Source organism: Peromyscus californicus, unplaced genomic scaffold (genome assembly GCF_007827085.1).
Source record: "Peromyscus californicus insignis strain IS unplaced genomic scaffold, ASM782708v3 Scaffold_8__1_contigs__length_139910024, whole genome shotgun sequence".
NCBI lineage: Eukaryota > Metazoa > Chordata > Mammalia > Rodentia > Cricetidae > Peromyscus > Peromyscus californicus.
In genome coordinates, this window is record NW_026294606.1 from 40,918,035 (window position 1) to 40,988,713 (window position 70,679).

Here is a 70,679-nt window from a genome sequence, read left to right on the forward strand (position 1 = left end):
CACATAATGAGCAGAGTGGAGGGGGAGGCAGGTAAGAACTGCCCAGCATCTATCCAGGGAAATGTTTCTGCATATTGGAATAGCTATTTGAATGATTTAGTAATATATTTTGTGTTGCTATAAAAATATTTGAGATTAAATACTTTATGAAAGGGTCTGCTTGGATTACAAGTCTTATATCTGGAAGGTCCAAACACTATAGCACTATCATTCTGGTGAGGGACTCCTGGATTCTTCACAATGTACTTAAGAAACAGAACAAGAATGACAACATACAGAGAGATCCAAGTGTACAATGTGATCTTGCCATATAACCCACTCCTATAAGAATGACTTAATCCTAGACATCTCCATTATATGCTTATGAAGAGTCACCTGATGAGCTGATTCCATTCCAGTAAGATTCTACCTCCTCAACACTGCCAGATCGGCACCACACTCTAGTCTCTGGACCTCAGAGAGACTCTTAAACCATACTGAAACCACAGAAGTTGCTTAATATGCAAATAAAGTTTAACATAACTGAAACTCTATATATCTTTATCTGAACATGCAATCCATTCCTCTAAGGCATTTCAATCTAATGAATTATCACAGTCACTTACCCAGGATTTCAAGTCAAAGATCTCTCACACTTTACACCCTAGTCTTCAGTAAACATTATTGGTTCTATCTTAAATTATTGAAAATGTAGCTAAATCATACTACCTCTATAACTACTTGCTACCACCCAAATCCAAAGTTTCCACATTTTAATATGCACAGAGATTGCTTAATCACATCCCACATGAAGACAGTGTGCTCTTGAATCATTTTGTTCAAGAGAACCTGCTCTTGCATAAGGATTTTGAGTTTGAACTGGCACATATTTCTGTCTACCAACCACCTTTCCCTGGGCTCATCCCAGGTGACTATGTGTAGGAAGTGCTGAAACAGAATTGCTAGTACCTGATGTAAGGTTGCTCTAAAAAGCACCTTCCACTCAGGGCCTCTTACTGGCCTTGCTAATACCATCTCGGGACTATGTAGTCCTTCTGTTGGCTCTCCTTTCCTGTTATATTTACCACTCTCTGAAGGCTCTCCTGTATCACTCTGTTCATACCCAACCTGGATCTTGCACAGTCAGTCTTATTTAGCATTAGCACATTTCTCTAACACTGTCCTCTAATATACCTTCTCCTACCAATGATGGCCAGCTACAGCTCCAAGAGGTGCCTTTTAGAATGTGGGTAATCTGCCATTCTTTTACTGAAAATTCTCCAGTGGCCTCCTATTATTATTCTCATACCCAAACCTGCACACAGTGTCTATTACTTGAATTTTTGTAGCACAGCCCTGATCCACATCTCATCATCTGCATGTCTTCCTTCTGTCAGAAGTTAAGAGTGTTCTTCCACAGATGTCCACATGCAAGGTACTACACTTCCACTTCGTTTTTGCTTTCCTTAGGGGATAATGTCCTTGATCACAATTCTATATAAAGCAAGAAGTGCTTTCATCGATACCACTTCAAAAGAAATCAAATGTTTTCAGGGTCCAGATTCACAAGGACACTTTCAGTCAAAGAACCCTTGAATATATCCCAAATAAATGACAAGTTGGTGTGCAAAACAAAGCTACATATTTATTCTTATTTTATTGTTAAATTGTTTTTATTTTCAAATTAAAATATGATCCCAAAATCTCCCCCTTCCCTTTCTTTCCTCCAACCCTCCCATGTACCCAGCCCCGTACTCTTTCTCAAATTCATGGCCTCTGGGCCCTTTTTCTTTAATTCTTGCGTGTATGTACATGTGTGAGTATTTATGTGTGTTCCTAATTACATAGATACAAGATGCTCAGATTATGTTATTTGTATGTATATAATTTTCAAGCTGACCACATGGTATTGGAAATATTAAATATTAAGATAACCTGAGAGATATTCTAGGTATACTGTTGTATGCCCTTAATCTCAGAACAGAGGGAAAGGCAGAGGCAGGAAAATGTCTGTGAGTTTGAGTCCAGTCTGGTCTATATAGTGAGTTCCAGGACAGCCAGAGCTATATAGTAAGAACTTATCTTGAAAAAAAAACAAACAAACAGTAAAACAAAATAAAAGTAAGTTAAATTTTCACAATATAAAAATAAAGATGCTCTGAGAAAAAATTCCATGTAGGATTAAAGCTGAGGAGCTTCCTGTTCCTTCAAAACATGACAGGTTAGCTATCCTTTCTTCTAATATGTCTATTTAGTTTTTAGCAAAATAAAATAAACCCACTGCACAAATAGATGTAAAGGAAGGTGGCAAAGGAAAGAATCTGTCCAGCTTTCTCAACTCCTGAGCGGGTCTCAAATTGCCTAGGACAGATTTTATATAAAATAATACAACCTATTTTTAAAAGTAAGAATTAACTTAATGATCTGATATGTGAGTACATCAGGGCACAGCTAAATCACACCAGCATCTGAGAACCCGGGTTCACTAGGTCCCTGAGCCTGTGAGCCTCACCAGTGGAGGAGTCTCAGCACAGCTGTCTCTCACCGGGACTCCCCTCCAGGCACAGGTTTAAGTACACAGAGAGAGTTCAAGCCCACTCCCTGTAAGAACTTTTGGGTCTTTCTATTTATCCTGGGCAGGAACTGCAGTGAGCTGATGGACAGCTTTGGTGAACAGCCCTTCACAGCCCTGGATCCCTTCAGGAGTCACACCCACACAGCCCAGAGGAGACAGGAGCCTCCCTAGGATGACTGCAGTGCAGTCCCTGAGGACTGAGAGGTCTGGATTTCCTGGGCCCGAGGCTGTGCAGTTCTCTAGGCCCCCAGTGTCTTGCCAATTGCCAAGGCTGTGCCAACTGGCTTCCACCAAACAGATCCAAGATCACCACTGCAGTTCCATTGTCTGCAGCTCAACAGAGTGCAGCTTTGCAGCATCAGGAAGATGGAGTCTGGGATTCCAGGGAGGAGAGGAGGGGAGACCTATGAACACTGGGATGTTCAGCACAGGCCGGAGTAAGTGGCTGGAAGTGAAGTGGAAACTCCAGTGTAAACAAGGTCAGCAAAGGATTTACACATCAGTGTGCCAGTCAGGCACTGGCCTTGAGTGTGGTCTCCAGACATGGGATGGCATCATGTGAGAGAGCCTGTCAGCCAGAGACTCTTGTGGTGGTACCTTGAGGTCATCCTGGTTGTAATTGTTCCACAGCATCCACACTAGCTGCTTATATTCAGGAATTTCGCCACATCAAACAACTGTTGATCAGATTTGCTGGGCTGTGGTGACCTGACTTGTCTCATTGTCACTTTCTCTCTGCTCTGCTCACTCACCTCAGAGACGGATGGGTTACCCACCCTGTCTCACTCTCCTGCTCTGGCTTTGGGAAAATTGAAATTCTGATGTCTGAGTGATGCATTGTCTCCAGTATTTTTCCCAGTGCTAATGAGAGGCTCACATGACAGGAATGGGATGATGGGAGGATGGGAAGAATCCACTTTCTGCCTGCCTAGCAACCCTGAAGTAGCCGTAAGATTTGCTAAATGGTTTTATAATAAAAACTCTAGAGCCAGATATTGGGTTAAATGCTGAAAGATCAGAGGAAACAAAAGAACATGCCACTGCCATGTCTTACCTCTAGGACTCCTCAGCCTGAAAAACCTCCAGCCCAAAAGGGCTCTAGTTCCTGTCTCTTCAGCCTCATATACCTTTCTCTGCCCAGTCATATCACTTCCTTATTAGTGTTGGGGTTAAAGGCCTGTGTGCTTCCGAAAGGCATGAGATCTCAAGTGCTGGAATTAAAGACGTGTGATCCCAAAGTACTGAGATTAAAGGTGTGTGCCACCACTGCCTAGCTCTATTTCTCTCCTAGACTGAGTCAATCTCATGTAGTCCAGGATGACTTTGAATTCATAGATCCAGACAGATCTCTGCCTCCAGGTGCTAGGATTAAAGGTGTGTGTCCCCACTGCCTGGTATCTGTTTAATCTAGTAGTGTGTTCTGTTCTTTGATCTTCAGGCAAATTTTATTAGGGTACACAATATATCACCACATTGCACAGTGCTGGACTTCTTAAGAAAAAGAAATCTATTACTACAATATTTAATTTAATGTTGTGATATATTAGAATATTAAGGCAAGTGTAAGTTTGGTAGGCAATAATATAATCCCATCATTTGAGACACTGAGACATTTCAAGATCAGCCTGAGCTATGTACTGACTGCCCGGTCAGCCTGTGCTACACAGCAAACATTATGTCCCCTAGCTCTAAAATTCACCATGGCAAAGCAGCTTACAATGAACATACCTTTGGCTCATAGGAATAGATGTAGAATATAATTTCTACACTTCTCAGTGAGCATGCATGACATTAGGAACACCGATGTTTCTGTTGATCGGAACATAGGGGCTGAAACTAGCATAATCAAGTTCTAAAAATGTTTTACTATTTAGTGAAATGGAATCATGTGTCTCTGTGAAACCTGTGTAGAAGGAGAGAAAGAATGAAACAGAAGAAAAGGAAGCAGTTCTAGAATGAGAACACTCCAGGTAGCTCTGCTTTCTGGAGGGGAATTGTTTTCAAGCCTGGAGCTGTGAAGGTACAGGACTTGCTTGTGATGCTTCTAAGACAGAAAGCCATGGAGCCCCTGCTCCAGCCATCGGCCTCTGAAAGATGACATCACGAAGAGTCATGAGAGAGAGGAATAGCCACTTGATTATATTTCTGGATGGCAGCATATAGCAATGGCCAATGAATGTTCTAGGTATAGACATGTTCAAGCCACCACCTGCTTTGATGTAGCAGAGCAAGTTGGAGCTTATAAGAACATTAACGATCCAAAAGAGGAGGAGAAAGGGAAGAACTTGCCATGAGGTCTGTGGTTTGAAATTTGTCCAAAGGGTGGTCCTGGGACTGATGGTGACAGCCTGGACCACGCTGAGGAGACAGGTGGTGCAGATGGAGAGGCCACATGCCATCCTTGCCTGATAAACCACGGCTTTACAGCCAGTATCTCCAAGGAAGTTTCTGAAATAAAACACTGTGGCTATGTCTCTGATCCCCATGGTACAAACAATGATCATATTGAAAAATGCCAAGTGGGTGAGAATAAGGTTTACAGGCTTTTCCCAGTCTCAAAGGCAAAAGTGCACAATTATCTCACAAATATTGGAACAGCCTTTATGCCCAAGGTAGTTTTTAACCTAAGTGGACACTAAAACTTAGCAAATAGTCATCATTATTTGAGAAATCCACAACCAGGGCTGTTGCACATATTTCTTGGGAAAGTTTCAACTCCTGTCCAGGGAAGGAGAGTGGCCTCAGTGCTTCTGCTAGGCACTCTTTAGTAGTCCTTCAGAGACTGTTGAGGTTTTTCCATTTCTTGCAAGAAGCTGATGGACAGCTCTGGTGAACAGCCCTTTACCAGGCTGAGTCCCACCAGGTGGTACACCAAGGGCACTGAGGTGCTGCCAGCAGACATGTCTCACTGTCCAGAAAGTCTAAATTTTTTAAAACATTTTAAATGAAAACATTTGTTATCCCTTGTCAGAGTAAAACTTGGCTCTCTGAAATTCCCTGTTCCAGAGACAGCTGCATCTTTTCATGTCGTGCCAGTCTCATTTCTGAGACACCATGGTGAATGTCGGTGGGAACAGATGCTGGTGCCAAGTATGTTGTGGAGTCTACTGGTATCTTTACCACCATGGAGAAGGCTGGGGACCACTTGAAAGGTGGGGCCAAGAGAGTCATCATCTCCACCCCTTCTGCTGATGCTCCCATGTTTCTGATGGGTATGAACCATGAAAAGAATAACAATTCACTCAAGATGAGTGAATGCTTCCTGCACCATCCACTGCTTAGCCCCCCTGGCCAAGGTCATCCATGACAACTTTGACATTGGGGAAGGACTCATGACCACAGTCCATGCCATCACTGCCACCCAGAAGACTGTGGATGGCCCCTATGGGGAGCTGTGGCGTGATGGCCATGGGGCTGCAGAGAACATCTTCCCTGTATCCACTGGTGCTGCCAAGGCTGTTGGCAAGGTCACCACAGAGGTGAATGGGAAGCTCATGGGCATGGCCTTCCGTGTTCCTTCCCACAATGTGTCCACTGTGAATCTGACATGCCCCTAGGGAAAGGGGCCAAGAATGATCACATGAAGAAGGTGGTGAAGCAGACATCGGATGGTCCACTAGAGAGCATCCTGGCCTACACTGAGGACCAAGTATTCTCCTGTGACTTTAACAGTGACCCCACTCTTCCACCTTTGATGTTCTCAATGACAACTTTGTGAAGCTCATTTCTTAGAATGACAATGAATTCAACTACAGCAACAGGGTGGTAGACATCAAGGCCTACATGGCCTCCAAGGAGTAAGAACCCACCTCAGTAAGGACAGAGGAAGAGAGAGACACTCGGCTGCTGAGCAGTCTCTGTTCCATCTCTGCCCCTGACACTGAGCATCTCCCTCACAGTTTCCATCCCAGAATGCCAGAATAGCTGGAGGGACTTGGGGAGCCCTACTCTCTTGAATACCATCAATAAAGTTAACTGCATGCCCCTCCCCAAAAAAAGAGTAAAACTTGAGCATGCAAAAAAATAAAATAAAATTCTGCTTTCCGGGATTGCGTGCTCTCCTGCATTTCCCGATGAAGATTGCAACAGGCTAAATTGTAGACGAATTGATTAACAGTCTTAGTCAATAAAAACCCAGAGCAGATTCAGGGGTTAAAACCTGAGAGATCAGTGGAGTAGGAAGAGCCACAAGCCAACCTCACCTCGTTGACACCTCAGCTTCCAAAGAGACCTGCTTCTTCTCTACCCACACCTATATGCCTTTCTGTTCTGCTATCTCATTTGCTCTCTCTGTACAGTTACATCACATCCTCTTCCTGCCCAGCTCTGTCACTTCCTGTCTGTCTGTACAGACCTCCAGACCTTTATGGTTAACTAGTGTTGGAATTTAAGGTGTGTGCTACCACACTTGGCTCTCTTCTCAGTGTGGCCTTGAACTCACAGAGGTCCTGACAGATCCCTGCCTCCCTAATGATAGGATTAAAGGCGTGTGCTACCATGGCCTGACTTCCATGTTTAATATAGTGGCTGGGTTTTTCTCTGATCCTCAGATAAACTTTATTGGGTTGCACAAACAAAATATCACCGCACTAAATAAACTGCATGATAGACATGGTGGGATGGTGGGATAGTGAGGATCCCGGCCAGCTCCCTGAAGCCTGAACCAGTCTTCAACTTTCTAGGACAAGTTGATTGTAAAACAAAACAAAGCAAAATATAATCTATTATCTCAACAATTTATTGTTGTGATACATGAGAATGGAAGAACAAAACCAACCCAGTGTACGTAGCTTTAGTTGGTAAAGAGTTTGGTGTGAAAAGTAATTTCTTATTTCTCGGGGGACATATCAGTGCTTAGCAACACGGACATCCCTGATGATCAGGACAAAAGGGCTGAGAACAGCATAACTAAGTACTAAAAATGCTTTAATATTGAGTATTGTGGAATCATGTGTCACTGTGGAGCCTGTGTAGAAGGAGAAAATGAAATCTGCCCAATAAAAGAAAAGGAAACAGGCCATGAGAGTGAGAACACTATGGGTAGCTCTGATTTCTGGCCTGGAATCATTTGCAAACCTGGAACTGCAAAGGTACAGGATACGTACGTGATGTTTATACAGATGGAGAGCCATAGACCCACTGCTCCAGCCCATGAGACTCTGGAAAACGACATCACGAAGAGCCATGAGAGAGAGGAAAAGCCACTTAACTGTGTGTGTGGATGGCAGCATATAGCAATACCCGGTATACATCCTGATTTCAGACCTGTTTGTGCTCCTGGCTGCTGTGATATAGTGAAGCAAGTTGGAGCTTATCAGGGAATTAAAGATCCAAAAGAGGAGGAGAAAGGGAAGAACTTGCCATGTAGTCTGTGGTTTGAGCTTTCTGCAAAGGATTGTCCTGGGGCTGATGGTGACAGCCTGGACCACGCTGAGGAGACAGGTGGTGCAGATGGAGAGGCCACGGGCAACCCTTTCTAGGTAAATTATAGTTTTACAACCAATGTCACCTAGGAAGTTTCTGAAATAAAAAATTGTCGCTATATATCTGACCCCTATGCAATGAATAATGATTATGTTCACAAAAGCCAAGTGGATGAGCATAACATCTACATTTTTTCTCTCAGGACCCATGAAAGTATACACATGTCCCACAAATAAGATGATGTTCCCTAAAACTCCAAGTCCAGTAAGTGAAATGAAAATTAGTCTCTGGATGAGGTCTCTCCAGATCATCTTCATGATATTTCCAGTACTAGAAAAAACCCTTTTGAGAAGCACAAGGAAGTAAACATGAAATGGTTCAGGCCTGTGGGTGTTCTGTTTTCTTTAGTGAGGAGAACAGTGTATTATGTGAATGCAGAGTCCTTTGTTACAGATGCCTGAGTTCGTTCTTGTCCCTCCTGTTCTTGTTTCCATGGATACAGAGATGATGCTGATGGTGATTGGACATAAACACCATGCTGATGCACTCACTGCTTTACAGAAGACAGTTTTATACCCTCTATCTCTAAACTTTTTTCCATGAGGACACCCAAACAAAGGGCAACATCACTCATTTCTGAGACATGATATGGAGCATCAACTTAGATGCCTCTCTTCCCAGATCCTCTTTGTCATCCTGTACACACTCATCCCTCAAGTGTTGAATTAATAGAAAATTGGAGATACACCAAAGTAGTGTAATACTTGCCCAAATGGGGATGCTTTCCAGGGAAAGTCAGGTGGCTTTTCTCTGTCTCCAACTCTGAACTGACCTTGGCAACAAATAACACACAGATTAATTGGGTAGAGCAGCAGCTAGCCCATTCTCTTCACTTCAGTGGGATAGTGTGATTAATTGTTGTCCCCTATCACCTCATGCGTGGGATGTATTAAAGGAAACCACCCCCTACTTATGTGCCTTTACTGACCATGCCCTAAGAATGTTCCCCAAAGAAAGCATCATATCTCAGTTTTCAGCTTAGGCATTTTTTCTTTGAACTCCCAACAAAGGCACAGTCTAACATTTGATTCAAGGTTCATCAAATCAGTGATTTTATCAGTCAGTAATGCTATACACTATAAATGACAAGCAGCCTACAACCCCATACTATTGTGAAGTTTTACACGTAGCATCCATTCTTCTGTTTTCTCATTCTGTTTAAGTTGGGGTGAGGATTAAAACACAAATGAATTCATGTTGCTTCCACTTTTACAAATCATAGATAGTTTTATGTGGGAAAGCTAAATCTATTTTCTTCCACTCTTTAGGATTCTCTGCTGGTCACAAAGTTTATCTCCAGATTGCTTTCAGATTCTTCCAAGCACGTGTAACACAGGCACTGGCCCTGTGACAAGGGGACATGTGATGTCCTCTTTGTGACCTGACTCCAGCCACGATCCTTCATAGCTAAGTGCTGCCCACGGATCACAAATGTGTCTCCTACCATTTCCCTGAACCCTCCGATTGCATTGTCTGTTAACCTGCTTATATCATCCCTCTGTGGTGAGAAGACCTGAGAGATGCTTTAGTGCATCAGCAACCTTCCATAAACCTGTCATGGAATGCTAAGAAAATGGCTTCTGAGTAAATTATTTACTGAGTGTTATGGTTGTAATGTTCTATATAAACCACAGAGATGAACTGAAAGCATAGATATTCTGGTTGTGCTCTTTCCTTAAAGTTCTGAAAAAGTAAGTCCACTTTGGAATACACATTCAGGAATGTTTACTGTATTTCCTTGCATGCACGGTGGTGGTAAATTTCCAAGTTCCCATAGGTCCAGTGACCATTATGGACTACCTTTAAAGGCATCATCAATGTGGCTAATTTTTAGTTGCATTATCTCTGTAACGATCTTTTTATGACTGTGTGTTTTTTAAAGGTGTACCTCTTATTTCTTTGAGATACCAGTAATGTATATTGAAATGAGGAATCTGTCACTGTTTCCTGAATAGTGTCACTCCTGCACTGAAAAAATTATATATTTAAATCTCTTCAACTGCTGGAGAGACATTTATATGTAGATTTCCATTCATTTCTTTTTCAGTTTAGTTATTTTATGTATATGAATATATGCCCGGGCGGCCCTTGTATCCCTGGACCTGCAAAGAACAGACTAAGGCATCAGGTCCACTGAAACTGGAGTTGCATATGGTTGCTAGCTTTGATGCAGGTGCTGAGAATCGCAAGAGTATCAAATGCTCTCAACCACGGAGCCTATTCTTCAAACATGTATGTACAATTTAACACGCTTTCACAGGCTCCTTACCTCCGCCATGCTGGAACTGATCAATCCAGTCTGTGTGCGTCCAGCTAAATGAGGGATTTTACTGCAGTGATGTGGTGGAGGCTTACACATATTCTAGAAGCTGAGTAATTCCAAAACTTTAGAAATAGAAAGTATAGGATTCACAAGAACCTGCATTGTGACCACCCACTGTGAATTAAATTCTGGCTTTCCCAGTTCATATATTCATCATGTAAAGAATATTGTTTGACTTCCTTAAAAAGTATTTTTCATATGTAAATTATGTTTTGTGCAATACAGGTGTATTTTAGAGAGTCAATGAACTAACATGTGTAGTGCCTAGGGAAGTGCCCAGCATGCTTTAAAGAACCATTTTCTAAAATCAGTTATTAGTGTTAGTGTTTAGCCTCATCTCTGCTTTATCCACAATTCTCTTATTCTATGGTTTACACTGGATCTGGGAAGGGGAAATTCACAAGAAATGAGATCCTGGTAAAGAAGGAAAGAATGCTCCATCCACAAGCACTGTAGTCACTAGAGGTCACACAGCTCAGATCGAAGTTCCCAGTGCTTGGAGGAAAAACACACACAGATTGTGCAGAAGCTGTGGGAACCAGAGCTTCCTCCTCCAGGCTGCAGTGCAGGTGCCCCTGTCTCCTGCTCTGCCTGTTCCGTGTAATGAGCAGCTCTGGCCCAGGGGCCGCACACACTGTCCACATGGCTGATGAAGCCATCCTGGATTGCAGGTAGGAAATGATAGACCATCTTCTCCCTGAATCCTGCCACTTTCCTCTCCCAGAGTGACAGGGAGCCCACATCCCCGTCTCCTGCATCCCTGCCCTCCACAGGTTTCTTTCACACCAAAGGCAGCTCCACCCACCGTGACGTGGCGGCACTCACCATGCAGTCTGTGCAGCAGCTCGGGTGGGTGTCCTCACGGCACCAGCCAGGCCCGGTTTATCAACCTGAGACCTGAACTCAAGAGAGATGTTAAGATGTCACCCTCAGGAGTTTGACTTCATCAGGGGAAAAGGCTCCTCCTGCACATCTCCATCCCTGAGGCCTGCTCTGCCTTCTCCCTGGTGCTCTGTCATTTCCTGAACCCAGAAACTTTCTGATTATAATTATGGTCTCTGTGAGTAAGGAGGAGGGGTAGGGCATTTGAACTTAACTCCAGTCTGTCCTCATGCCTCAGTTTACCTCCTTAACCAAGAACTGCTTCAGAAGAAATATCTGATAATCGAAGATGATCACTTTCTGAACAATTTTCATGTATATTCTTTATTAATAGCAAAAGATTACTACCCCCCTCAGTACTACAGGCAGGGGCTCCGGTCAGTGTCATGTTTAGGACAATCACCAGGACACTGTTGAGCCTCTGCACTTTCACTGCTATTTTGAGTGTCTGCTGCACACTTTACCATCAGTCCTGAGCATTTTTTTCTGTACTATTTTCTTTTTCTTATTTAAATTTTTTATACAATATATTTTGATCATGTCAATCCATTCACCCAATACCTCCCACATCAACCACACCTCCCAATGTATCTAACTCTATGTTTGCTCTTTTGTGCTCTCTCCCACAAAAATAACACACCAAACCAAAAGAAAACCTCAAATAAAGGAAAATGAAAAAATAAAAAATAAAATAATAAAGCCCAAACAAAATGAAAAAAAAGCCCACAAAACAAAATTGTGGAGTTCATTTTATGTTAGATAATGATTCCTGGGCAGTGGACCTGCCCTGGAGTATGGCTGAGTGTCACTCAGAAGTATTAATACCAAAGTGAAAGCATCAAATATATACTGTAAGGGAAGAGAGAACCAAGAGGAGTGTAAGTCTCTGCACTGATTCTAGTCTGTTCTTAAATATAGGAAATCAGTAAAAGCATCACAAATCATTCAAAGAGGCTTGACCAAATAACTTATTGTCAAAACTATGCATTCTACCCAAATAAATTTTGGGTTCTGTTTGAGAAAAATCAAAAGCAAATTATCATTCAATTGGGAGCCAGGATCTTTTCTAGGTCTCTGCGATAGAGGCTAGCAACAATAAGAAGTTCAAGGCAATAACAATTCCCCCAAAAGAGACACAAATTGTTTTCAAAGTCAGTATTCTGTTTATTTACAAAATTCATATGAATGTACTAATCATGAACACTGGGAGGAAAATATTAAATTCGTCTTCATTTGCTTCCATAAATTTGGTTCTTTCAAATGAGGCAAGTACTTTTTCCATTCTTTCTTATTCTTTACATGAATTGTATTGTGGGTGATATACAATTAAATATTGTTCTATTGTCTTTTAAACCAAACTATTAAGCAGAGCTGTAGAGGGAAGTTTCTCCACTCCCACCTGGTCCTGCAGTCCCATGTTCCTCTAGTCTTGCCTGGCCCCATGGTCTAGCAGATGTTTCTAAAATAATCACTCAGAGGCTTAATATTAATTACAAACTGGATGGCCTATGGCTAAGAATTCTTTCTAGCTAGCTCTATCATCTTAAATTAACCCATTTCTATTAATCTATGTATTTCCACATGGCCATGGGGTTACCAGTCTGCTGGCATGTTGCTCCTTGGGCTGTGGGCTGGCGTCTCTCCTGCCTCTGCCTTTCTTCTTCCTGTCTCTCTCTTGGATTTCCACCTGGCTATAACCTGACTTGCCATAGGCCAGAGCAGCTTCTTTATTAACTAATCATAGCAACACATATTCACAGCATACAAAAAGACATCCCACAGCACATAGCTTTTTGAATGAATTATGAGCATACCTTAAGTATCATAATTTAAGACTGACATCACCCATTCTTTCATATTTTCAATGAGAAAAAACTGAGATGGACCTTTATACCTGCCTATAAATAACAAGCAAAAGTAACAGTTCCTAGATATTTGGTTTTGAAAATAATGTTGCAATGTGTGAAGATTTTTGCTGATACAGTTTGAGAGTAAAGACAGGAGGAACCCCATAGCAAGGATCAACTTGTTCAGACAGTAAACCTCAAGTCAGCCAGAGTTACAAAAATGACTCAATCTCACTCAAACTAGTACTGATACAAATAAAACAATTATGTCTGCAAGATGGAATCTAGACCCGAAATCCCTAAGTCAAATGTGACTGTGAAAGTAATCATGGCACAATTTCTAAGTTGTTGTTAGTCTGTTTCTTCCCAAAGTATGTTTTTTTATTTGTATTTATTTATTTATTGGAGGTTCAAATATCTTTATTTGCAGATGATGATAGTTATACATAAATGACCCAAAACATTCTATCAGAAAACATAAGTGACCCCAAAAACTCCTACAGGTGATAAACTCTTTCAGCATGCTAGGGAGAAGAAGGGCAGATTCAGAGGAAGTGCCATGAGATGCAGAGCAAGCAGGATGAGAAATACAGGGATGAAGTAAATGAGCCTTGGGGCAGCACATAAATTAATAGAAATGGGTTGATTTGAGTTATTAGAGCTAACTAAAATCAAGCCTGAGATATTGGTTGAGCATTTATAATTAATATTAACTCTGTGTGGTTATTTGGGGAGTAACTGGTGGGATAGAGCTGATTTGTACTCTGGTTGGGAAACTCTGCCTACACAGGCTGACCTATGGGTGTCTTTCACCCACCTGGGCCATGTGGCACAAAGCAGGCCTGTGGATGTCTTCAGTCAGCCAGGACTGTAGGACCAGGCTGACCTGTAGATCTGTTTCTTCAAACCTACATGTAATGCATTTATTTTCATTATAATCATTAACAGATTAATTGTATCATTCAGTGGGAGTCACTGTGATATTTACACATTGTCTCTATCATGCATTAATGGTGTGCTTCCATAACTCTTTCTACTACCAGAAGTGGTGATCAGGAATGATCCTTTATAGACATAGGAAGGCAAGATGGAGAAAGAGACACTTGGGGCTTTGAACTTTCCTCAGTCTCATTATTAGCTAAGGGCAATCAACATTTGTTGAGTGTGAATCCACCCTTATGTGTTGAGATACTCTTAGTAGATACAGTATTATGTGCACCTAAACAAAACTATCAAGTTTTATGTTTTGTATGCTGAGATGATAAATGGACATTTATCATGCCTGATCTCTCTTACTGAGTGTGACAACATTTAGTCAGATGTTCATCTCTCTGAATAAGTATGAAGGGGCTGATAACTGCATATCCAAGAGTTAAAAACTCTGGAACATACAGTATTTTGGAATAATTTTCTAAGAAGAAAGTAAAAATTAAACAAATAAAACAATCTGCCCAGTAGAAGAAAAGAAAACAGAGCATCAGAAGGAGGACACTCTGGGCAGCTCTCAGCTCAGGGGGAGTTCTGTAGAGAAGCTTGGCCTTCTGAAGGTAGAGGACATGCTGGTGGTGCTTGTGGAGAAGAGATACCATGTAGCCACTGGCCCCTCCCATGGCACCCTGAAACACTGCATCTCTCAGGACCATGAGGGTGAGAAAAATCCATCTTATTATCCAGCTTTCTGGCAGAAAATAGCAATAGTTGCCACTTTTTTTTAACCTGTGTTATGTTCACACTGTTGGTACTTTTAATGTAATATGGTAAATTCATGCTGATCAAGAAATTGAGTATCCAAAAGAAGAGCAGTGAGGAAAGAATGTGCTGTGGAGTCTTTAGTGTGAACCTCTGCCACCTGGAGTGTCTGGGGCTGATGGTGATGGCCTGGACCACAGTGAGGAGACTGCTGGTGCAGATGGAGAGGCCCCGGGATGCTCTTGCTAGGTAAACAACAACTTTACAACTGGTGTCATCTAAGAAGTTAGGAAAATTAAAGGCTTCTATAGTCTTCGGCATCCCTTTTGAAAGAAGCATTATGATGTTTGTGAGTGCCAAGTGAGCAAGAATGAGGTGTATAGGTTTCTTCTCAGTGCTTTGGAACATATGCATGTAACTGGCAAAAACTAAGATGTTCCCCATGGTGCCAAACCCAGTGAGACAGAGGAAGACTGTGCCCTTCACAGGGTCCAAAATCATCCTTATATCTGAGGCAGAAATACTTGATCCAGCAAGCACCTTTTTGAAGAAATCAGTAAATCATAAGTATCAGAAAAAAAAATCTTTTAAAGCCGCTCAGTTTTCTGGAGGATAAAATAATGATAAATATTATTGTTCAGATTTATTGACCCAGAACTTCCTTAAAGACTTGTTTTCAGAAAAAACTTTCCAAGCTATATATTTAGCTTGTACTATAAAATCTAATCTACTTGTTCAAAATTTATATATCTCACCTATGTTCTCTCTCAGCATGGCTGAAGTAACACCAATGGCCCCAACCAGAATTTTTCCAAGCATTTTATATTTCATTCTATCACATTCCTGTAATCCAGTTCTGTAAATCATGCTAATCTGTCTGCCTGTGCCACATGCCATATACAAACATCTGTGAAGTCCTGTTGTTTTAACGTATTGAACACCTCTCAAATTTAACCACATTTTGATTTCTACAGCACCTCTTATTTGCCCAGTATTCCATTATGTCTTTCAATTGATGAGTGTAGCATTTCCTATGTTTCTTCCATCTTATTGTATATTAGATGCTTAGACCCCAGTATTTCCAGATACATATTAGAAACAAACACTGATTCTATGATTGTATAATGAGCCACTCAAACTAAGATTTGAAATTCTCTTTCCCAGGCTCAGTTTTCTACTGGAACTATCACACTAAGAGTGGATGTGGTCAACCCCCAAAGCCCTGGGCCCTGGTATCAGTAGAAAGGCTTTTCTCCACTCTGAAAACTGAGCCGCAAAGCTACATATGTATACCTATTTACTAACCTTTGTTGCATAATTTCTGTAAAGTTTAGGACCACTATGGGGCAATGTGGAGACAGACTGAAAGCAACTCTCCCCAGTTCTAGTCCAAATTGTAAATAAAAATTTCCATTTGCATGTACATATGCACATATAAATTTCATTTTCTCTTAATGCCAGTAAGGGTCCTGATCCAGTGCTAAACCATGTAGCTAGATCCAATGATAGCAATTTTATTACTTATAAATATTCACTGGTCTTCTGTAGTTCCACAACGTCAAGTCAAAGAGTATGCTCTACTAGATGAGATCCACTTGTCACAGCAGAATTAGCAAAGGCATCCAGGCATCAATTTGTTTTATTACTATCCACGTTCATAAAGTGTACCAAACCATAGATTCTAGTGTGGCATTTTCATACATTATGTACCTTGTATTCTCCTCAAAACCACCTTTAGTGCCATACCTTGTCTTTTTCCTTGGCACATTAGCCAGGTAATAAAGGAAGAGAAACACGCAGAAAGGAAAAAGAGAATAAATACAAATGTTTTTATTTGCAGATGTCAACCTCTACTTAAAAGGCCACAAAGACTATACCAGAATACTCTTGAAGATGTGATAAATTATTTCAGAAAGCCACAGAATATATAACCAGCATACAGAAATCAACATTTTATAGTACCAGCTAAGAAAGAAAACAATAACTTTCACAATATTTACATTAAATAAAACAAAAAAACCACCCAGTCAAAAAAACAAATGTGTAACAGAACATGGCAAGCTGTTACCTTTGCCTTTCCTCTGAATCTTTGCCCTAATCCTACTCCCAAATTTTTCATTCATCCTTCCTTTTCCCTGGTTATTCTAAATTCTTAAGTGTGGCTTATATAAACTGTCTTTTCTCTTCATCTCCAATGAATTGAGTTGCAGAAGATTAGTGTGTTGTCTAAAAGGAAAATGCAAGTGTTACCTGAGTAAGTATTAATTCTGAAATTCGCCAGAACAACCAGTTCCACCATTTTGGCCAACTTTAAGCAAGCTTTTACTAAAATTTTAAGTACTGACCAAGATGATTAACTCAAAAAAATCGGTAGCCCTCCTATATACAAATGAAAAAGAGGCTGAGAAAGAAATCAGAGAAACATCACCCTTTACAATAGTCACAAATAATATAAAATACCTTGGGGTAACTCTAACTAAGCAAGTGAAAGACCTACATGATAAGAACTTTAAGTCTCTGAAGAAAGAAATTGAAGAAGATATCAGAAAACAGAAGGATCTCCCATGCTCATGGATAAGTAGAATCAACATAGTAAAAATGGCAATCTTACCAAAAGCAATATACAGATTCAATGCAATCCCCATCAAAATCCCAACACAATTCTTCACAGACTTGGAAAGAACAATACTTAACTTTATATGGAAAAACAAAAAACCTAGGATAGCTAAAAGAATCCTGTATGATAAAGCAACCTCTGGAGGCATCATGATCCGTGACCTCAAGCTCTACTATAGAGCTATAGTAATAAAAACAGCTTGGTAATGGCATAAAAAATGACATGTGGACCAATGGAATCAAACTGAAAATCCTGACATTAATCCACACACCTATGAACATATGATTTTCCACAAAGAAGCCAAAACTGTACCATGGAAAAAAGAAAGTATCTTCAACAAATGGTGCTGGCATAACTGGATGTCAACATGTAAAAGATTACAAATAGATCCATATCTGTCACGATGCACAAAACTTAAGTCCAAGTAGATCAAAGACCTCAACATAAATTCAGTTACTCTGAACCTGATAGAAGAGAAAGTAGGAAGTAGTCTTGAATGCATTGGCACCAGAGATCACTTCCTAAATATAACACCAGTAGCACAGACACTGAGAGAAACAATCAATCAATGGGACCTCTTGAAACTAAGAAGGTTTGTAGGGCAAAAGACATGGTCAGTAAGACAAAAAGACAGCCTACAAAATGGGAAAAGACCTTCACCAACCCCACATCTGACAGAGGGCTGATCTCCAAAGTATATAAAGAACTCAAGAAACTAGACATCAAAATATTGAACAATTCAATCAAAAAAGGGGCTAAAGAGCTAAACAGGGAATTCTCAAAAGAAGAATCTCAAATGGCTGAAAGGCATTTAAGAAATTGCTCAACATCCTTAGTCATCAGGGAAATGCAAATCAAAACAACTCTGAGATACCATCTTACACCTGTCAGAATGACTAAGATCAAAAACACTGAAGACGGTTTATGTTGGAGAGGATGTGGAGCAAGGGGAACACTCCTCCACTGTTTGTGGGAATGCAAACTTGTACAGTCACTCAGGAAATCAGTCTGGTGGTTTCTCAGAAAATTGGGAATAAGTCTTCCTCAAGACCCAGTTATACCACTCTTGGGCATATACCCAAGGAATGCTCAATCTTACCACAAGGACACATGTTCAACTATGTTCATATCAGCATTATCCGTAATAGCAAGAACCTGGAAACAACCTAGATGCCCCTCAACTGAAGAATGGATAAAGAAAATATGGCACATATACACAATGGAGCACTACTCAGCAGTAAAAAGACAAAGATATCATGAAATTTGCAAGCAAATGGATAGAACTAGAAAATACCATCTTGAGTGAGGCAACCCAGACTCAGAAGGACAAACATAGCATGTACTCACTCATAAGTGGATACTAAATGTGAGGGAAGGGATGGCCAGACTGCAACCCACAACTCCAGAGAGGCAAGCTAACAGGAAAAGACCCTATGAGGGACACATGGATGACCCTGTGAAGGAGAAGTGGATGAGATTTACATGAGTGGACTGGGTGTGGGGGGGTGGCAGAGGGCGAGGAGTGGGGGAAGAGAACATAGGGAAATGGGAGGGTCAAGCTGGAACAGGGACAGAGCGGGAGGGCAGGGAGGAAGATATCATGATAGATGAGGACATCATGGGAATAGAAGAGGCAGGGTGCTGGGGAGGCTCTCAGGAATCCACAAGGTTGACCCCACCTTGGTCTGCTGGCAGTGGTCTAGAGGGTGCCTGGATCGGTCTACTCTGGTGACCAGCCCAGCAAATAACCTAGCTGTCATCATAGAGCCTTTGTCCACTGACTAATGGAGGCAGATACAGAGATCCACGGCCAGGCACCAGGCTTAGCTCCAGGAATCTAATTGATGAGAGAGAAGAGAGATAATATAGGTGAGGGACATAGAGATCATGATGGGAGGACATGCAGAGATGACCGGTCCCACTAGTGGAAGCCCATGAACTGTGGACTGGTGGCTGTGGAGCCCCCATGGGACTGGACTAGGCCTTCTGGATACGGAAGATGGTTGTTTGGCTCGAACTGTTTGGGGGGCATCCAGGCAGGAGGATTGGGATCTGTCCCTGGTCTATGAGCAGGCTTGTGGAATCCAGTGCCTGTGGTATGACACCTTGCACAGCCTTGGTGCAGTGGGAAGGGGCTTGGACCTGCCTAGGCTCAGTGTGCTGGGCTCTGCTGACTCCCTATGGGAGACTTCGATTTGGGGGATGTGGGGATGTGGGGTGGCTTGGGAAAGAGGGCTTGGGGTAGGAGGAAGGAGGGGGGATCTGTGGATAGTATGCGGAGTGAGTAGAAAATTTCTTAATAAAGAAAAATGAAAAAATAAAATTAAATTAAAATTTTAAATACTGACCAAGATGGAATTTGATCATGACCACCACCTGGAAACTTTCCAGCTATGTGGCCTGGAGACTCTTGTTGATGGGGTTTATATGGACAAAACCCATAGGCCATCATGTAAATGTTACAATGCTGGAGGGAAAGGTATCCTGACCATCAGAAGCCAGGCTATCCCTGTAAGTGTTACAGCTCTAAAGAGAAAGGTATCCTGACCATCAGAAGCCAGGCTATCCCTGTAAGTGTTACAGCTCTAAAGAGAAAGGTATCCTGACCATCAGAAGCCAGGCTATCCCTGTAAGTGTTACAGCTCTAAAGAGAAAGGTATCCTGACCATCAGAAGCCAGGCTATCCCTGTAAGTGTTACAGCTCTAAAGAGAAAGGTATCCTGACCATCAGAAGCCAGGCTATCCCTATAGCTCTGAAGGAAAAAGTATCCTGGTGGTCAGAAACCATGTGATACCCACAGCTCTGTTCTGGTGGGGATGGTTTTTCTGCAGGAATGTAGCAGTTCTGCTCCTCTGGGAAAGCTATTACTTCCTTGCTCCACTGCTAAGAAAGTTTCCCTGCAGAGAGCAGTTACTTCTCTGCTCCACTCCGCTAAGGGAGTTTCCCCACAGAAATGTAGCAGTTCTGTTGCTGCTCAGGTCAAAGTTGTTACTTCTCAGCCCCTCTCTACTCTGTGAAAGGTCTTCACCCAAACCTCACTCAAGAGATTTATTGGGAGGGAGGAATCCAGGAGAGTGGCTGCCTCCGCCAGAGTAGAAAAAGGCAGCTCTCAACTGCACAGGTACAGTGCATACATAGGACGTCTTAGGAACGGAGGTTTTCCAGGGTGAAGATTTTTCAGGGTGGGAATTGGTCAGATTTCAATCCCTGAGCTTGGACAAACTCAGAGATTGACTGGATTTCATGCTCAAGGATTGATTGGTTTTCATGCTCATGGATTGATTGGTTTTCATGCTCAGGGATTAGTTTGTTTTCATTCTCAGGGATTCGTTGGTTTTCATGCTCAGTTGGTCAGGGGTAGAGTGTATGTCTTTGGCACTGGTTTCAGGTCCAAAGTGTGTTTCTTTCTCTGGCCCTTGTTAACCTGTTGGCTCTGTTTTTAGGGCCAATTAAATGGCTCTGGTTTCAGGGTCAAGATGAATTTCTTTCAGGACCAAAGTATGTTTCTTTGACTCTGGTCTTAGGGTCCAGGGTGTGTTTCTTTGGCTGGCTCTTTTTGAATTTTTGGCTCTAGTTTCAGGGTCAGGATGTATTTCTTTGGCTGGCCCTTTTACCCTACATTCCGTACTTCCCATTAGGCTTTGTTGTTATTTTCCAAAAACTACAACTTCCAGAATCCCAGGAAGATACTTTGTCCTTGGGCAGATGTTATCTTTCATGAACTACAACTTCCAGAATCCCAAGAAGTTACCTGGTCTTTGGACAAGTGGGTCTTACAGATTAATTTCAGGTCTAACATTTCCCGCTGAAGTTGTATCGTGGGTCAAATCTCTGACCCTATGATGGTACCAGTTTATAGTTAGATTTAATAACCATTAGTATAATAGTTCCCAAGCAGGAATTATCATTTAGTTATTGTATCAACAGTAATTAATAGAAATAGTAATAGAGCCAACAGTAATTAAAGAAAGCAGAGGAGCCAAAGGCCTTGTGATGGATACTATCTCTTTGTTCTACATAGAGCAGGTCAAGTGTCCTATCATATTGTAGAAACATTTTAGTTAAAGAATCTACTACTGATAAATCTGAGCCCTTTTTTTTTTCTATATCAATTGGCATTAGCGGAAGCCATTTTGTCCCCTATGTCAAGGAGTTTTCTTTAGACTTAGCATTTTTTCAACCTGTCATGAAGGCAGGGATGATGTACTCTCTTCTGTGGCTGCTTCCAGCTGAATTGGGGCATTGGTTGTCAGGCCCCAGGAAGGTTGAGCAATGGGGCATTTATCAGAAGCATCTGATTAGCTGAATTCGGTGAATGGATAGAGAGCAATCAATTGGCTGGACTGGTCCATATCAGCTTTTGGAAAGTCAATGGCTCACAGTCTTTTGGAGAAGGTTGTAGTCAGTTGCTTTCCCCTGGATGATGTCTGTCAGTTAAGGGGAAACCTGCCGAGAAAGATATAGACTAGGGGCCGAAGTTAAAATTTAGGAACTTAAAGGAAAATATTACATTTGGAACTTTTAGGTCCATAGTCCTAGTAATTGGGGAAGAGGAGGAGTCCCAAGACAGACAGACAGAGAGAGAGAGAGAGAGAGAGAGAGAGAGAGAGAGAGAGAGAGAGAGAGAGAGAGAAAGAGAGAGACTGTCCTCAGGAACAGACAGGTGGGGAAATTTAGGCTGCACTTACCTGGAGTCCTTTTGATCTGTGAAAGGTGGATCCAAGCCTTATGATTTCTTGATTCTTTGAAGCTTACATGAATTTCAGTTTACCAGAGGAGATAAAAGTTTTAGATATATTAACATTACTCTTACACTGACATCAATATTGTAGAAAAAAAGGCAGTTAAGAAGCCTTTATAAAACAGGTGGAACAGATTTACATCTTGGTATCTTAGCAAAGGCTATGGCTTTTGGTAAAAAGCATGAACATTGATTCCTATGTCTAGAGAGCCCGATACATATTTTAGCCCAATGAAAAGCACTTTTAAGTCTGTGTTTAGAAGATGGCTGACGGAAATTTAAAATCTTGAGGTTGTGATTGAAAAGTAAGCAGTCAGGCTACTCACATCACCAGGGAGGCTACCTGGAAAACAGGACCCCAAGAAAGACACAGGGATCACCCAATGATGGAGAAATGGAAGAGATCTACATGAACAGCCTGGACATGAGTGGGGGTAATGAAGGGCGAGGGTTGAGGGAAAGAGAGCTTGGGGGAGCGGGAGATCCCAGCTGGATCAACAACAGAGAGGGAGAACAAGGAATAGGAGACCATGGTAAATGAAGACCACATGAGAATAGGAAGAAGCAAAGTGCTAGAGAGGCCCACAGAAATCCACAAAGATACCCCCACAACAGACTGCCGGCAATGGTCGAGAGACAGCCCGAACTGACCTACTCTGGTGATGGGATGGCCAAACACCCTAATTGTCGTGATAGAAACCCCATCTAACAACTGAGGGATCTGGATGCAGAGATCCATGGTTAGGCCCCGGGTGGAGCTCTGGGAGTCCAATTGGCAAGAAAGAGGAGGGTTTATATGAGCGAGAATTGTTGAGACCAAGGTTGGATAAAGCACAGGGACAAATAGCCAAACGAATGGAAACACATGAACTATGAACCAATGGCTGAGGGGTCACCAACTGGATCAGGCCCTCTGAATGGGTGAGATAGTCGACTGGCTTGATCTGTTTGGGAGGCATCCAGGCAGTGGGACCAGGTCCTGTGCTCATTGCATGAGTTGGCTGTTTGAAACCTGGGGCCTATGCAGGATTGTTTGGCTCGGCCTGGGAGGAGGGGACTGGACCTGCCTGGACTGAGTCTACCAGGTTGATCTCAATCCTCCAGGGAGGCTTTGCCTTGGAGGAGGTGGGAATGGGGGGGGGGGCTGGAGGGAAGGTGAGGGGGGAGGGAGGGGGGACAACAAGGGAAAAAAAAGAAAAAAAAAAGAAAGAAAAGTAAGCAGTCAGTGCTCTACCAATTTACCAGAACCCTATTTGTCCAGCTCGAGCTATTCCAGGCCACTTGAGTGCAATCCACCTGGTGCTCAGATGTTTTCCTTGCTCTAAGGCCCCTTCCCCTTCTCAGGACCTGAACCTGAGCCAAAGCTGGACCCCGGCACTCCTCCTCTTCTGGGGGGTTCCCTGAGCTCTGCCTGACATTTGGTTATGGGTCTCTGCATTGACCTCGGGGCACAACGGTAGTGCCTCTGACTCCAGGAAAGTAGTTTCAAAAATGGACTTCCCAGGGAGGACCAGTGGGAGGGGAAAGAAGGAGAGGGAAAGGCAGAAAGGATGAACACAGGAAAACACAAGGACATGTGCATGCAAATGTCACAGTGGTTCCCATTGTTTCACACAGTAACAGAAGAAAAACAAACACCAGGGTGGCTTTGCATTCTGATAGGGGGATAATGTCCCATCCGGATTGGCTTCCAAATCAGCTGGGCAGGGAAGTGAATCTATCAGGCCCAGTTTTCTCAAGTTAAAACATAAGGTTATTGCTCACTGTACTGGGGTGAGATCATCTTGAGTTATAGCAACTCAAGTCTGGCAAGTTTGTGACTATTTTTTAATCTTTTTTTTTTTTTGTTTTTTTTTTGTTTTTCGAGACAGGGTTTCTCTGTGTAGCTTTGCGCCTTTCCTGGGACTCACTTGGTAGCCCAGGCTGGCCTCGAACTCACAGAGATCCACCTGGCTCTGCCTCCTGAGTGCTGGGATTAAAGGCATGCGCCACCACCGCCCGGCTATTTTTTAATCTTTTGTGGTTGTTGTTATGAGATGCCTGGGTCTCTCCTAGACTGTCCTTGACCTCACAGAGGTCCACCTGCCTCTGCCTGTCTGGTGCTTTGATTAAAGGCGTGTGCCACCATGCCAGGCTTACTTTTCCATCTTTGTAGTTCTTAACAGTCCTCACCACGGTCTAGGAACACAATGAAGATACTGACTTACTAGTTCAGTACAGCATCACGTGTCAGGATGGAGACTTTCAGGACGGATTCACAAAAGAAACCTTCACAGTGAACAGCAGAAGGCCTGGGGAGTTAGCGGGCAGACAAGAACAGACAAAGGTGCAGACACAGGCCATGTAGAAATTCAAAAATGAAATGGATGGACTAAATTTACATCACTGACATCCTTATAAGGCAAGTGAACTTGGAGGTTAGAGAAAATGGATATTTTCCATAGAAATTTGAAAAGTTTCTATTTTTAGTTATTGGAAGAAAGGAGAGAACACTAGACAAAGATTCACCCCAAACTCTCTCAGGGTGGCAGACCCTGAGCACAGGGTAGGAAGCACCCCTGCATCCTGGCATCACGTGTCCTGGAAATGGCCCCAGTTATTTCAAGTGTCAGCAGAAGACTGAAGGTGACCTCTCTCAGCCTCTCAGGCTCGGTCTCTCTCCTCAACTCCTCAGCTCAGTCAGAGAGTCACATGCGTGTCTTTAAGCAAAACCCTGCCTGGCACATGAGATTAAAAGAAACTGTGACGTCTACTCACCACGGGGATGGGTGCAGACGGACTCCGGGTCCTTCTGGCAAGTGAGCCTTCCCGGGTCATATTTGTACCTTCAGTGTGTGTACAGCACTTGTCACCATGAAGTATCCTCAAGACACTAACACATCGAGCTATAGAGAAAAGGGAGCCCTCTGCAGAACCTGGTCCCTAAAGTATGGCTTTCCCTCTCCCTCCTCAATTACGACATCTGTTTGCCTCAAAAGTTACCCCTGGATTAATTAGGTTTTCATTACATCATAGAAACATGTGAAGTGAGAAAGTGAACAACAGCAAGGTTTCCATGTCTAGAGTTCCCCCATGTTCCTGATCCCTTCTTTACCTTTCTAAACTAAGTCTACGAATCAGAATAGAGACCTGCCTCTGGTACAGAGAGAGGTCAGTTCTCTTTCTCCAGCCCTTTGCTGTGTGGAGGACATAATAAATGGCATCCGTCACTTTACACTCTATTTTCTGAGCACATTCCAACCACACATGTGAGCAGAACAAGATGTCTTTGCTTCATCTGCACATGTTCTAGGTCACCATAGTCTGCCATAAGCAATGGTTTTACTCCTTCTTCCTTAAATAAATGGTATCCTCAACCAGATGGACCTCCTTTTTGCAACTCAAATTCTGTCCTAACACCACTGTATCCTCATAAACAAAGGCACTCCTGATACCCAATGCAGGATAAACACACTTGGCTGTAATTGAAGGAAAGTCCTTTATCATCTTCATCCTTACTTTTCAATGGGAAATTGAATCCTGGATGGATCAAAGGTCCCATCATATTTTCAAGGGTGAATACAAATATAAAAATGAAAATCCTAATTCTCCTTGAAGCAAAAGGTCATGATTAATCGCAACTTCTTCTTTTAAAACATTTTCTTCATACATTGTGCATATTTTTTTTCTCTTACCCATTTGATATGTTTGCAAAGTTCTGATTTCATCAAGACAATAACCTTCCATTCTCTTAATGAACCTAGAATCAATCCTAGGGAAGATCCTGGTGTTTGTAATACATGTATATATTTTTGTCATTGGTGCCAAGAAGAAATACAGACTTTATTCTCTTCCACTTGACTTTCTGAAGCATTTTTGTCATGGAGAGGTTGACTGCAGAAAGAGACATGGGCTTTTTACTTTTTATTTTTTTGGCCAGTGGAGAGGGGCATTTACTGGGACTTGGAGACTCAAAATGCAGGCCTGTGCTTCTGCTCTTGACTGTCAAAATATGTGATTGCAAGGTGTCTTTTAGGATGAGTCCCCAAAGGGGCACCAGAGAGTCAAGAAATGCTGGGGATCCATTCTTCTGTGTCTGCCGTGAGGATCAGGATCTCCTGGACTAAACCATACTTGGCACAGTGCCGTAATATGCCATCTGGAGTCTCTGAGGTGTTTCTCTTGCTAGAAGCCCTACAGAAGGGAGAAGATTCTCCCTTTACACGCCATTTTGCCTTGAGTCAGATGCTAGAGTCCACGTTATGTCATTACAGATCTAAAACTGGGTATTTCTGAATTCATCCACCTCACATCATCTACTCTTTCCTATAACACAGCAGTGCCTTTCCCGACCGCACAGTTCACCTTGCAGTAAGAGCATCTGATGTTTATTTCAGTCTTGTGGAGACTCCAGCCAGAGCTGACGTTCCTAACCTGCCATCCTCCCCCACATCACTGCTGCTGTCTGTCATAACCAGCAAAGCCTTTGCTGTCATAGTGTCACACGGAGATGGCACTCCACCCAACACACTGGGAAGCAATGGAAACAGAGGCAGTGCTTCCTTGGAAATTGCACAGTTCTTTTTCTAAGGATGCTTCCCTGGCATTAGCATTTGAGAAACAATCAACATTTGGGGTTCCTTTAGTGACATGTGTCTTAGTTAGGGTTTCTATTGCTGTGACAAAACACCATGACCAACAAGCAAGTTGAAAGGAAAGGGTTTATTAGGCTTTGGCATTGCTGTTCCTCACTGAAGAAAGTCAGGACAGGAACAGAAACAGGGCTGGACCCCAGAAGCAGGAGCTGCAGAGGCCATGGAGGGGAGCTGCTTACTGGCTGGCTTCCCATCACTTGCTCAGCCCACCTTCTTATGGAACCCAGGACCAGCAGGCCAGGGATGGCACCATCCACCATGGGCTGGACCCTCCCCCATTAATCACTAAATGAAAAAATGTCTTACAACTGGATCTCATCCTAGCATTTCCTCAGCTAAATCCAGTCTCTCTCTGTGTGTCTCTCTGTGTCTCTCTGTCTCTCTCTCTCTCCCTCCCTTTCCCTCTCCCTCTCCCTCTCCCTCACCCTCTCCCTCTCCCTCACCCTCTCCCTCTCCCCTACTTGCTGGTCATGATTTCATGCTACTCCAGCTCCATCCTTGCCTCCACGTCACCATGTCCCCTGCCGTGGTGGTCATGGACTCACCCTATGAAACTGTAAGCAAGCCCCCAATTCAATACCTTCCATCATAAGTTGTCTTAGTCACGGTGTCTCATCACAGCAATAGAACAGTGTTTAAGAAACCTTGAAACTGCTTTCTTCACAAAACTCTGAAGCAGGCCTTGGATTCCTTGCCATTTTAAACTAAAGGAGAACCTAACAAGAGATAGATGAAGTGATTAATAAAATGACCCTCATCCAGGAATCAGCGATTAGCCGTGACTCAGTACTTGATCATCTTCTATTATCAGTGTTACTATACTTTGCAGACATTCAGAAATTGACCCCTTGGGATCAGGAATGTTTCTTTCCAACCAGTTCCTGGCTTCAGTGTAACAGGAGGTGAGAAGGAAACCGGAACCAAGTCTGAGAAAGCAGCACCCTCAGGACACTGCTCAGCCTCACTTCCCACCTCATCACCCACAGACTCTGTAATTCAATCATAATGATTTGTGAGTCAGCAAATGATGGAGAACCAGGGAGAGGGCTGGCCTCAGGGATGGAGATGTGAAGAAGGAGCCCTTTCCCCCTGGTGAACCAAACTCCTGACAGCAGGGAGAGCTGCTGTGAACACAGCAAGTGGGGATGATAAACAGGGCCTGGCTGGTGCAGTGAGGACCCCCACTGAGTCCTGCACACACTGCCCAGGTGAGTGCTGCTCTGTCACTGTAGACTGAGGCTGCCTTTGACTTTGGAAGGGACACTGTGAGGCAGGGTGACTTTAGGTGTGACTAAGGAGGGTCTCAGTTCATCTGTCACTGTGCAAAAGGAAGGCAGCAGGACCCGGGGAGCAAACAGTTTATCACTTTCTACCTGTCTTCCAGAACCTTGGTTAGGGAGAGTTTGCAGCAGTCCATGGTGCTTGGTGGCAGAGCTGCTCATTCCATGGGCCCGGCAGAGACAGGACACAGGGGTCTGGGGGCATTTCAGTCTGGATGTGGGGAAGTACTGTTCTGCTCCAAGAATACCACCAGCATGTCCTCTGCCTACAGATGACTAGTTTCCTCTACAGAACTCATCCCGGATGGAAGCAGTATGAAGGATTCTCTTTCTGATATTTCCTTGCCTTTTATTGAATAAATCAGTCAAACTACTACAAGCTTTAAATTGCTTTGTTTTTCTTTATACTTCAAAGGTAAAAAAGATACTTAGAAATTTTCTAAACAAATTAACAGAGAGAACAGAGGAAAGTGCTCCTTGTTGGACCAGAGATAACTATTTTATTTTTCAACTTCTGTCCACCCTGACATATGTAGTATACAACTAAGTTTTTGTGCACCTGAATTTCCCATTCAGTGGAGAGGGTGGATATCCTGGTTTCCTCAAGAGCTGTTGTTTCATTCACAGCAGAAGCATTTCTGATTTCTATTATATGGCAGCTTCACCCACATGTGTAGAGACACCACCACACAGGGCAGAGAGAGAGACTAGTAAACTCAAACTCATCTCCCAAGGAAGCCCAGTGGTGCTTTCTCCTCAAGAACAAGATGATGATGCCATCATTTCTACAGTCAGCCTACATCCACATTTATTTACATCCTTTTGCATTTGGGATAGGAAGGGCTCCTGGGCACTAGAATGCAAAGTACACAGAAGGACCACTCTTGGACACACTTGAGTTTTAGAAGTGTCCTTGAAGTTTTATAACAAGTAAACATTGTTTTTGGAATAAGGTCCAGGTTGGGGAGGCATTTATATTTCAAGTCTCATATGATATTTAAAGTGCAGGAATGAAACAATCAATTACAGTGAACACCTTAACTACCAATGGGCACAGGGAGAACAAGGGACCCTAAACTCATCCTGGTCCATGTTTGGAACTTGCTCAATAAGCAGAAACCCCAGCGCTGAGCATCATTTATTCTAATTCTGTCTAAGGAGGGATTTAAGAAAGAGAAGCAGGTGACTTAGTCTATGTGTCAGAAGCCGGTCCCCTGCCAGATCTTAGCTTGTCTCTTTGGGAAGGTGAAAAACAGTCTGGAGATGTGGGAAGCTCGGTTAAAAAAAAACTCAGTTAGTTGTTCATTTTCTCATCTCACATCCTTCCTCTTAAAATCATTAAACCCTAATTAAGCTTGAAATAACTTCTGAGGAAAGCAGATGTAGTAATTGTGGAGAGAGAGGGAAGCTGTACTTCAGGGACTGGGGCCCTGCAGAGGCCTTCCTTCCCCCTGACACTGTGACAACATGAAACTTGAAGTCTGCACTACCTGATGGCAGCCAAGAGCCCCACAAATCCTGACAGTACAAATAGGACCTGGCAAGTGTCACTTCCCAGAGCTGCTCCCGAGGCTGTCTGCACCACAGAGGTCCAGGTGAGTTCACGGAGGTAAGATCTTCCATCCCCTCAGCTGTGCCATAGAGGGTTTCACTGAAGCAGAAGTCTCTCTCTTTGCCTAAGCCAGGGAGCAGTTTAGAGGCTCTGTGATCCTCAGGATCTGCTTTCCTTCTGGTGCTGAGGAGGCTGGTCCCTGGCTCCAGAAAGATCAAAGGAGTCTAGATCCTGGAGACACAGAAATGGAACAGAAATGTTGAAGCATCACTATCCATCCTCAGGCTGGAGGATCATGACAGAGCTCTGGCTGAGTCTCTACCTATGGTTATCTCCTTGCCTGTTTTTTTAAAGGAAGCTATAGGATGTATAAAAATTTCAAGAGTGTATCAAAATATTGAGACAGGGACTGGAGAGGTGACTCGGTGTTTAAAAGCACTTGCTGCTCTTCCACAGAACCTGGGTTTGTCCCAGCACTCACACGATATCTCACAACCATCTGAATCTATAGTTCTAGGAGATCTGATGTCTTCTTCTGGCCTCCACAGGCACCAGGCAAGCATGTAGTGCATATACATACATGCAGACAAAACACCCAGACATATAAATTGGTAAAAAAAATAAACTAAAACAAAAACAAAAACAAAAATGTTGAGACAGGCAGAATATAACACTCCTACTGTATCAACACTAGGGAATTGAATCAGGACCATTACATGCTGAAGACCAGCCTGTTACATAGCAAGACCTTTGCTCAAAAAAAAAAAAAAAAAAAAAAGAAGAAGAAGAAGAAGAGAAAACCAAAACAAAATGCTATTGTTTTGCAGTCTCCAGATTTACTATCATAATGATTCTAACATGTTATTACCATTGTGTTTATAAAATTTGTACTTTTCAATTTTGGTGCATTTCCATATTTCAAATATTGGCAAATGTTTTCTTTTACAATGTGTTGGTACTTCCTAAACACACTTACGATAAACTGGAAGGGTTTTGTTAAAGTTTCTTGATTCTGTCACATGATATTGTACACACTTGTAAGTCAATTTTAATCACTGTGTGCCTGGAAGGTGTGGAGAAGTATAAAACACTAGAGTAGCAGCTGCCATTACCATCTTGAGAATCCCTGCCGTAAAAGATCCTGACTGTGAATTAGTATCATTCTGAAACAGCTCGTCTAAATTTTATCCCAGTGCTAAGGAAAAGGAGCAATAATCTTGTATTTATTGGCATGGAAGAAATCACTAATGTACTTCAGAGTTCTAGTGTTATATGGGTTGTTGTATTCTTAGTCTCTGTAGATAGAAATCATGTCTCCTAAAACATTTCACAAGAAAATCTAAGAGATGAGCCGTCTCTACTTCCCTGTGATACTTCATATGAAAAGAGAAATCACTTTTGAGATGTCCAGGAAGCTGACTTCAAACAGGATGCAGGGCTTTAAAGTTTGGAGAAAAGAAAATAGTGTTAGAAAGTAGAATCCCTGGCCCTTAAACAAATGGAAAACATTCAGTATTTTCCATCAGGACTAGAGGTGAAAGGATTGCAGAGATTTCTACAGATTCCAATCTCTAGGTAGTTAATGATTATTCCAAATGTAGTAATGAATGTAGTGATGCTGATATGCCTGCTATTAATGTCTGCAGCATGTTTCATTATTTACAGACATATAGGATGATATCCTGAATTGTAGGGTGCAATAGCACAGGAGATAATTACCCCTTTGTTAGAGGAGCAGTTCAAAGGCCATAATTGACATTACTAGAGTCATTAGACAACATGAACCCACAAGGCTATGTTCAAAAAGGTCACAGGTGATAGCAAGACATAGATATTTAAAGCAATCCTGTGAGTTTATGAGGGAGCAAAGGGAACAGGGGCATTCCAAGTACTCAGAACACACAAACCCATGGAGCGACTGAAATATCCAGTTTCCTCTCAGTCTAGAAAAGGTGCCCAAAGCTTACCATAAGTCCCTGAGAAATGAGAACGGAGGATCACCTGAACATGAACAATAACATCCTGCTGAGATCTAGAGTTCTGGAATCAGCTCAGACCGATGCAGAACAAAGCAGCCTGCCTGATAAACAGGTTGGAGAAGAATCAGGAGAAGCAGCTGCAAAGCAAACTGACAAACTGCTGCTCACAAGGCCCCACAGAGGCAAATGACACCGTGAACTCTGAGATGGGAATCTCTGGTCACACAGTAGCCCCAACCTACGGTACTGTATGTTGCCAATACTGAGGAGCCATAACTCAAAAACTTCACTCATTTCATAACAGCACATAATACTTCATTAATCCCCTTCTCCCATCCACCTCATCATCATCCCCTGGTCCAGAGCTATTCCAAACTCTTTTAGATGCCGTGAGGTTGCTCATTGGGGGGTCACAGATTCCCTGAAGACATCCACTGAGATCACAGCCCTCTGTTATCACTCTCCTAGGAAGTGTCCCACAATTCCTCTCAATGCCCCCCCATCGCTGCAACAGGGTAATTATATGACTTTCTAACCCAGGACTCTTTTTCAGGATGTCTTTTGATGATTCAGCTTTAATATTTGGACCCTATCTGGAAAGGTTATTCAATATGACTTTTCACTGAAGACTATTTTTTTAAAACATAATCATTTATATGGAGTGAAATCACAGAATAGTCAATGTCAAAAATATAAATGGAGAAATCAAAACTATAAAGCTTTAAGGCCAAATGCAAACCTGGGAATAGTTCTACTAATCCAGATGCAGACAAGAAAGGAATATCAGACAAAGAAGGAGACAGTGTGGAGGGTAAGGTACCAAATCTGAGATATGTTACAGGTGTTGACCCAGCAGGGATTCCCAGTGTGTGTGAGGTGATGTGGGGAAGGCACACAGATTCAGCATGAGCCTCAGGCTTTGGGAGTCAGGTGGGAAAATATCAAGAAATAGAATGAGAAACAGAGGAAGAAATTTTGGTTGGAGAAACTTGGAATTCAATTCAGCTATGCTGAGAGTTAACTAGGATAACCCACGCACACAGACAGACAGACAGACACACACACACACACACACTTGACCAAGTCAACTTTGCTAGTGCACAGCTCAAAAATCAAAATCTCCTCTAAACCTTTAGCTTTTGAACAGCAGTTCCCAAACTCATCGGTCAGATATTTTAATATCGCAGAGTCCACAGTGGGGGGAAAAGGAGGCATTTCAAGGACCTAATCTGCACACATTATCTGTGTCCATGGCTGCCTCCTGCACACTAGAAAACCCTATTATGCAAAATGTGTTTTTCAGATCAATGTCTAACATTACTGATGCTTTTTTGAAAAGGATTTACAGCCTGGAAACAAGTTTTTCTACCTAAGAAGGAAGAAATGGTTTTGAAGTTTATTAAGGAAATAGTTTTCCTCTTCACCACTGTGCTTGGCATTCTGGGGAACATTTCTGTTTCTGTGAATTATATGTTCAGTTGGTGGGGAGGCCCTGAGAAGAAACCCATACACCTTATTCTCATCCACTTGGCTTTTGTGAACATCATAATCCTTCTTGCAAAAGGATTGCCAAAGACAATAGCAGCTTTTGGTTTGAGAAACTTCCTAGATGACATAGGCTGTAAGATCCTCATTTACCTGGAGAGGGTGGCCCGTGGCCTCTCCATCTGCACCAGCAGTCTCCTCACTGTGGTCCAGGCCATCATCATCAGTCCCAGAGCATCTGGGTGGAGGAGGCTCAGACCAAAGTCTGCATGGCACATCCTTCCATTCTTTTCTTTCTTTTGGATACTCAATGCTTTAATAAGTATGAACCTAATCCACTCCATCACAAGTATAAACCTGAATATGTCACAGCTTAAGAATGACTACAACTATTGTTATTTTATGCTAGAAAGTCAGAAAACAAAGTGGATTGTTCTTCCTCTCATGGTCCTGAGAGATGCTGTGTTTCAGGGTACCATGGGAGGGGCCAGTGGCTACATGGTATTTCTTCTCCACAAGCACCACCAGCATGTCCTCTACCTTCAGAAGGCCAAGCTTCTCTACAGAACTCCCCCTGAGCTGAGAGCTGCCCAGAGTGTCCTCCTTCTGATGCTCTGTTTTCTTTTCTTCTATTGGACTGACTGTGCGTTTTCTCTTTTTTTAAGTCTCTCCTCAGGGAACAATTCTATGATAATAATTATTCGGGAATTTCTGGTCCTTGGTTATGCAATCTTCAGCCCCCTTGTGCTGATTCACAGGGATGGACTTCCGGCTGAGTGTTGGCATGCTCAGTGGAAGAAATTGAGAAAATGTCCCGCTCGTTTATCTGTTTAATAATCATAAAAGAAATCTCTGTTCTCTAATATTGTGGGTAAGACAAAATCCAACCAAAGCACTTTAAAGATGTTTTAATTCATAGACAATAATCCCAGTGACTCACAACCTTGACTTAAGAGAGATCTAAGCAAATCACAATGATATGGATATTTTCTCCAACTAGGCACCTTGGAGAAGTGCCTTTAACCACAGATTATGAAAATGATTTTCTCAGCACTGTGAGTCCAGGAGTGGGATGTGTGAAGATAAATTAGGTAAATTTTATAAAAAGAACTCATCTATCTCTATTTTAGCCAGGAATTTATCTTAGATCTATAGCCACAGGTAGATTAGTTCTTTGAGAATTTCATTGGGGGAAAATGTTATACAGATAGATAAACAACATATTGTTGTTTCCTAAACACAATAATTTAACCACAAAAAGCCTATTTTGGGCTGCTTGAAATCAGGTTAATTATCCAACCACAGAAAGGATCTTATGCAATTGTGAAGAAATGGTGAAGAATCAAGACACCTTTATCTGGAATGACATGTACTGTGAAATTTCAGTCAATAGAATCCATTGACACCGATCACAGAACTGAAATGCATGAAAACATTTAATCGATGCATGAAGACAGTCTGCAGTAACATAGATTATAGACTGTATAACCAGGGAATGTATGCACAGTAAAGTGCCATTCTATATCCCTCTGTAACTGCTGTATTCATAAAAATGTGAATTTGTTTTTCATTATTGATAAATAAATGTGTTTGCAAGCAGACAGGGCCTGTTGGTAGCTGCCCTTTGTTGCACCCTGACTCTCCACAACACTATTCATCTCTCTGTCATGAAAGAACTGCATAAGGATATGATTCTAATTTAATTTAATTGGCAATTTCTGCAATTGGATCCACACAATAAGATACTGGGTAGAGAATATGGGTCTAGCTATCAGATATTAGATGAACCCATTATGAAAAATACGTACTGATAGTTAACTTATTATATTATCTTTGAACATAAAACTCTAGAATTGTTAGAGACAGATTTGAACCCTATTTGAAAATAACATTTCTATCACCTATGATGAGAACCCCTGTAAACATCTGGGTACATCAAAGTTCTACTTTACAATGGTCAATCTATATTTATTTTGTGTTTGGTTGCACCAAAAATGTTAGTAATTTCTGTTATACTTTTATGCTATAGTTCCTTAAGTAGCTTGGCTTTCTAGTATAAATATTACCTTGCAGTGTGAATGTAAAAATATCTTAGATTTCAAATATTTTCTTCAGTTATCATTTGTTCCAACATTATGAAAGGTTTCGCAGGCAATCATCAGTGCAGGATTTGTTTTTATATTTTTATTTTACTGGCAACAAAATCTATGAAGAGAAGGAGTGAACACAACTCAAATTCCAGTCTGTCCTTTCTCAGGCTGTGTCAATGGTCATGCATCTCCTGTCTACTCTTAATGCTCAGCATCCTTCTCTCCCAGTTCAGATGCAACTCATTGCTCGTCCCCCATCCCCAGGATCTTACATCCTTCCCTTTGAGTCAGCTCTCAAAGACTGATGTAGAAAGTGCTTGTTTGAAATCTGGTTCCTTCAGATCAAGGCGTTTTGCCAGGTGTGGGTGTGCATGCCTGCAGTCTCAGGACTGAGGATGTTAAAAAGGGGGGACAGTTAGGGTGAGGATAAAGGAGGAAGAGGAGAAGGAGGTGGAGGCAGATCTGGGAGGTTGACTCTATCAGTAATGTGCTGGCTGTGCATTATGAGACCCGGAGTTCTCATAGGACCATGTAATAAAATAAGCCATGCACAGTGGCCTGTGTAACTCTAGGACTGAAAGGTGGAGAAAGACAGATCCTGGCAGCTCACTGGCCAGCCAGTCTATCCATTCTGTAAGCTCTGAGACACCCAGTCTCAAAAGATAAGATGTAGAGGGCAGAGGAGAGAGCTCCCCAGGTAAGGGAACTTGCCACTAAGCCTGATGAAGCAAGTTCGGTCCTTGGTACCCACATAGTGCAAGGACAGAACTGACTCCATTAAGTTCCCTCTGACCTCCATGTGCATCACACACACACACACACACACACACACACACACACACACACACACACACACGAATCAAAAAATAATGATAATGCGGAGAGTTACTGTGGAAGATGACACCAGATATCAACCTCCATATTTCCATGTGGAGAGAGAGACACAGAGAGAGAGAGAGAGAGAGAGAGAGAGAGAGAGAGAGAGAGAGAGAGAGAGAGAGAGAGAGAGAGAATGCAAGACTTCAGCAGTAAGTGAGTAAGTTCATACCCAGGCACATCATAAATTGCTAAATATTAAAACAATAAATTAACCTGCCAGAAACAAGACACTTCTTATGAAGAAACCTGGATTCTCAAATGACACTGGAGTTTTCACAGGGCACAGTGAATGTTATACAGAATTTGCATTGATCACCTTTCCTTATGGAACCTCTACTCAGATTGGTGGGGCACAGTGACATTTTACACCTCTAAAAACCAGTGTAGGGTCTGGAGAGATGTCTCAGAGGTTAAGAGCACTGAAAGCTCTTCTATAGGACCCTATTTCAATGCCCAGCACCCACAGGGCAGCTCACAACCATCTGTAACTCCATTCCCAGGGGCCGTGATGCTCACTTCAAACTTCCACAGACACTGCATGCGTGTAGTACACAAATACTCAGGCAAGCAAATACTAATAAACATAAAATAAAAGTAAAATCTAAAAAAAAAATTTCTAAAAACTAATGTCAGTTTAGACTAGTGTCCTATCAAATCTGAAAAGAGTAAGTAAGTTCATTTCTCACCACAAAGTAACCTAGTAAATGAGTGCAGTTCGTTTGACCAGAAGGCACATTGACTGACAGCACATATTTGTGGTGGCATCTATGAAAGGGAATCTGGCTCCGCCCTCTTTGCAGGCGCTTTGAGACTGAACATTGACTCATATCTGGGAACGTGCTGATGAACAGTTCTAGTGTTTCAAGTGAGATGAATCCAGATCTGGTGATTTCCCCCTTGTATATAGCATATAGAATTCTGGTGGAGTTCGAGGCCACTTGAATTTTACAATTATCAGATACCATGATCAGCTGATCAGCACAAGAGGTTTCTCTGCCTTGAACTGTTCTGATCACTGTTATTTCCATGACCATAGCAACCTTCCTTATGGTGATTAGGTCTCATTACTTGTTCCCTAGCCCCTTGGAATCAGATCATCACAGTTTGACTAGAGATTCCATGTCAACTGGTGAGCCCCAGCACAGAGCTCATCAGAATGCTGGGGCCTGTCCATTCTATGAAATGATTTCTCACAGCCACAGTGCAAGGCTGTGCACTACCAAGACTATACAGTGTATAAAGTGATGTTCTGACACCTATTTATACACGTGTTCCCACATACACAAGCACATTGTGAATTGTGAAAAATAATCAACATGTTTACAAGTTCATTGTCTCTTTTCACAGTGCTAACTAATGTGTGTGTAAACCAGGTTCAGAACCTTTGACTCTGAATCTCTCTCAATCTTTCTCCCCCAGCTTCAAACATTTACAAACATCTAATGTTGATCTTTGAAGGATTCCACATAGATTATGTGAATTAACTGAAACCAGAAGCCTTATGAAGAAATCTGCTAAATACCAAGTGAACAATGGGTTAGTTAAGGTAAAATACAGAAATATCTAGGAAATTTTCATGTGTCACTTGAAAAATTCATAATGACCATTTAAAAAATAAATTTTGTCTAAAAAGAAACACAAGGGGAGGATGATGGAAAGTAATACAAAGGTAAAAAGGGAGTAAGATAAATAACGCTATAGGGAAACTTCATAAGCTTACATTAAAATACATGTTATTTATCTCTCTGTGTGTATATATACATGTATATACACTTAAATATACACATACATCACAAATACACAGTTAAAATAGAGTTACCCCACGCAGAGGATAATAATCCTCCCAGAAGCAATGGACTAACAACCCTAGTACCTAGCAAAGGAAACTGCTCTTTTGAGTTTTTGGTCAAGGGTATCCAAGGACCCCCAGAACAATATAGGCTACAGCCATCATCCTTGGTTACCTCCCAGAACTTGAAGGCAAGACCCTATTGCTGAAGATATCACAAACTTCACATAAAATACTTGGGGGAAATCAACCTGGTAATTGACCTGGAAGCCTCCTTCCTGAGAGCTACTTCTTAATAGTGTTTTAAGATGATGTACACACTGCTGAGGGAGAAAAGTCAACAGTAGTAATTATTATTCAGCTGTAAAGCCTACAAACCACAATGGGTGACCTGGCAAGGTATGTCTAATGGCTCAACAGAGGCACATATATATTGGGTAACCAACAGCATCTTGGGGATCACCAACAGCATCTTGGGGATCACCAACAGCATCTCGGGGATAACCAACAGCATCTCGGGGATAACCAACAGCATCTTGGGGATAACCAACAGCATCTTGGGGATAACCAACAGCATCTTGGGGATAACCAACAGCATCTTGGGGATAACCAACAGCATCTTGAGGATAACCAGCAGCTGTCTAAATGGATTTAATGGATGCTCAATAGGAGAAAACTCATGCTTGGCCCTATCTATAAAGCTAGCTAAGATCCCATGGGTGGAAAGGTCACAGATTGTAGAGGAGAAACTTACTACTGCCATTTTCCTAAATCAATAAAGTTTTAAACTGTGTTCCAAATACTTATGCTTAAGTCCACAGATAAGTATACCTCTCACCCATTGTGGTAGTTTGAATGAAAATGGGCACCATAGACTCATAGGGAGTGGCATTATTTGAAAGGATCAGGGCATGTGGCCTTGTTAGAGTAGGTGTGGTCTCTTGTTAGAAGAAGTGTGTCACTGGGGGCCGGCTTTCATGTTTCAGAAGCTCAAGCCAGGCCCAGTGACACTGTCCTCCTGCTGCCTGCTGATATGGATGTAGAACTCTCAGAGACCTCTCCAGCACATGTCTGCCTGATGCCCCCATGCTTCCAACCATGACAATAATGGACTAAACCTCTGAACACACACACACACACACACACACACACACACACACACACACACACACACACAAGCAAGACTCTGGAGTGGGAAGCTCTCAGGAGAAAATGAAGAACGGATTGGGTTTCACAGCACTCACAAATGAGTGATCAGATCAGCCAGCAACATCAGTGCTTCTCCTGGTTCTCGGAAAGCTGCCCTCTTGTCCTTCTTATAGGAATTTTCGTAGGAAATTCACAAAGTGATCTGAAAAGGACATCAAAGGAAGCATCAACTCCCCACCACTTTTATGTGAAGGGACCTGTGTACTAAGCTCTGGATCAAGTCATGATCTGGGATCCAGCTGTTCACTTCCTTCTGAGATACCACTGTTGACATCAACATGTCCCAAGCACTTCTCAGGGATGGGAGGAGGGGGGTGACAAGCTCCATGCTTAGGTGCAGTACTGTCTACCAAGTGACAGCCAAAAGATGCCTTCTGTGTACATTTGTTCAGCTTCCTCCACAGCCTTTTCTTGACTGTGAAAATGGGTTTGTATCTACAATAGGGTCCCCTTCTGACCCTCTCCCACCTCAGTAGTTGTCCTTCCAAGGGCAGGAACTCCTTTCCCACGCTGTTACGTCTGTGAGACCTTATCAGATGTTCTGCCTGATCCTCAGCTCTCCCCGTGCTACACACACCTCAGCTGTCCGACTTGTCGTCTGTCAGATTCTAGTCCACGTCCCACCTGAATGAGAAGGACCAAGTTCCCTCATGCACAGCTCTAGAAAATGGGAAAGTCTGGACATAGAAACTTCAGTTATTGTTTCCTTTCTCATTTCACACACTTCTATGGACACAATGAAACCCTAATGACTACTGAGGTAATTGCTGAGGCACGGTGATGAAGTAATTGTGGAGGGAGAAGGAAGGCCGTACTTCAGGGACAGATTCTGCAGAGACTTCCTTCTCTGGGACAGCACTGCACTGACAGACTTGACATCCCAGGGACCCGTGATGACAGCCACGGCCCAGCAAACCCTAAAGGTACAAATGCAGTGTGGGAAGGCTCGTCTTCCAGGACTCCCCCAGAACCTGACTGCACCTCAGCTGTGAACGTGAGTAGACCTGGAGCTCTCTGGTTTACACACGAGCCACATAAATTTCCCTCTGAGACTTGTTAACCTCTTTGTTAGTAAGCCAGAGAGTCAAGACAGGGTTCAAAAGATTTAAGACTTTCCCCTGTCTAAATTTATGTGGCTGAGCAAGAAACTGATGGAGACCACTTCCAGCACCTGTCAGTCCACCATTGCTTGAGCATTTCTGTCTGAGTCGAGATCATGCATCTTTGGAGAGCTCTGGGGTCTTGTCATAGGTCCTCATTGTATGCTCTTTTGGAAAACAGAAAGATAATGTGTCTGGGTTTCTAGCCAGAACTAGTTTGCTTTGGCCTCACTTTTCACCTATACAATGGTTCTGTTGTCAGGATTAGTTACATCCATTTCTTCACCTGATTTTTGGTGTGTCACTGTGTTTTAAATGGACCATCTTTCTCCTTTTCTTATATTCTTAAGTCCCATGAACATTGAGATTAATTTGAAGATGTTATTTAAACATCCATCCTTAGCACCTCCCCATCTCCATTCATGGTATTACACACATGTAAATCAGCTTCACTTGCTACGTGCCTGTTTGTTGAGGGCTCTGTTGTCAAGAAGTTGTTCTTTTGAGAATTCCAACTGCTTTGCCAGGTTGTTTAGTATCCTTTGAGGGGAACTCCCTTAAATTTAGCCCAGTGTTGATTTCAAGGAGCTCTAATCTCCAGAGCCTGGGGTGGATGCACTTGATGGTATCCTATGCATCGATCTGAAAGCGAGGCTTATCTTCTAGAACACTTTGCTGTAGAGTTCCAGAAGGCATTTGCAGAGTGGGGGCCGTAGCTCAGAGGTGGAGTGTTTGCCTTCAAAGCATGGTGCCTGAAATTCAATCCCCAGGGCTGCCCAAAAGAAAAGAAACAAAGAAAACATTTAGCATATTTGCCCCTCCTTCCTCTGACACTCTTCATTTTACTCTGTGGTAATAAAAAAGTAACTTCTTGGATGTCTTAAGTGAATAACAAATCTGATTCTGAGATATGGACTATTGGCAAGGTGAAAAAATAAATACCCATAGAAAAGCAGGAAAAATAGACAAAAGAAAAGACTTGATGAGTCCATAAAGGCACTGAGGCATATACAGTGACAAAATAATGAATCATTTTATAGTCCAGACTTATTACTTAAAACAGATGTGCTAGCTAAAGCTGGTCGCATCCTGCATTACATGACAGACTAAGGTTGGGTAGGCCTTTAACAGTGCACTGCTTCAGTCTTTACTCTCTCCATTTGTCATCTGTCAGAAGAAACAAGGCTCAAAAGGCAGCAACTGACGTACCTGAAGTCATGGGGCTGCCTAGTACCGAGGAGGGAAGCAGCTGTGCTGTCAGAAACCTTCAGGACAGAGAGGTCTGCTGCACTCGTTTAAAAATTAGAAGATAGTAAAGGCCAGAGAGAACAAGGCAACACAAGATGACTTGTAGAATTTCATTCTGAACATACAGAATGCATGCAAAGCGCAGTAACCTAGGGATAGGCTCAGGCATCCTGGAGTCTTTGATTCCTGAGAAACAGTCCCAAGTCTTATATGGCTTCATAGCTGAGAGTCATAGAACACTTTCCTTGACTAAAACATTCCACCCCGCAGTGAAGCTCTTTAAGCAAAAAGGTAAACAATTCAAAAGAGCTTCAGAAAATCCCTAAATCCAACCAGATCCACCAGGCTCCTCCTTGCCAGAGTAAACAAGGAAAGCTGAAAGTCTTTCTCAGGCTAACTGAGCTAAGCTATGAAAAAGATGAACTACAAAAAAAGACTCAGACTCTCAGCCAAGCTGCAAAGAAGACCGAGGCCAGACCAGCTGCCTGGGAGAAGCAGAAACCAGCCTGGCTGCCTGGAAGAGGTTTAGACCAACTGAGTCACTTGGAGAGGACAGTCTCCAACCTGTCCCGCAGCCTGTGGTGTGCTCCAGGTTTCCCTGCATTTGTGAGATGTTGCTCATGCTGGGTGAGCCTCAGTGATGCAGTTGTCTTTGAGTCATCCTGTAAGTAATCCCTCACCCATACTCTTGTAAGTAACGCAAGAGAATTCATTGGTTCACCAAGTTGGACTTTGTTGGTATCCACTGAAGATGACCCCTGCACAGCAGGGGTTCCCTTGGGGACCAGATTAGGCACAAACCCTACCCAAACACCTGTTTTCACAGAGAGATCCTTTATCACAGCTGTAATTCTCAGAAAGAGAAAATAGGGGAGGTCTCTGTTAGAATGGGCTAGGATTTGGTGGTATGTTTTGATTGGACATGATAATTAGGTGAACCAAAGGGGCTTTTGCTGGACTTTAATACTTTGATAGCTGGACTTTGGTATTCAGCCTCGGGAGGAGGAAATGGTCAAATAAGGGAACAGACCTCGGTGGCTAGCCTTAGAAATGTAATCCAACAGTTTTTAGCAAGGCAGACAGAATCTGGTAGAAGGGCAAGGCCTGCTAGAGCCATGCTTGCCACGCTTGAGCTGGCCAGTCCCTTCATCCATACTTTGGTCTGTTGTGGGATCCCTGTCTGGGGTGAGTAGATGTGTGTTGCATCTCCCCAGGAAAAGCTTTGTCACACAACAGTGAGACACCAGGTTGGCACTCACAGATAACAAAAAACAAACCCCTCAACTAGGCACATCCAGTAAACCCAGCACTTGGGAGGTGGGGGCAGGAAGATTAACAGTTCAAGTTCATCCTCACCTACATACCAAGGTCAAAGCCAGCTCAACAGGTTAGTAGGTCTTACTCTGTTCTTGGAAGCTTGGAGGATCTCTGCTTCTTTCAGGCATCTAGGTTTGTCTGAAAATATTTGTCAGAAGTCCTGTTTATATACAGGTTGGGAGGGGTGGGGGATCAGTTTCAGGGACGTCCTGCAACTACTGAGTTGTTTACTTCCCGTATTTAATGAGCTTCCTTCCCTGTAGAATGAAATGTTTCACTCCACCCCCTTAGAACACTTTTTACCTCCCTTTAACATCATGTATCTTAAGGAGCTTCGCTCCAAGAAGGAAAGTCTTAATCTTGGAGAAAACTGATACACAACAGGTGTGCAGAGTGAAAACAAAAGAGAAGCCAATACTTGGGACCACACCTGTTTAAAAACATTTACTGTGCAATAGTGCTCATGTTTAGTTTTTTTCTAGGAAAAAAAATGATCATGTAAATTTTAGAAGTGAGGAACACAAAGAGGTATTTTTTTTTTTGGAAAAGCAAATAGATGAATTAATGTGGGATTTGTGTCTAAAATATCACTATTATCAGCATGTCAGTGAAAATAAGAAAATGAAAAAGAAGAAAAGCAAAGACAATAATCATGTGCCTGCTAGAAAAGAACCATGTACATGTTCATATTTCATAAATTTCTCATGTAACATAGAGACAATCCAGGGAGGTGAAGTATGTTAGCTTCACTCATTTGTGTTTCCCAAAATGTATTTCCCTAGTTCTCACCGTGAAGTCAAAAGATGATCTGGAGTGACCTCATCCAGCAACTAATCTTCCTTTCTCTTTCTGGACTTGGAATTTTAGGAAACATCCTTTTATTTATAAGACATGTACATATGTTTATCATGGGTTCTAAGAAAAAACCGATAGACCTTATCTTCACTCACCTGGCAATTTCAAATGTAATCATTCTTTATACTTCAGGGGTCAGATACATAGCCACAGACTTTCATTTCAAAAATGTTCTGGGGGATGCAGGTTGTAAAGCTGTGGTTTATCTGGCAAGGGTGGCCCGGGGCCTCTCCATCTGCACCACCTGTCTCCTCAGCGTGGTCCAGGCTGTCACCATCGGTCCCAGGACTTCCTTGTGGAGAAAGCTCAAACCACAGACCTCATGGCAAGTTCTTCCCTTTCTCCTCCTCCTTTGGATCTTTAATGTTCTCATAAGCTCCAACTTGCTTTATCACATCACAGCAGGCAGCAGTCTGAATAGCTCTAGAGCTGGGGCATACAGAAAGTATTGCTATATGCTGCCATCCGGGTATACAGTTAAATGGCTTTTTCTGTCTCTCATGGCTCTTCGTGATGTCATCTTTCAAAGTCTCATGGGCTGGAGCAGTGGGTACATGGCATTCCACCTGTATAGACATCACAAGCGTGTCCTCTACCTTCACAGCTCCGGGTTTGCAAATAGGGCCAGCCCAGAAGTCAGAGCTACATGGAGTGTTCTCGTTCTTATGACCTGTTTCCTCCTCTATTACTTGGGAGATTTCATTTCCTCCTTCTACATTGGTTCTGTCTTCACACTTGATTCCATAATACTAAATGCTAAATTGTTTCTAGGAGTTGGCTATGCTGCTCTCAGCCCCTTTATCCTGATAATAAAGGATTTCCACTTGGCTAGCTGCTGGCATGCTCTCTGAGGAGTCAGGATGTTCTGTAACAACCCCTCCAGCTAATAAAGTGGGAGAATCACCAGACGCTGCACATTGTGACTTAAGAAAAGGACAGAGGGAAGATTAAGGAGTAGCCCCAGACTTCTTGCAGTGCATGTGGAGTTAACAAGTCATCCTACAGCTTCTCTCAATTGACAGAGAGAGAGAGAGAGAGAGAGAGAGAGAGAGAGAGAGAGAGAGAGAGAGAAGAGAAGAAAAGAAAAACCTGGTATGGTGGTGCATGCCTTTAAATCCAGCACTCAGGAGGCAGAGGCACATGAATTCAAAGCTAGTGTGATTTTTTATTTATGTAGCAAGTTTCAGGGCAACCAAAAGAAAGACAAGGAAGGGAGGAAAGGGAGGGGAGGGAGGGGAGGGAGGGAATGGAAGGGAACAGAAGGGAAGGAAAGAGAGAAAGAAAAGTTCACAGGGCAGCATTCAGCCTCATTCAATTCCAAACAGTGAGACACAAAGATGTCCTCGTAGGAAGAAAAGATGAACAATTAAAGTACATGGAGTGCCACAGTTCTAAAGAATGGGAAGTTCCTGCTGTATTCACAGACACCAGTCTCCAGAAGACGGCGTCAAATCCCAAAAGCAAGGATCATGCGCACTGCATAGCTGGTACTGAAGAGTAATGAGAATGTCAGATTTCTAAAGGAGAAAACATGTGTATGTCTATATAAATCGGACCTGAAGAAATGCAAAAATGCAAAGAGGAACCACAAGCAAGAAACGGAATCAGCCAAGATGTTCCACAGCAGAAGAAGGAATAAAGAAGCATAAATACACGATGGAGTTTCATTCAGATGTAAAGAAAAATGAAATTATTATGAGCTTTTCAAAGTAGATGGAACTAGAAATTATTGTGGTAAGCAAGATAATCCACATTCAGAAAGACAAATACTGCATATTTTCCCTCTTATATCAATCCTAGATTTAAATTTTTATATTTGTATATCTGAGGGAGAGTCATAAAATTAGAGAGGGGGCCATGGGAAGGAAAAGAGAGGTCTGAAGAGAGGGAGAAAAGAGAACGAGGCTAACTGAGGGAGGGAGAAGCCAGCGAGCAGTGGGCGGGAGGGACAGAGTGAGGAGGAGGAGCAACAGGAAGCGTCCAGGAAATGTCATAAGGAAGCACACTACTGTGTATACTGTTTTCCAAAATCTGATGTTTTGAATGAATTATGTATTGGAAAAATCATGTTAGTATAGCATCCATGAGCTGGTAGTTTTTATGTCAGCTTGACACAGGCTAGAGCCATTTTGGAAGAGGAACCTCCATTGAGAAAAAGCCTCCACCAGATTACCTGTAAGCCAGCCTGTGGTGCATTTCTTGACTGAGATTAACGTGGGAGGGCCTGGCTAACTGTGGACAGTGCCACCTCTGAGCTGATGGCCCTGGGTGCCATGAGACAGCAAACTGAGCAAGCCATTAAGAGCAAGCTAGCAAGCAGCATTCCTTCATGGCCTGTCCATCAGGTCCTGCCTTGAGTTCCTGCCTCCCTTCCCTTGTTGATGGACTATTTCCTGGAAGTGGAAGCAAAACAAACTCCAGGTTTCCTCCCCAGGTTGCTTTTGGTCATGGTGTTTTATCACAGCAATAGAAATCCTAAGACAACACATCAAAAATGTTACTGAAAATATACCAACAGAGAATAGTAGGCACATATTGCAAGATAAAATTTAAAACATAGGCCAGGCAGATTAATTATTTGAAAGAAAACCTAATTTACAAACATGGCAGGAAGAGAAAGCATAAAAACCCGAAGCTGTGGCTGAGCATGGTGGTACACATTTTTAATCCCACCACTCTAGAAGCAGAGACAGATGGATTTCTGTGGGTTCAGATCCACACAACATGGGAAGAAACACAGCAAAACAAAGAGCATTTTAAAAAATCTGAAGCTTTTTTTTAGTGAATAAATTAAATATTTATACACAAACATTACTGCATGATATGAAAATAAATTTCAAACCCAAGAGCATTCCCTCACGAATTCTTCCAAACATTTATTCAGGAAAAGGGCCACTACTACACAAAGGCTTCATTCACCATGGCATGTAAAAGAACACTTCCAGACTCATTTGGTAAAACCAGCACCATGTCAGTACCATCAAGGCGCCTATATCAAGGAGAGCCTCTTGCTCTCAACAGTGTATCTGAGACTTTCTCAGAAAGTGGAATCTCCGGAGATGGATGACATTTGTCATACTCTCAGGTGTGGAACAGGTCAAGGAAAGAACAGGACATTGCCTTTTCTGTACCTGTAAAGCAAGTCCTTTCTAATTGCCAGCTTCAGAACTTTGTGACAGTGAAGAGACACAGACTGGAGACATAGGCAGCGAAGACTCAGAACCCAGCTGCTGTTCACTTCCTCACTGTGTGTCCGTTAAAGTAATTCAATTCTGGACTGTACTTCCAGGGATCATTTCTATACTTTGTTACATACAGTAATTAAATGCCAATTAAGTCTGAAAGAGCTTCTAGAAGAAACCTATGTAGTAATTGTGGAGGGAGAGAGAGATGTGCCCCAGGGACGATTCTGCAGAGAACACAGAGAGTGAAAACAGAAGCCCAGTGACAGGTTGTTGAAAACAAGACTGAATGCAGACGGTTCAAACGCAGCCCTGGAAGGCTCAACTGGCCAGAGGACTCACCCAGAGCCTGTCTTCCACCTCGGCCGCTGCAGTGAGCACACCTGACCACTCTTGGATGTTCCTCCCTGGGGCTGCAAAATTTCCCTCTGAAGCACATCAGCTCCTTTTTCTTTGACTGTGAGGCATAGGGCTGGGCGAGCCTGATCTCCACAGGTATGTACCACAGGTTGGAAAGATGGTTAAGTGCCAGGCTTCCATGCTTAGGAGCCAGTGCCTTTGGGGAGCTCAGGGAGGGTCTTTCCGTGTGTTGCCTCTTTCCTTTTGGGGAGAATAAGAATGATACAAGAGCCGGTGGTGGTGGTGGGGGCGGCGGTGGTGGCGGCCGCGGCGGCGGCGGCGGCGGCAGCGGTGGTGGTGGCGCACGCCTTTAATCCCAGCACTCTCTGTGAGTTCGAGGCCAGCCTGGTCTCCAAAGCGAGTTCCAGGAAAGGCGCAAAGCTACACAGAGAAACCCTGTCTCGAAAATCCAAAAAAAAAAAAAAAAAAAAAAAAAAAAAGAATGATACAAGATCGTCTCCAGTTCCTAGGGGGAAACAAACCAGAAACCCTTCTCTTCTGTAAGCTCTGCCTTCACCTGTACCATGACTACACCATTATCAGTTTCCACACAATTTCATGGCATATTTGTCCCTTACATATGGACAAACTTTCTCTTAACCTATTAAGAACTTAATTCTACAAACCCCTGCCCTTGTGTGTGTGTGTGTGTGTTTATCTTAAATGTTTTTCTGCACTCATCCTCAAAGTCTCCCCTAATCTCATAGACAACATACTGTACCTCTGAGTCAACTTCATCATTATATACTAGTATGATGGAGAAAACTGTTAACAATTAGTATTGAAAATTATTCTTTATCTTGGCCAGGTTATGCATTGATATAATCCATTGTAAATTAGACTTAGTTTTCTGAAGCATCAAGCACTGTTACCATTGTTAGTTGAGAAAACTCTGTCTGAAATGGGCACAGTTGCCTGCCTGAGTTGTTACCTAACTCAATGTACAGCATGCCCTTTTAAGTTGTTTCCAACAATAATTCAAAAGCTATTTAGGAAGGTAATTCCCTATTATCCCTGCTACTGTTCAAATTGTTAGTCAAAAACTACTGGAAGTATTGTAATAGGTGTTTCAAAGCTTACCCCAAATCTGATTTGGAACTTTGGGTCCTGGGAAGATGGGAAACACTAGACCAAAATCATAAAATCTTAAATATATTTGTTAATGACATGAGGGTATTGGGGAACAGTTTGAATTTTGTTTTTTTTTAAAGATTCTAGATGTCTGACTAAATTTTTAATCAACTCTTATTTAAATATACCAGTTACAGCTGTTCTTAATAGTATGCCTGGTGTTTTATTGCACTATGGGCTGAGAATTTCAAATCCCAGGATGCTATGTTTAATGCATGGCTACAGATTGTAATTGCTTATCTTGCAGTCAAGGAAACTGAGGCTGAAAGACAATACTTTGTGAGTGTTTCTACTCATGAGGCTGCATCATCCCAGACTTGGGAACAAGCCAATATTCACACAGTTCTTGCTACCAGTGATCTTGGAGATAAAAGATAAAAGACAGGCATAGAGGCACACACCTCTGGAGTATAAAGATATATGAATCAAAGATACAGTAACTAGAGACAGGACATAAAAACAGATCTTTGCTATATTCATTTTTTTAAAAATCAACATAGTAACAAAGAAAAAGGTATTATAGAAAAAGAAAGGTCTCTCCCTCTGAAAGATACTAATGCTGATGCAGTAAGATGGGATTGTTTTCTTTCATACTGACTTTCATTTTGCTTTTTGGACTGTTCTAGGATTTTCATGGGGTGAGGGTTCAGACAGGTTCTTGTTATGTGACTGTGGCTGACCTGAAACTCTCTATATTGCCTAAGCTGAATATGACTGTAGTGAATCTACAGTAATCTTCCTGCCCCACCCTACTTCAAAAGCAAGTGAGCCACCATGCTTGGCATATTTTTTTTTTAAAGAAGTGCCTTGTTCACTAGGTGTGAGGGACAGGAGGTTAAGGGAAGGTACAGACTGGGAAATGATTCACAGGGGTGGTAAAAAAATTAAATAGGAAATGCAAGGAGGTATTTGGTGAGCATTTGAGTTTATTTCAACATATGCTGAGTTCAAAATACATGGATTATGTAAACATTTAAACATGTAATTTAATTTTGCTAATATGGAAGTCTATTTGCTAATATAAATATGTTTTGTAATTTCAAATATTTTTATTTTCTCCCACAGATTCCACTTAAGGTACAAGATGCCCCATAAAGACAACAAGAAAAATAGTAGGATTTTTTTGATTAAAGAAGAAAATCTTGTCTATTGCACATGTCAAGGCTATCTTTTATGTACCAGAAACACACTATGACATAAAATATGTTTTATAGATACATATCATTTCCTCGAACTCCACTTAAAAGATCCCAAATTTTCTGCCGATGAAGTTAGAAATGGTTTTGAATATTAGTGAAATAACAATATTCCTTCTTATAACTGGACTTGGCATTGTGGCGAATGCTTCTGTCTTTGTGAATCACATAGGCGCTTTTGTGGGCTCTGGGAAGAAATCTATACACCTCATTCTCATGCACTTGGCTTTTACAAATATTATAATGCTTTTCTCCAAGAGCATGCCAATGACAATTGCAGCTTTAGGTCTGAGACACTTCCTAGGTGATGTGGGCTGTCACATTATTGTTTATCTAGAAAGGATGACCCGGGGCCTCTCCATCTGCACCAGCAGTCTCCTCACTGTGGTCCAGGCCATCATCATGAGCCCCAGAACCTCCTGGTGGGGGAGGCTCAGACTGAGGTCCACATGGTATATGCTTTTCTCAGGGCTCTTTTTTTGGATTCTCAATTCCTTGATCAGCATGAACCTCCTCCACTCCATCAGAAACAGAGTCACAAACACATTACAACTGAATAACAATAGTTTATACTGTTATTTCAAAAAAGAAAGTCAGAAAATAAACAGCATGCTTCTTCCTCTCATGGTCCTGAGAGATGCTGTGTTTCAGGGTACCATGGGAGGGGCCAGTGGCTACATGGTGTCTCTTCTCCACAAGCACCACCAGCATGTCCTCTACCTTCAGAAGGCCAAGCTTCTCTACAGAACTCCCCCTGAGCTGAGAGCTACTCAGAGTGTCCTCCTTCTGATGCTCTGTTTTCTTTTCTTCTATTGGACAGATTGTGCTGTCTCTTTGTATTTATCTTTTTCTTTGAAGAATGACTCCTTCACAATGCATTTTCAAGAATTTCTGACCCTTGGTTATGCAGTTCTCAACCCATTTATCCTGATTCAGAGGGAAGGACACCTGGCTGAATGTTGGCATGGTCAGTAAGATTGGAGAAGCCACGTTTCTTTGATCTCTTCAGAATAGGAGGTTTGAAACGACTGTTAGTATTTTCTATGCCTTGTATATGTTTTTTAATCAAGTAAGAAAAGCTTAAGCAGGTAAAGATAGTCTCACACAGTACAGCTGGTGGTGAGCAGCCTATGTTTGATACGAAGATCAGATTAAAGAGAGAGGGACCCAGGTATCTTCTCATTTACTCTCACATCATCCTTCAACATTCAGTGTGGACTCTGCATAGATAGATGGAGGTCATTTGGTGTGAATTCTGCATAGATAGATGGAAGTCATTGAGTGTGAACTCTGCATATAGATAAATGGAGGCCACTCAGTATGAACTCTGCATAGATAGATGGAGGTCATTTGGTGTGAATTCTGCATAGATAGATGGAGGTCATTCAGTGTGAATTCTGCATAGATAGATGGAGGTCATTTGGTGTGAATTCTGCATAGATAGATGGAGGTCATTTGGTGTGAACTCTGCATACATAGATGGAGGTCATTTGGTGTGAATTCTGCAGAGATAGATGGAGGTCATTTGGTGTGAACTCTGCATAGATAGATGGAGGTCATTCAGTGTGAATTCTGCATAGATAGATAGAGGTCATTTGGTGTGAACTCTGCATAGATAGATGGAATCTCTCTCCACTGAGCTTCAGGTAGTGAAGATCAGCAGAGTGATGTGCCAGCATCTGCACAAATTACTGAAGTGAATCCCTTTGACTCAGGAACCCCATTTCTAGGAACTAATCCTTCAGATACACATGTTCACTGAAGAAATACAATTTACAAATTATATACATCATTCCAAACACATTGCCTAAATACCAAACGAGATGTGCATTTGTTAGCTACTTGAAAATATTCAGGGGCTGGGGAGTAACTCAGTGTCAGGGTGACTTCCTCTATGGACAAGGCCCAGGCTCAACCTCCAGAACCAAAGCAAAGAGAACAACACAACAGGAAACATATCCCCAAGTTCCACACTGACAAGAGAATTATGGCATTGAGGACTGGTTGAGATGGCTCAGCAGGGAAAGGCACTTATCACCAAGACTGACACCTGAGCTTGACCCCAGGAACCACATGATTAAAGAAGTAAACTGACTCTCTTAAGCTGCCCTCTGACCTCTACATGTGCCATGGCACATGCATGCTCCCCTCCCACAAAAAAATGTATTTTAAAAATTTACAAGATTTTTGGTATGATATTTATAAGATGATAAGCTTAAAATATATTAATATAGAATGAAATATTTAAGTGAGTTTTAATTTAATAAAATAAAAACATAAAAATAATGGAATATAGTAATATCTTTAATTAGATTTGCTCTCCATCATTTTGCAAGAATAAGAAAACCATAAGAATTATTATATTTGAGACAATCTAGATAAACAGAAGTTTAATAAGTACTTCCTTTTACCTTTATGAGTTATTTTGTTTTTTAAAAATATGAGGAAACTGAAGAGATAGGTCAGTAGTAAAGATCACATGCTGCTCTTGCAAAGGACTCATGTTTTATTCCCAGTACATCAAGTGGTTCATAACTGCATATAACTCCAGGTCCGGGGGGATCCAACATCTCTGGACTTCTCTGGCACTTGTACTCATGTACAAAGACACATACACATAACTACAAATAAAAGTAAACATTTTGGCTATTGAAGTTTTTCTTTTTGTTTTAGAGACACAGTCTCATGTAATAACCCAAACTGGCCTCTTGCTTTAAGGCAGAGGCTGGCTGTCTTAATTAGAGTTTTATTGCTGTGAAGAGATATGACCACAGCAACTCTCATAAAGGAAAACATTTCACTGGGGCTGGCTTACAGTTCAGGGGTTTAGTCCATTATCATCATGGTGGGAAGCATGGTGGCATGCAGGGAAACACAGTGCTAGAGGAGGAGCTGAGAGTTCAATATCTGGAACTGCAGGCAGCAGTAAGTGAATGTCACACTAGACCTGCTTGAGCATTTGGGATCTCAAAGCCTGCCCCCTCGTGATGCACTTCCTCCAACAAGGCCACACCTCCTAATAGTGCCACTCCCTATGAGCTAATGGGGGCCATTTTTATTCAAATCAACACAATGGCCTTGAACTCCGGATCTTCCTGTCCCTAATATTCCAACTGCTGGGATTAGAGTTATATGCCACTGTGCCTGGCTCAAATTTATTTTGGTGACTGCGTTGAAGATCTGAGAGATGTAGGAATGGTGCTGGTCAGTGCTCCTGTTGACAGAAAAAGCAAGTCAAACTGGTAGAAGGTGGGAAGAGCCTCGGTAGGGTCTTTCACAGTGGGCATTTCCCTGCTCTGTTGAGGACATAATAGGAGAGGAGTATGGAAGGGCTTCTGGCTTACTGTGAAGATTTAGGTGCGGTTTTGTAGATATGTACTGTTTCTAAGAGTCACTGACTGCATTTAAGGTAAGTGTAGTTTTCTTCCTTTTGATCTAACAATCCCAACTACTGGATATACAGCCAAAGGAAATGAAATCAGAATGTTAGAGACACTTACACTCTATGTTTAGTCACAAAAGCATTCACTATGCACATGGATTCAACCTAAGTGTCTGTCAATAGATGAATACATAAAACTGTCATATATAAACTGAATGAAATATTATTCATCCACAAAAAGAAAGAAATCCTAAGGGTCTAGATGGGAATAGGAAGTGAGGAGTAATAGAAGAAGAGGAAATTGGGAGAGGATCAAGCAAAACCCAGCAGGTATTAAAATGCCATAATGGAGCCAACTATTCTGAATGCTGAAATAAAAATGCTGAAATAGATAAACAAAGGGACAAAAACAATCATCACCACAAAAGGAAAGAAATTATGACATGAATAAAAAGCAAAGCATCCAGCCCACAATAATAAATGGTGGAGAGAACTAAAAACAGCTCTTGAGTTGCCTAGAAGGGAGAAAGAGGAGGAGGGGGAAGACAAGAAGACAACGATGTAAGAGAAGGAGAAAAAGGACAAGGAAAAGGTACCGCTGTCTGGAGGACCAGCCTCCAGCAGCACAAGGCTCAAAGGAAAAGTCCACAGCGTGATGAAGTTAAGACTTTTCTATCTGAGGGGTTTTGAGGGAGGAAAACACTCACACACATTCTCTCCTGATGGTTTCTTTTCTTTATTTTGTTCATGTTCTCATGACGCTGTTGTCTTTCATGTTAAACAACTCTGTTGCTCCTACATTGCTCCGTCCTATCATGTCTTTTTACAGTTTATATATCCCAACAAACTCTTTCAGGCAATATAAGAGTTCTAATTACCCAAGAATATCTGCAGCCCTCATTTGGGACTACAAAGTCAAATTATAATCTGTAGCCTTGACTAGTCAGAATTTATTTTCACAAATTGAGGTCAGGAATGGGTGCAAGGAACTAATCATTTGCCAGCTAGCTATAACTGGGCTGTTTTTATATATACAACCTAGCCAAACAGTACAGATGTGTGTTGTCATGAACAAAAAATTGGAAACATTTATCTAAAAAACATTAGCAAGGCATCTGGTCTAATCTTAAGCCTTTTGAAGCTTTGTTTCACCTAATGATGTACAAGAAAGCTGTGACTTCATATCTCAGCATAAAGATTAAAGGAATTTGAGCCAGCCTAGCTCCGGGACACAAATGTTTTCCTAAATCATAAATCTAAGCTGTGATCTAAAGCAAGTCCTAAGTGTTTCACAGTCCTTGTGGAACTTAGTTATGAAACATATTCTAGCATTATTTTTATTCAACAAAACTCTGTCAATAGACAATAAAGCTTAAGAAATCATCTTTCTGACAATCCACAGAATTAAACGCCCAGTAGATGGAGATGTAATCATGAGATAGACACACTACAATACAGATAGTGGTGACTCCCCACATCATATACATTGTAGCAGTAAGCATTCAGGGACACAACAGAAGCAAAATACATTCTGGAGTCTGTGTTCTCATAAGCCTTGCTTAAATGAGACATGCCCATTAGAGAGTTTTTCTTCTGGTGGGTTGACACTTGAACTTCAATTGCCATCTACTGTTCCTCTGACATGGCCACTGGCTACCGACAAAAAGGAGAAGGGGGGGGGGGGGGAGGAGGAGGAGGAGGAGGGGGAGGGGAAGAGGGAGAGGGAGAAGCAGCACAGCAGCAGCAGTAATCCTGGCATTTGGAGCAATATGAAGAACCAGGAAGACAGTGTGTTCAGTGAAATATACCAGACACTGAAAATGCCACATGATTTCAGTTACATAGGGGTTTACATTCTTAAGAAGACAGATGGGACCAAGACTGGGGACTCACAGGTTTAGGGGGATACTGGTTAAAGGATTGGGTCAATGGGTCAGAGGTACAGCGCTTGCCTAGCAGTCATAAGGCTCTGGCCCAAACCCAAGCACAGGGGGAAAAATTAGCCAGTTAGACAAAAGGAATGTACTCAAGAGACCAATTAAGCAACACTGTGACTGTGATTGCTACCATTAATAACAATGCACTACATATATTTTTTATGTGTAAGATTTTTTTACTAGCATGTATATATGCACTCCATGCGCATGTCTACTACCCACAGAAATCAGAACTGGAGTTACAAATAAGATTGGGAGCTGCCATGTGGTTATTGGAAACTCAATTTCGGTTTTCTGCAAGAGCAATAAATGCTCTTAACCACTAAGCCATTGTTCCAGCCCCCATAATGGACTATATCTTGAACAATTGCTGAGTATATTTTAAGTGTTCCTACCATAGAAAAAAAAGATAAAGTATGTGAGACAATGCATACATTAATGATGCAAGTTAGTCATTCCCCAGTGTATTCATATTTCAAAACAGCTAGCCTTGGTAATACATACTTGTACTACTTGGAGGCTAAGATAAAAAGGTCACAAGTTTGAGGACAGCCTGAGTTACCTAGCAAGACCTTCTCTCAATAAACATATAAATATAACAAAAAGAAACAAAGAAAATGTAAAACCAACCTATCCTCTTGGTTGGAAGAATATATTTGTAAACCATACATTTTATTAAGGTTTAATATCAGAGACTGGAGAAATGGTTCAGTGGCTTTGTAGAGGACCTGAGTTTGACTCCCAGCTCCCACATGGTTCTTCACAAATATCTATAACTCCAGTTCCAGGTTATCTGATGCCCTCTTCTGTCACCTCCTGCACAGCTTGGTTCTGGAAATCTGAGTGGGGCATCAATGGAATGAAGAACTGTAGCTTGAGTTTTCCTGCCTGGCCCACAGTCAGGACAAATCTCTCTCACCCGCCAGTCCCACAGCCACTCAGACCCGACCAAATAAACACAGAGACTTATATTGCTTACAAACTGTATGGTCGAGGCAGGCTTCTTGCTAACTGTTCTTATAGCTTAAATTAATCCATTTCCATTAATCTATACCTTGCCACATGGCTCGTGGCTTACCGGCATCTTCACATGCTGTTTTGTCATCATGGCGGCTGGCAGTGTCTCTCTGACTCAGCCCCACTTCCCAGCTTTATTCTCCTCCTTGTCCCGCCTACACTTCCTGCCTAGCCAATGGCCAATCAGTGTTTTATTTATTGACTAATCAGCAACACATTTGCCATACAGAACATCCCACAGCAAAGAACAGTAAGCATTCTCATTGAGTGGCACCAACTACACAGCAACCAGAAATCTTAGCATATTTTTTATGTACAATGCAGGAGGAGGGGTTAGCTGGACTCTGTAGGAAATAAGAGGTCTCTGTAAATAGTCTCCAGCTATAAACATCCAGAAAGAAGAGCCTGCAGGAGCTGCCAGCTTTTGCACACACTGGCCAATCATTTGTCACACTGTCAACCTTCCTACACAGACCAGAGGACAGCTTTGCCGATTCCAAGTCTGACCCGTACAGAGAATGCTTTGCCATTACCATAGATCTGAGCCATTGTGAGGTGTAAGAAGAAAGAAGTCTATTTTAGAACTTATACACATGGAAGATTCTGCAATTGCTGATAAGGAGAAAAATATAAACAAGTTTTTAGTTAAAATGGGAATAGGATGGATTTCCTAAGAAAGCTTATTTAGGAAATATTAGGTTACATAGGAATAAGAAAATAAATGGAGGAACTCTAATCTAAGACAACATAGTTAAACTAAGCTACCGACATCTGTGTTTGTAAGGCTGCTGCTTCTTCTCTGGAGAGTGTACAATCTGTCCTTCTCCTTGAGAAGTGACCACCACCCGTATCCGCTTAGACATTATCTTAGTTAGGGTATCTATTGCTGTGATGATCTAAGGCAACTTGTGGAGGAAAGGGTTAATTTCACTCACAGTTCCATATAACAATTTATCATTAAAATCGTGAGGTCAGGAACTCAAGCAGTGGAGAACATGGAGGCAGGAGCTGATGTAGGGGCCGCAGAGGAGTGCTGCTTACTGGCTTGCTCCTCATGGCTTACTCAGCCTGCTTTCTTATAAAACCCAGGACCAATAGCCCAGGAGTGACCCCACCCCCAATGGGCTGGGCCCTCCCCCATCAATCACTAATTAAGAAAATACCCTACAGCTGGATCTTACGGAGGCATTTTCTCAATCATCTTTTCAGATGAGTATATCTTGTGTCAAGCTGACATAAAAATAAAACAAGCGCCGGGCAGTGGTGGCGCACGCCTTTAATCCCAGCACTCGGGAGGCAGAGCCAGGCAGATCTTTGTGAGTTCGAGGCCAGCCTGGTCTACAGAGCGAGATCCAGGAAAGGCGCAAAGCTACACAGAGAAACCCTGTCTTGAAAAACCAATAATAAATAAATAAATAAATAAATAAATAAATAAAACAAGCTAAAACATGCATAAAGGTGCAGTAAGTGGCACTCACATGTCAGTGGCAACCAACAGCTGTCTAACTGGACTTAATTCCCACTCAACAGGAGGGAAATCATGCCTGGTGCTACATACTTAGCCAGCTTCCCAAGGAATACTGAGGTCGTGGACCTCAGAAAAGAATTTACTACCACCACTTTGCCAGACCAGCACCATTCATCCCTCACTACTTTAGAAATCTTATCCGTGCACCCACAGAGAAGTGCAGCTAACACCCCTCATAAAAGAAGCACCTCTTTACAGCACATGGAAACAATCACACACACACACACACACACACACACACACACACACACACACACACACACACACCAAAAAAAAAAAACACCCCACAATGCAGAGGTCCACAGGTTGTGGGAAGTCCAGCCCCAACAGAGACGGCTACATGACAGCTGCATCTGGGAAGATCAGGCAGAAAGCAGCTCAATTAACCACAGCAACAAAAACTGTGATGCTGGGGATCAGCTGTTGAGATGCTCAGGAAAGTGCTTGCCTTGAGCATCAGGACTGGAGGAGAGCCCCAGAGCCCTCGATCTGCTTTGTTTTGTTTTTGTCGAGCATGCCATATGTGCTTGTAATTCCAGTGCTGGGGAGGTAGAGACAAGCCGACCCTGAGGGTCACTGGCAGCCTAGATGACTTGGCAAGTTCCAGGTCCCAGTGAGAGACCCTGTCTCCCAAAGAAAGGTGGGCTGTTTCTAAGAAGCAACACCAGAGCTGTCCTCTGGCCTCCTGTTGCGTGCAAACATAGGTGCATACTCACACACATGAATGCACACAGAAATGGGAGCAAATGGCAGTGGTATATGCCTGTAACCCCAGCCCGAGGCTGGCTGAGGCAGGAGGATCACAAGCTGCAGGTCAGAAAGATCCTGTCCATAAATTAATAAATTATTTTAACACCAAATAGTGAAACTCTTTGCCACTACTAAAGGAAAATTAGGAGACCACTGTTCTGCTTACACATATTTTGAAGCAAGTGAAACTTTAAAACATGTGATTAGCTTTGATCAGAATTTTTAAATCAGTGCTTTCAACTGAGAAGTCAAGGATTCAGCTAAGTTAAAGAGAGGGAAGTCAAGAATGCTCCATGAAGAAAATTCCTTGTTGGAAGACAGTGAGGTCTAGACTCTTCTTGGTGCAAAAGCCATAAACACATTGGGCACAGGGAGCAAGGTGGTCGGAAGCTGCAGAGCTGAGGTGGGGCTGCTTGAACCAAGCAGGTCATGGAACAAAACCACAGCATAAAGGCTCTTCAAGAAAGAAGAAAATAACTATTCGTTGTAACTCTTGATTCACAAAAACCAGCGCACAGATGCTGGTGCACCCTTCGGGAAAGAACCCTGACTGGACAGTTATGAACACAGTCAGGCACAGTTGGCATCTGTTCCTCCCGTGGTCAGCGGTGACTGATTTGCCTGGACTCGGTGAGGAATCTTGCTGATTCCTTCCTTTTCAGGTGTGGGGATAGCGGTGATCCGCCCCCAACTTGCCTCATCACAACTCTCTCTTCATCTGACCTGCAGATGTAACTGCCTGTTCACCTTTGCTCTGTGCTTTCCTCTGAAATCGCCGTTCTCTTCCTTAGAAAACTTGCTTTCCGAGGCTAGAGAGGTGGTTCAGCGGTTACAAGCCTTCTTGCTTTTCCAGAGGACCTGAGTGTAATTGCCACGCCCTTTTTTGGCCTCCTCCGGTACCCACATGCATATATACCCCCACATTGACATACACATACACAAAAATAAAAATAAATCTTGAAAGAAAGAAACAAAGAAAAGGAGGGAGGGAGGGAGGGAAGGAGGGAGGGAGGGAGGGAGAAAAAAGCCCCATACTTTTCGGGCAGGCATGTAGCTCATGCCTGTAATTCCAGCACTGGAAAGCGTGAAACAGGAGGGTTGCCACCAGTTTGAATCCAGCCTAGGCTACACCCTCTCGCAACAAAACAAAAAGCAAAGCAAAACAACAACAAAAGGATTTGCTTTTAACTCATTTTCGAGCGGACATTTATGACGGACTAGTCAGTAATCTCTAGCCATGTTTACTTATTTTATGCATTATTCATTTCCTAAAACAAACAAAAACAGGTGAAATAGGAATTTTCACCTCTTTCCGCAATCATCTCGTAGCTCCGGGCGCCCACCCGCCCTCTCCCTCCCTCCCTCCCTCCCTTCTGCCTGTCCCTGGCTCCACGCGCGCGCATGCGTTTGGGCGTGTGTTTGCGCGTACTTTTCCAAGCACCACGTGCCTTGCAAAATCAAATGCCGACTAGGCGAGCTAGAAATCAGGGTCCCTCTAGTGCCGGTGGCCTGGGAGAAGATCCTACTACACAGAAGACAGCGGATCCTGAGTACCGTCTACTCCGATCCGATCCGGAGACCCCTTCCCTAGGCACTAGCTCCCCAGAGGTCGGCGGCAGACACACGGGGGTGGGAACCCGCACGCGCCCCGGGCGCCAGGGAGCGCTGTCGGCCGGTCGGGCCTGGACCACCTCTGCCATGCCCACCTCTGTCATGCCTACCTCTGCCATGCCCACCTCTGCCGCGCCCACCGCCCCCTCCTGCACGGCCTCAGGCTCCCACGTCTGCAGACAGGGCCCGCCCAGGAGGCTCCTCCCCGGTGCTCCTGTCCTGGGACTGCTTTGCAGAACGCTGCGGAAGCACACACTTCCCAGCATCCTTTTGTTGTTGTTGTTGTTGTTGTTTCTCGCCCCTCTCGTTTTCTTCGTTTCTAGTTCTTTTCTCTGGGGACAAGCCACGTGTCCCCGACTGCCCCAGTGCCCCTCGGAGCGCCACAATGTGGCCAGGAGGTAGAAAACTCTGACCGAGCCACGTGGTGCCGTTGGCATGCTCTGACGAGGTGGCCGAGTGGTTAAGGCGATGGACTGCTAATCCATTGTGCTCTGCACGCGTGGGTTCGAATCCCATCCTCGTCGACCTGGGCCTTTTATTTATAACAGAAGGTTTATATGTAGTTGTGAATTCAAGCCCAGCTAGAGATGTATATGTAGCTATGAACTCAAGTCTGACTTGCTCAGGACGGCGATTAAATCTTACTAAGCTCTGTTTGGGTTTTACGCTGTGGTTGACTTGGCGCTCACTGGTTGCTAGGGTCCCAGCGAAGTGCTTGGCTTGGTCAATTTAATGCAGTTTCTCCTAGTGAGTTCCCTCCTGGCCACTGAAGGGAAAACAAAGAAAGGGTGAGAAGAGAAAGAAGGGGGTAGGGAGAAAAGGGGAGCTGGACGAAGCTGAAGTCTCTCTCCACTCCGTTTTATTACTTTCATTTCATTATGGCATTTTCATATATTAGCACTACTGTGAGAGCTAAAAATAAAAGGTCAGAGTGCGCACGCGTGACACACACACACACACACACACACACACACACACCCCAGAACCACCATACCAGAGTGAAATTATTACTGCTTCCATACTTGGTACATAATGAAACATAGGCTATATTTTCACGTGTATTTTGGATCTATCTAGTGAGTAGAATGGCTAGAATCTTACAAACGACTTTCTCTAATTATGCTTTCCTTTGCTGTCAACCTGTCTGTCCTTAGATTTACTAACTCCCCAGGGGGATCGGGATCTGTCCCTGGTCTACGGGCAGGCTTCTGGACCCCGCTGCCTGTGGTGTTTGCACAGTTTGGTGCAGTGGGAAGGGGCTTGGACCTGCCTAGGCTCAATGTGCCGGGCTCTGCTGACTCCCCATGGGAGACCTCGGTTTGGGGGATGTGGGGATGCGGGGTGACTTGGGAGGGAGGGCTGGGGGTGAGAGGAGGGAGAGGGATCTGTGGATAGCATGTGGAATGAGTAGAAAATTTCTTAATAAAGAAAAATGAAAAATAAAAAAATAAAATTACGTAATCAATAGTGGGTAAAATAATAATATTAATTAATAATATATTAATTAATAATTAATAATAATATATATCCCCTTCCCCCAGGCCGAGGGAACATCTTGTTAGAAGAATCAAAAAGAATGTAGAAACAGATGATAAGGTGGGGGAGGGGCTGCTGTGCCGTGCCCTCTTCTGACTACAGTGATTACCTGTGCAAGATCGAGGCAGCTGAAAATTCCAGCATGGGCGGGAGAGGGACCACAGAGGCTGCAGCCCTCGCTGACTCTGACTGCTAGGGAAGGGACTGTCCCTTTCTTTGGATGGGAGTAACCACTAGTAGGTTGCCCATCCCCCCACACGACCCCATGACCACGTGTATATAGGGAACACTAATTAGACTAAAAAGGTAGATAAATAAATAAGGACATGAAGATGAAAGGCAGGTGGATAGGGTGTTGTTTCTGAGGAGATTTAGATAGGGTAGTAGGATCAAGATATATTGTATACATTTTTCAAAAAATAAAAATACTGTTTTAAAAAACTACTAACTGCAAAAGTTTTAAATAATCATAAACTGTTAAAAAATACACTGAAATTTATGTTAGTATAAAATAGCCACATAAGCCTGGAGTGGTGGTGCATGCAGGAAGATCTCTGTGAGTTCGGGGCCAGCCTGGTCTACAAAGTGAGTTCTGGGACAACCAAGGCTATTACACAGAGAAACCCTGTCTCAAAAAGCAAAACAACAACAAAAATCAAACAAACAACAATAAAAAAGCCATATAGTTATCTCAGAACTTCTATTTTTTGCATTCACAAAATTCTTGTTTTACAAAATTAGCTTATTTATTTATTTATTTATTAATGTTGTTTGGTTTTGGTTTTTTGTTTTGACAGGGTCTTTCTACATACCCCCAGTTATCCTAGAACTCACTGTGGTAGACCAGCCTGGCCTTGAACTCAAAGAGATCTGCCTGCCTCTGCCTCCTGAGTGCTGGGATTAAAGGCGAGTGCTACAACACCCAGCAGGCTTCTTCTGAAGTTTTGGTTCTAGAACATCACACAAGCCCAACAGTTCACAAAATAACTGCTCAGGCAATCACAGAGCAAGCACCGGTATAACCGCGACAAGACTCTCCTCAGGTCTAGCCACTAACCCAGTTTTCACACTTTACATTTTCTTATCACCAGTTTATCATTCTTACACATTAATGCTTACCGAAGAGGCCTCGGAGTTGGCACAGAACACACACAGACACCGAATTCTCAGCACAAAGATTTATTAGCCCAGAGAGGAGACAGGGTGGGGGCGGGGCTGCCTCTGGACAGGGTAAGGACCGCAGCAGGTGTCTCTGTAGGAGTGGTTTTTAAGGAGAAAAAGGGGAAGTCTGTGTTCAGATGAGTTTAAGTCGTGATTGGACATGTTAGCCAGATAATGAATTTTGATTGCTAGACTGTAGATGTAACCAACAGTCTTATAAAATAAGAAACACAGAGCCAATTCAGAGAAGAAAGCCAAGAGGTCAGAGCTACGAGTCTCACCCTTCCTGATTCAGGGATCCTCTCCAGCCAAGAGAGCTCTCCGAAAAGGACCTACTTCCTGTGTGTCTGTCTTTAAAGTCTTCCTGTTCTGCCTTCTCATTGATTGTAAACCCAAACATGTGACTGCCTCGTCACTGCCTGAATGTACCGCCCTCCAGGTCCTTAAAGGTGTGCACCACCGCCGCCATGCACTTGCTATGACTCTAATAGCTCTGACCCCCAGACAACTTTATTTATTAACATACAATTAAAATCACATTTCAGTACAAGTAAAATACCACCACACTGGACCTTGATGTTTTGATAGTTGGACCTTGGAGTTTTAGTCAAGCATAAAGAACTGGCCAAATAAGGAAAAATATCTTGGTGGAGAATCATATGTGTTTTTTCTGCCTTTTTGTTACTATCCAGTAAGGTTCATTATTATTGCTGTATATATGTTGATACTAACATTTCTGCCTAATTATGTCATGGCATGATTACAACTTATTTATTCCTTGTATTTATGTTACTAATATTTGCACATCAAGCTAGAATGTCATTGTTTAAAATATTTATTATCTTCGGATTTCTGAGAGCCAGAATGTTAGGAAAGAGTGGCCTAGCTGGTCCCCCTAGACTCTCCCTCCCCCCAGCTGGTGTCTGAGCTTCCTTCACACAGCTGCAGTTGATGCACCAGAAGTATCAGCTGACTTAAGGTTGAAGTACAGGACTGGCTTTGGTGTAATCACCGACCGGTTGTTGACAGGATGTTAGACATTCTAGACAGCTGTGGCCAGACAGTGGCTAGCCCCATTGATGGTCATTTGAGTTCTGTGTAGGTTGCTTACAATGTATTGCCTTGTTTCAAAAGAGCAAGCCTTAAGACCCAGAGAGACAAAAGTCACCATCACCATAACCTAAATTAGGAAGTCACAGGCCATTATGTCCAGTGTATTTTTCTTGGAAGTGTTTAAGTCTGTCTAATCCCCACTCATGAGGTGAGGTCACACAAAGGGCTAGTAACAGGGGCTGCAATCCAGAGGAGCCGGCTGAGAAACAGTCTTCCACACTTGAAAAGCCCCGTTTGTCTCAAGAGTTACAAGGTGTTTTATTGTTTTGACTTTAGTAACATACGAGCTAGGGGGAAAAGGACCTACAACCTTTTCTGACTACCTAGAATTGTTTTTGTATTTTGTACTTAACACAGAATCTCATGTAGCCAAAGCTAGCCTCAAACATTAGTGTCAAATTTGACATTGATCTTCTGGTTTTCCTGCTTCTATCTCCCAAGTGCTGGAATTACTGATATGTGCCACCTTAGTTGGTGTCTGTTGCCGAGGACAAACCCAGATGTATCTCTACAACTGAGATACATCTCCAGGCCCTTGGGATGTTTGTGAAGAGATTTGTAACAAAAAACTAATAAAGACCTTTTCAATTTTACATAAAAGAAATATTTTCCAGTTTGCCATTTGTTTTCTAGCCTCATTTCTAATGTGTTAAACACTTCATATGCACGCATATTAATATCGCTATATTGTTTGTATGTTCTGAATGAAATACCGAAGGACAAATAGAAAGGATCACCTTAAGATAACTAAGAATGTCACTGTCACATGCATCATCATCATCGTCACCTCCCTCAACACTGACAACTTGCCATGACAAAGGAGTTTAGGACCAAAAAGAATGGCTGATTTCCACATCTGACACTGTTAACCCTATTTTGGTGCCTCAGAAGGGCAGCTGGGTCAACAAGTGAGGCTACCTTAGTGGAACTAGAAAGTGTGTCCCCATCGAGTCCAAACTCTAGGACACAAAATTAATGCGTCCAAGTGTCTGAGATGGCGTCTTGTAAATCAACCTGCAGAAGGCACTAAATATTGAATTGAATTCAGACAGTTATTCCCTGTGTGGCAATCGGCAATTAATTCACTGCCATCTCTATCCCTGTCCTTCGTGATTCCTCTTTTGTACATAGAGACTATTGGAGATCGTGGTGTAAAGGACCTTTTCAGAATCAAATACGCTGCTATGCCTCCAGAGATTGAGACCAAGAGTGGATTTCTTTCATGCTTTATCATTAATGCCATTGTTACAGTTTTATTCTTTACATAATCTTATTCTCCACACTGTCATTCTTTCACAGTGCAAGGACTGACCCAGCTCTAGTCCACGATGTGCTCACATTTGCCTGTGACCTCCTAAGCATCCAGTGTGGGTAGAGATGACACTCATCTCTGCCCTGAGCTCATCTCTTCACATCTGGCTGCCACTGTGGAAGCAGAAGTGAGAGGGACAGCAAAGTGAGCCGTGGGAATCGTGTACGACCAAGGCCCTCTCCTGGTGTCTTCGAATCTCTAATTCTTGGTGTAAGACATTGCCAAGGCCTAAGCAGGGGAAGCTGCCAGTGGTGGAAACTGAAAATCACTAACTGCCAATTTTCTCCCAGCATCTGTGAGCTGGCTCTCTTCAGTCTCCCCAGGATGAATCAACAAATTCTGAAGTTTTCATGTTCAGTTCAACACTGAGCTTAGATTACATGAGGTCACTGCTCAGGAAGGGGATGTGTGAGACAGAGACGCTCGCCTATGAGGTGCTGTGGGAGCCTGGAGAGAAGCCGGCAGATCAGAGCAGAGGGCTGAGAATGAATGGGCTTCAAAGGAAGAAACTAAGGAGAGAACAGGGAGTGGAGGCCCGGGCACAAAAGTAGCGACTTCTCTGACAAAGGAAGAGAATCTATTCATTGGGTGAAACTTCCGTCCAGGGAGGGAAGGACTATCAATAATCTGGAAAAATTGTGTGTGCTGAGGAGTAATAAGCTGAAATCCAGGTTGGGAGAGCAGAAGATCTCCCGAAGGACTTCAGCAGGGTCACATGGACCAAGTGACCTCTGGAGTCTCTTTGTTTCCCTGTGACACTCAGGAAGGCTTAAGATGGTAACAGCTGAGGTAGAAAATACAGGGCTCACTGTAGCGGGGAAAGGCTTTGAATGCGGGACATTTCATCCTCCCAGCCTCTGTCTGTCACACATGACACAGCAGTTCTTCACAGGACTGCCGTGGTGAACGAAAGACTGAGTGAAAAAGAAACAAGGACAGAGACAGCCGAGAGACGTGGCGGTTGCTGACAGTGAGGATGAGGACACGGAAGCAGCAGATGCTGAAATGGAGGAAGGTACGCAGGTCGCCTCTTCCACCACTGGGTGGCGCCACTAAACGATGGGGTATTAGTAAGAGGCTAGTTCTCTCCTTTGGGGCTCAGCTTCACCTCTGAAATAAGGATAACGAGACTGGGGTGATAGCTCAGTGAGCCTCAGTTTAATCCATGAACACATGTTTTTAAAAAAGGAAGGGGGGGGCGAGTGATGAGGGACAGGCGGACTTGGGGCTCACTGGCCAGCCAGCCTAGCCTACTTGGCAAGTTCCAGAACAATGAAAGACCCTCTCACAAAAAAGATAGGACTGACTGAGGAACGGCACTCGAGGTTGTCCTCTGGACTCACACACACACACACACACACACACACACACACACACACACACACGTATACATGCACTTATACATAGGTACACCTGCATGAATACACATGCATACACACATAGAATAAACTAAAAATAGTAAATACATGGAGACAATGATTTGTGTTTGTGAAAAAATTAAGTTGGGTTAAGTAAAACAATATAACCGACATTTGATCACTCCCGACACACACTGCTGAAAAGATTGTGGCAATGACTGCTTTGATGTCTTTTAGAGAGAATTTCGAAGACGCATATCTCAGCGCATATGGCTGCAGGTGCAGACTTTAAGTCAGGAGAAAGTTAGCTGGACAAGGGGCCTGCTCTGCATGACAGGGAAGACTCTGGGAAGCTCAAATGTGAGTTCTAGAGACAGAAAGACAATCAAAAGGAAAGAAAGAAAACAAAAAAAGATTAGGCCAAAGACAAGCCGAACTGCCCTTTCCTGGTGTTTGGACCTGGAAGGCCTTCCATACAGTGTAGCAGTCCCAACCCAAAAATAGAAGAGCTATTTATCCACCCCATCCTGGGTAAGGATGAGGTGGTGTCCACAATGGTGTCCTCCAGTTCTTGGTCAGTCTAATCACAGGGGTGAAGGAAGCCATGTTAGCCATATGAGCAGGTCCTTATAAACTGTTGGGGCCTCCCTCCCACTTCCCACCAGTGGCACTGCTAATTCAACCTTATAGATGCTCAGTAAATGCTGTTTAAAAAAAAAAAAAAGCAAACTGCAAGCCCTTCTGTTACTTTGAGAAGCACCATGAAGCTCCCGGGCTTGCCTGGAACTAGCCATCACATCCAGGCAGGCCGAAAACTTGTGATCTTTCTACCTCACTCCTGTACCTCTCTGCCAGTGTTTCCCTTCCAGGAGAAACTGAAATCCAGAAAACTACTCAGAGTAAGAAAACAATGATTGATTTCTTAAAGTCGTGTGTGTGCTGGTTTTTCCTAATCAAAAAGTCGTAAATTCTGGGGCCAGATGGACAGCTGAGCAGGTAAGAGCATTTCTGCTCCTGCAGAAGACCACATCCAGTTCCCAGCACCCACACTGTAATTCCCACAAACAGCCTGGAATTCCATATCTGACATCTCCTTATGGACTCCACAGGCATCTGTATTCACATCCATAAAGCCATATGCACACATAATTAAAATAATAAAAATGCCCGGGCATGGTGTATGTAGCATGCCTTTAATCCCAGAAGTATATAGAAGCAGAGATGAGAAGATCTCTGTGAGTTCCAGGCCAGCCAGGGCTATACATTAAGACTGTCTATAAATAAACAAGTTTGACTGTCTTAAGTTCTAAATTAGCTGGGTGGTGGTGGTACACACCTTTAATCCCAGCACTCAAGAGGCAGAGGCAGGTGGATTTCTGTGAGTTTGAGGCTAGCCTGGTCTACAAGCAAGTTCCCAGACAGCCAGAACTGTTACACAGAGAAACCCTGTCTCAAAACACCAAAAAAATAAATTAAATAAATAAATAAATAAAAGTTCTAAGTCCCAGCCACAGAGAGACACAAGATTTATAATGTGGTAACTACCTTCCTTGGTATATAAAAAGAAAATAAGGTGTAATTACCAATAACCAATAACGAAAAACATTCAGAAAAATGAATAAATCTGTGTCTTCACAAAATTGAAGCTTATTTTGTTTTTGCCCGGTGGGAAAACTTGACATTGAACTAGAAGCACCCAGAGGAGCCATAGGAATGTTTTCAAATGGAAGCAGCTTCTAGGGGGACCCCTTTGACAACAGTGAAGCTTTTAGGGGGACCCCTTTTGACAACAGTGAAGCTTTTAGGGGGACCCCTTTTGACAACAGTGAAGCTTTTAGGGGACCCCTTTTGACAACAACAGTGAAGCTTTTAGGGGGACCCCTTTTGACAACAGTGAAGCTTTTAGGGGGACCCCTTTTGACAACAGTGAAGCAAAGAATCATTAATTCATTAGCTTATCTGGATATATTGTCTTCCTTAGGGTTATCGTTGCTATGATAAAACACTGTGAGCCAAAGCAAGTTGGGGAGGAAAGGGTTTATTTGGCTTACACTTCCATGTCATAGTCCATCATTGAAGGAAGCCAGGGCAGGAACTCAAACAGGGCAGGAACCTGGAGGCAGGAGCTGAAACAGAGGCCATGGAGGAACACTGCTTCCTGGCTTGTTTCCTCCGGTTTTCTAGGCCTGCATTCTTATCTCAGCTGAAAGGTGGCCCCACCCACAAATGGCCTTGGTCCTTCCACATCAATCACTAATTAAGAAAATCCCCTACAGGCTTGCCTACAGCCCCATTTTATGGAAGCATGTTCTCAACTGAGGTTCCCTCCTCTCAGATGACTCTAGCTTGTGTCAAGTTGACATAAAACTAGCCAGCCCAAATATTCAGTGCTAGACATTGCTCTAGAACCTAGGAAACTTAAGTGATCAAAATATGCTCTACCCCCATCTCAAAATACGCCCATCCCCCATTTCAAAATGTGCTCTCCACCACATCCAACTCCCAAGGTATTTAACTTCTAGTGGGGAGAGAGCGAAAGTGCAGCTGGTAAGCAGATGAACGAGAAAAGAACAGCCTGCCAGATCCCAGGACAGAAAACGCAGGATCGTTGGGGTGTGTAGATGACAACATGTCAAAAAGACCTCACTCCGAAGATGACTTTCTGTTGTCAGGACTCAGAAATCCTTCCATACAGAGTGGAGGTCCCAACAAGAAAGAGAATAACTATCTGTCCACCCACCCCACAGTGATCCTGGGCACTGAAGCCCCTACATGGCTGCCCTTCCTCTCAAAGATAAGAATCAGGCTTATCTTCAGGGAAGACATGGCAGCGGTGCTGTGGGGTCCCTTCTCCATGCAGGTAACCCGTGTACTACTCAACTACTATCATATTTTCGTCACACTAGTCATAAATAGGAAGGGTCCCAAGAACCTAATGAGAAAAGCAACAGGCAGAACAGGTTTAACCTCAGTCATTTGAATCCGTAAAGGAGAGAAAGAGAATCCTGTTTGTCTTTACCTACTGTACATAGGTACATGTAAAACTAATAAACATGGCTTTTTGCAGAACATCCGAAAGAAACACAGCTGATATCCATTAATGCAGTGAGACATTTTAAAGACCACAGAGAGTGAGGAAAGGGACTGAGCTCCATGTCTGACCTCTGGAGAAGTAATGGGACACACCCAAGTGAAGATGAAAGATTAGAGCAAGGGAAATGGCCTACCCTAAGTTATCCACCTAGGAGACGGGAGCCCTAAATTTACGGGTTGACAGGTTCAGGGACCGCATCTTTGGTTGAGTTTTCCTAAGGGGTCACTTGAAGGCATTAGGGTCATCTTGGGGATATATGGTCTTGAACTGGTAGATAGTATGTCAGTTTCTTCATATCTTTTTTAACCAAGCTGGTGCCTAGTCCAGAAGAGTCTGACTAGAGTTTGCTGTAGAAATTGAGAAACCTAGATGACTTAAATCTTCCCTCCCCAAATAGATAAGGGAAATGGGACATTGGAGACTGCTGGGAACAGGACTGACTGGGCTCTTTTATGTATGCTATTAGACCCTAGCTAAAAACCCCAGCTACATTACCTTAAGTGGCCACAAGATGGAGACAGATCCTCTCAACAGATCTTCAAGAGGGAATAACCCCGGCTCTGCCAGCTCCTCCCTAGGGCCAACAGTTCCTTCCAGTTCTCTCTGCAGAAGTGCAGCTTCAGTGGGTTCAGGTTCCAAAGAGTCGGCTGAGGAAGAAAGAGGCAAATGCACGGCTGAGGAAGAAAGAGGCAAATGCACGTGTGAGGGTTCAGCTGCTCGTTCTCTCTCTCTCAACCAGAGACTATTTATATAGCAATATAGCATATAGTCATTTAGCAAGCATCAGAGACCTGAACTCCCCCCCCACACCCACACACACGCTTTTTTTTTAACTTCTTCATTAAATGTTCAGAGTTAAAAAAAAAAACAAAAACAAAAAAAAACGTAACAGTCTTACCTGAAACAACATCTTGGGACAGTGTCTGTCACATCGGGAAGTTACAAGTTTTCTCAGGGTCTGCAAAGCACAGATCTATTTTTACAGTCCAGGTCTAGGCTGGCTGCTCATGCAGTTGCAATGTGTTAGACAGTCTGAAACAGAATCATTTGATGTTTTCTAAAATGCAAGCTTTGCAAGATGTCTTATAATAAGCATTTAACTGTCTGATTATCGCATTTCTGTTCCTTAGTTTTACAGTAAGGCCTGCCCTTTTCATAGGATCCCAGAACGGAAGCTTCTGGTACCGCATTCTTTTTAACGCACACCATTCTTATTGCCTCTGTATAGGCTCCAGTATTGGGCAATGGTGTGTCCAAATCAGGGAGACGAGCGACTGAGCTTTCCCCTCTTGGAGGAACCCATACCCTTCCACCTCTGCTACCCACCCTGGGTGAGGGGGTTTTATAGTGGGAAGTATGTCCTCAGGGTTAGCACACAAAAGCTGTGTTCCAGTGGAGGTGGAGGTGGGGGTGGGGA

General features: G+C 42.8%; 4 protein-coding genes, 1 long non-coding RNA gene, 1 other non-coding gene and 3 pseudogenes across 7 annotated transcripts; 5 read left to right on the forward strand and 4 right to left on the reverse strand.

Moving 5' to 3' along the window:
- Positions 1 to 4,326: 4,326 nt before the first annotated feature.
- Positions 4,327 to 5,456, reverse strand: LOC128104510 (putative vomeronasal receptor-like protein 4; annotated as a pseudogene).
- A 159-nt stretch (positions 5,457 to 5,615) lies between these two features.
- Positions 5,616 to 6,286, forward strand: LOC128104512 (glyceraldehyde-3-phosphate dehydrogenase-like; annotated as a pseudogene).
- A 1,115-nt stretch (positions 6,287 to 7,401) lies between these two features.
- LOC128104513 (putative vomeronasal receptor-like protein 4) lies at positions 7,402 to 8,472 on the reverse strand. Its single transcript, XM_052729483.1, has one exon. The coding sequence runs from the start codon at positions 8,293 to 8,295 to the stop codon at positions 7,402 to 7,404; it is 894 nt and encodes a 297-aa protein (XP_052585443.1). The 5' UTR covers positions 8,296 to 8,472.
- Positions 8,473 to 14,206: 5,734 nt separating this feature from the next.
- On the reverse strand, positions 14,207 to 15,280 carry LOC128103083 (putative vomeronasal receptor-like protein 4; annotated as a pseudogene).
- Positions 15,281 to 28,526: 13,246 nt separating this feature from the next.
- LOC128103128 (uncharacterized) lies at positions 28,527 to 60,040 on the reverse strand. Of its 2 annotated transcripts, none has more exons than XR_008215631.1 (3): positions 59,799 to 60,040; positions 39,071 to 40,907; positions 28,527 to 29,835 (listed from the first exon to the last, which is right to left on the reverse strand). It is a non-coding gene; the product is annotated as an uncharacterized LOC128103128 (long non-coding RNA). The 2 variants fall into 2 exon arrangements; XR_008215630.1 differs by having other exon boundaries at positions 59,769 to 60,040.
- On the forward strand, positions 32,967 to 34,083 carry LOC128103073 (vomeronasal type-1 receptor 4-like). Its single transcript, XM_052727159.1, has one exon. The coding sequence runs from the start codon at positions 32,967 to 32,969 to the stop codon at positions 33,900 to 33,902; it is 936 nt and encodes a 311-aa protein (XP_052583119.1). The 3' UTR covers positions 33,903 to 34,083.
- On the forward strand, positions 40,903 to 44,606 carry LOC128103079 (putative vomeronasal receptor-like protein 4). Its single transcript, XM_052727165.1, has one exon. It carries the CDS (start codon positions 43,504 to 43,506, stop codon positions 44,404 to 44,406), a length of 903 nt encoding a protein of 300 aa, XP_052583125.1. The 5' UTR covers positions 40,903 to 43,503; the 3' UTR covers positions 44,407 to 44,606.
- On the forward strand, positions 47,618 to 54,488 carry LOC128103078 (vomeronasal type-1 receptor 4-like). The gene has a single exon (XM_052727164.1). The coding sequence runs from the start codon at positions 49,533 to 49,535 to the stop codon at positions 50,436 to 50,438; it is 906 nt and encodes a 301-aa protein (XP_052583124.1). The 5' UTR covers positions 47,618 to 49,532; the 3' UTR covers positions 50,439 to 54,488.
- Positions 60,041 to 60,130: 90 nt separating the features above from the next.
- Positions 60,131 to 60,212, forward strand: Trnas-gcu (transfer RNA serine (anticodon GCU)). Its single transcript has one exon. It is a non-coding gene; the product is annotated as a tRNA-Ser (tRNA).
- Positions 60,213 to 70,679: the final 10,467 nt, after the last annotated feature.

Excerpts from the sequence above, each read along its gene's own strand:
- LOC128104513 (XM_052729483.1), bottom strand. The coding sequence starts at position 8,295 with ATGAAGATGATCTGGAGAGACCTCATCCAGAGACTAATTTTCATTTCA.
- LOC128103073 (XM_052727159.1), top strand. The coding sequence starts at position 32,967 with ATGGTTTTGAAGTTTATTAAGGAAATAGTTTTCCTCTTCACCACTGTG.
- LOC128103079 (XM_052727165.1), top strand. The coding sequence starts at position 43,504 with ATGATCTGGAGTGACCTCATCCAGCAACTAATCTTCCTTTCTCTTTCT.
- LOC128103078 (XM_052727164.1), top strand. The coding sequence starts at position 49,533 with ATGAAGTTAGAAATGGTTTTGAATATTAGTGAAATAACAATATTCCTT.